General features: G+C 45.5%; 2 protein-coding genes across 3 annotated transcripts; both read right to left on the minus strand.

Moving 5' to 3' along the window:
* Positions 1-5081: 5081 nt before the first annotated feature.
* Positions 5082-16819, minus strand: C3H5orf15 (chromosome 3 C5orf15 homolog). The gene is made up of 3 exons (XM_060091940.1): positions 16645-16819; positions 8110-8636; positions 5082-6579 (listed from the first exon to the last, which is right to left on the minus strand). Exons 1-3 carry the CDS (start codon positions 16781-16783, stop codon positions 6448-6450), a joined length of 798 nt encoding a protein of 265 aa, XP_059947923.1. The 5' UTR covers positions 16784-16819; the 3' UTR covers positions 5082-6447.
* A 3371-nt stretch (positions 16820-20190) lies between these two features.
* Positions 20191-46269, minus strand: VDAC1 (voltage dependent anion channel 1). Of its 2 annotated transcripts, none has more exons than XM_060093355.1 (9): positions 46163-46269; positions 35782-35854; positions 35199-35248; positions 34378-34530; positions 34231-34283; positions 28322-28549; positions 24065-24215; positions 22306-22363; positions 20191-21128 (listed from the first exon to the last, which is right to left on the minus strand). In XM_060093355.1, exons 2-9 carry the CDS (start codon positions 35846-35848, stop codon positions 21037-21039), a joined length of 852 nt encoding a protein of 283 aa, XP_059949338.1. In that variant the 5' UTR covers positions 35849-35854; positions 46163-46269; the 3' UTR covers positions 20191-21036. The 2 variants fall into 2 exon arrangements, with proteins under 2 accessions (XP_059949338.1, XP_059949339.1); XM_060093356.1 differs by having other exon boundaries at positions 35782-35851; positions 46163-46246.
* Between the last annotated feature and the right edge of the window lie 25820 nt (positions 46270-72089).

Here is a 72089-nt window from a genome sequence, read left to right on the forward strand (position 1 = left end):
CAAAGGAAACCATAAACAAGACCAAAAGACAACCCTCAGAATGGGAGAAAATATTTGCAAATGAAGCAACTGACAAAGGATTAATCTCCAAAATTTATAAGCAGCTCAGGCAGCTCAATAACAAAAAAACAAACAACCCAATCCAAAAATGGGCAGAAGACCTAAATAGACATTTCTCCACAGAAGATATACAGACTGCCAACAAACACATGAAAGGATGCTCAACATCTTTACTCATTAGAGAAATGCAAATCAAAACTACAATGAGATATCATCTCACACCAGTCAGAATGGCCATCATCAAAAAATCTAGAAACAATAAATGCTGGAGAGGGTGCGGAAAAAAGGGAACACTCTTGCACTGCTGGTGGGAATGTGAATTGGTACAGCCGCTATGGAGAACGGTATGGAGGTTCCTTAAAAAACTACAAATAGAACTACCATATGACCCAGCAATCCCACTACTGGGCATATACCCTGAGAAAACCATAATTCAAAAAGAGACATGTACCAAAATGTTCATAGCAGCCCTATTTACAATAGCCCGGAGATGGAAACAACCTAAGTGTCCATCATCGGATGAATGGGTAAAGAAGATGTGGCACATATATACAATGGAATATTACTCAGCCATAAAAAGAAATGAAATTGAGCTATTTGTAATGAGGTGGATGGACCTAGAGTCTGTCATACAGAGTGAAGTAAGTCAGAAAGAGAAAGACAAATACTGTATGCTGACACATATATATGGAATTTAAGAAAAAAAATGTCATGAAGAACATAGGGGTAAGACAGGAATAAAGACACAGACCTACTAGAGAATGGACTTGAGGATATGGGGAGGGGGAAGGGTAAGCTGTGACAAAGTGAAAGAGTGGCATGGACATATATACACTACCAAAGGTAAGGTAGATAGCTAGTGGGAAGCAGCCGCATAGCACAGGGAGATCAGCTCGGTGCTTTGTGACTGCCTGGAGGGGTGGGATAGGGAGGGTGGGAGGGAGACGCAAAAGGGAGGGGATATGGGAACATATGTATATGTATAACTGATTTAATTTGTTATAAAGCAAAAAATAAAAAAAATAAAATAAATTAAAAATAATAATAATTTGTTAAGCTGTACATTTGTTTGATGCATTTTCTTATAGTGTGTTATGTTATATTCATAATAAAAACAATTTTTAAAGGAAGAAAAAGAGAATACACCTAAATGTTTAGGGCCTAAGGGGACAGGAGCTTTGGACAGTTTTTCTCCTTTTGTGTAGCTGTCTCATTTTCTATAATAACAGACAATTAGTGATTAAAAAAGAAAAAAAACAGGGAGTCTGGAGTCAGACCTTACCTTAATTCAAACCCCAGCTCTCTCTTATCAGCTCTATGACATCAGGCAAGTCACGTGCGCTTGTTTCCTTATCTGTGAAATGGCGATAATAATAGTAACTACCTTATTTGGCCAGCGTGCACACACGGAAGAGTACCTGATCCATGGGAAGCCCTCACTGTTAGTTGCTATTGTAATAAGTCTAAATTACCTTGACTATGAAGAAACAAAGGTGAGGGAATTCCCTGGCAGTCCAGTAGTTGGGACTCTGTGCTTTCACTGCCATGGGCCGGGGTTCAATCCCTGGTCAGGGAACTAAGATCCCACAAGCCAAGCAGTGTGGTCAAAAAAATTTTTTTAAAAAAAGGTGCAATCTGGTTTCTGGTGTATAACATTCATCACACTTCACTGTGACTGCTTAATTCCTTTTCTTCTCTGCCTGACAGAGGGCACCATGGGGACGGAGACAGTGTCTGCCTTGACCTACTGGCACCCCCAGCTCACAGCAGAAAGCCAGAGCGAAAGGAGCCCAGGTGTTTGGCTTTCAGTGCGATGCTGTGGTAATGGCAGAAGGTGGACACCTGAGGGTGAACCTCGGCTCCCAAGCCCTGCCTCCGTCCTTACACGCCTTCCAACCCTCACCCCCAGCAGAGCTGCAGGCTCTCTTAGCTCAGGCACACTGAGGAGCCTAAAAGCAACCCTCCCTGGGGTCCTGGGTCTCACTGCCTTTAGACAAAGTTCTTGGGAACAGCCCAGGGCATGATGGGAAGGACCCTTTGGCCTTGCTTCAGGGAAAGGATGAGGTTGGGAAGAGGGAATGGGGTTGGGAGGCTCCAAGGAAGCCCCATCTGTTCCCTAGCAGGCTGTACAAGCCTGGATGACAGGGTACAAACCCAGCTCTGACAAGCTGCATGGTTCCAGGGAGCCCCGGGGGAGCTGGGCAGGCAGTCACAGGACTGTGGGCAGCTTCTAGCAGCTCCTTCGGGCTCTCACTCCTTGGTGGGCCCAAGGTTCAAGCTGGCTCTTCTGTCGTCAGTGATGTGTTGGAAACTCCTCCCCATACACAAAGTCCTTTCACAAACATAAATCCATTTTTTCTTCCTGACAAACCCGGAAGCTAACCAGTTGCCCATTTTATACGGTAGAAGGCTAATACAAACACAGAGCTCAGACCAAAGACATCCAGCCTTGACCTCATCCCACACTCCTCCTTCCCCTCCATTTCTCCCCAGGTCTGTCTTCCTAGAAGAGCAGGTAGGTGCAACGTGGGCCAGGACGTCCTTAGACTCAGCAAAGCCCAGGGACGTTCAAATTAGCCCTGGAGATCCCGGACCCTTCCTCACTCCCAGGGAATCAGGAAATGTGTTTGGCCTCTCCCTGGAGGCTGCAAAATGGCATGTGAGGGACTCTGAGTCTAGAGGTCAGGCCTAGGGTGGGAATCCAACCCAGAACTGTCTGACACAGGGCCCACCAGAGCTCTAACCCACTGCAAGGCACTGCCTCCTTTGGAAGGGTCCCGGGATTGCTGTCCAATCCACACTCCGAAGGGTAGCCTGGGAGAGAAGCACAAAGGGCCTTATTAGAAGGGCATGCAGCAAGTAAAGGATTCCCAGAACACGGCATCTCTAGGTTTCCCAGCAGAGAAATGAGGGAGTTTGGGGGATTTGAGAGAAAGATCCATAGGGTTTCAGAGCAGAAATATTAGTGTGTTAGGTAGAGAAAGGCTTCCTAAGAAGCAGGGGCTTTTAAATCTGAAACCTCATCAATAGTAGCAGAGGGGTCTGGGACTCCTTAGGAGGGAGCTGGAAGAGAGGTGGGTAAAAGCTGGGGTAAAAGCTGCTGCTTACGGGTACAAAATCAGGCTCCCTGGAGTCACTTCAGCAGCCTAGACAGCTGGTCACCACCACACAGGGCTCTTGAGAGAGGAATCGGAAATGGCCCCAGCCCCATTTCCACAATCTATCCTAGCAACTTCACTGCAATTAAGTAAATGTCAAGCAAGTAAAATGACAGGTGAACAAAATCTAGCTACAGACTGACCTCAAACCTCAGGACAGCCCCCTTTTCAGCTCCCTTGGAAGACATCTGGCCCTCACAAGATAATTTTAACCTCTTGAATTTCTGCTGGAAAGTTCCCACACCGTTTTCAGCTTACTGCTGAAAAGGAGGCAAACTGTTGCACCACCAGATAGGACTGAGAGAGGGCAAAAGGCGAAAGACAAAAGGCAAAGTCAGCCAGAGAGGTAAAGAGGGAACCAGAACACTTTGGCAGCTGTGCCTGCAGTAACCTTCTCCATCCCCTTCACCTTCACAGGCAGCAGCTGCTTTGATCAGAACCTGGGATTTGAATGAAGAGGTGATATCTCACACAATTAATGTGGGCTTTAGCCTCATGTAGGAATGTGGATATTCAGATAAAGCTCACACCCTACATCTTGGTTCTCCCCCACTGCCTGCAGTGCTAGGTCCCAGATGTTAGTAGCATTAGGCTGTATGCCGACTACATGAGCCAGTGCAGGGCCTGTTTTCTCCTCATCTAATTTCGCAAGTATGTCATCGAATGATTTCAAGGGGCCTAGCAGGTGTCAGGCAGTGCTGAGTAAAGGGCTAGAGTTGAGTAAGGGCCAGTCTCAGTTCTCAAGCTCACACTCTGTGGAGCAAACCATAGCGAGGGCTGCCTCCTGCACACATTCTACTAAAGAGCTTGCACTCACCCTCTTGAGTTCACATCTAAGATCAAAACCCCAGTCAAGACATGCCTGCCTGCACAAATTCTAAATGTCTGTTTCTGTCTGCCTCACAACTTTCAACACATTCTTTTTCAGATAAGATACAGAAAGAGGAACTAAAATGTTTTCTATTTTGCTGTTAGTACCAACATTTGGTGCAGTGCTCCTGGTCTCTCCAGAAACTGACACTGAAAGAAGGCAGCAGACACTACCACATGTAAGTAGGATATATTAGTGCTGTAAGACTCAAACGTGGGTCTTATCTGTGCCATTCAATCCTATTTACACCTTTGCCTCATTTAACCCAACAAACCAATTCCAGTACAGAAATGTTCACCACAATATTATTTCTGAACCAAAAATTGGAAACTATCTAAACATTCAAGAGGAAAATAGCTAAATAAATTATGTAGCTATTAAATGTTTTTAAAGAATATTAATGATAGGATCTGTTAGGTAAAAGCAAGATACAAAACGCTATAGAGGTCAAATTCATTTAAAAATTGTTAACATACACATATGTGTGAATTATATACACATTTATAGACCAGTGGCTTGGGTGCCTCTGTAAGACACTGGCAGCATATTAAATCAATGTACAGTCTGATGCTCCAAAAGTCAGAGGCTACTTGATTGCAGCACTGGGACATTGGTAGCAAAGACTGTGCCATCAGGAAGCACCCAAAAACCCCAGATCCACTAAGGGGGATGATCCTCCAGGATCGGGGGGCCTTCAACAGGGAGACAACAGGGAAACTAGGATGCTAGAAGGGCACATTGATTTAGCTGCTTTACTTTTCTTTGCAATCCTACTTTGCTACAGTTTTCAATAAACTTCAGTACATAACAGTAAACTAGACCTAAAGTAAGATCTAGAAATGTATGTGGAATTCATAGAAGCACAGTCCTATTGCTAAAAGGAATAAAAGCAAGCTAATCAGCTTACCTTCCTCCCAGACACAGCACTACCCATCTATCACCAAATGAAGGACCCCATGCCATCATCAAAATGAAACACACTTATAAAATCATGGATTTATATCTTTGCCATTTATTTTTTAAAATCTTATTCAAAATATTAAATAATACAATTTCAGATATGAAAAAAATTACTGCAATAAAACAGTTCAGGTGTATTTCCACTCTGCTTCCCTTCCTTATTATAACAGTAAATTGTCCACCCGAGAGCAACGATGGACTGCTCTGCCTCTTCCATCTCTACACAAACTGCTTGCCCACTGGCTCATCTGGGCTTTGTGAGTGGTGTTTAACATATATTAGGGGTTATGTTTTCTAAAAAGTTGTCGTGACACTTGTAAGAAGTCAACCGGGTTTCAAATCACATATTTACATATTGATCAACTCCTTATGATAGAAAGACAAGCTAAAATTAAATACAGTAAATAATTTCCAGTTTCTATTAAAAAAGAACAAGAAAACAAAATAAATGCAGGGGGAGAAAGAGTCAGCGTACACATATATCCTTCATGTATACAAACAACTTCATTCAGGTATAATTTTAATTTGAAAGACTTAGATACAATATTATTTAAGTGACATGGCCCCTAAAATTTATTCAACTTACTATAAAAAAATAAACAAGTGAACAAATATGGTATAATTTTAAACTCTGCCCCTAGCTTGAAAGCTTGGAGAAACCCATGCTACAATCAGTTGCTAAGTAAAAGCAATTATTCACGTATTTAAAATCTTATGACAATTTCTACCTCTAAATTTAATTCAGTAATTCAAACCAAAAAAATGCTCTCTATAACATTTTATTTATGTCCACTGCAAACTGCAGAGTCTCTACTGCCAGAATTTCTAGACAAATTTATTAATGTGTTACTTAAAATTGTGGTCAGAATGAGCAATAATAAATTATGTATAAATTATCCAAAAATATCCAAAGCAATTTTCCTGGAAGAAAAAAATGTTACTTATATATAAAGCATTACTACATACATCCTTACATACATAGATAAAGTTTGACAGCACAAAGAAATGTGTGCTTAAGAAACAGTATTTGGATGGCAGAAAGAGAATCTGAGTCAGCAGTATCAGATGTGTTAGAATTTAACTGTAAGTTTGGGATCTTTTAAAAGTAGCATTACTAACACTTCCAGAAAAAGAACAATAAAGAAATCTAAAACAATAAAAACAGGTAATGCTTAGCTCCACATTTTGGACACCTGATTGAATTCAACTCTAAAAATGTAGATAAAAAAATTATATACTCCTTGTTCATGATACTTAACTTCCAAAGCACCAAGGCAAAATAAAGAGAGGCCCACCTCTCATTTAAGTACTAACTGCCAATGGCGAACATCTGCACAATATCATATAAAAAGTCAAGCAAATAAAATTATGTAATAAGCAAACGCAAATCACAGTGCTTTAAAATATATAATCATTGGTAATCTTCAGAGAAGGCATTGCCTCATTAACATTCTGGTCTAGACGATGATATTCCACTGTTTTAGAACAAAGACCATCACGCCATTTCCTGCTTTGAACCAGAAGGAAAATCTGGAATAAAACAAAATAAATCAGATATGCAAAAAAGAAAATAGAGGACATGCTAAAAGATTTTTATAACAAGTGAAGTATCTCTCTCCTAGGTTCCCAAATACAAAAGCAAAATGTCAACAACAAAAGGGCTATTTTGTTTTCCATCTTGTAAACAAGGTGAGACAGTGCTTTTTAAATTTTAATGTACATAGGAATGCCTATTAAAGACTGATTCCTGGCCTCTCTCTTCAGAGATGAGTTAGTAGATTGCAGTAGAGTCGAGGAACCTATCTGTTTAACAAGTCCCTTAGGTATTTATAATAGAGATGGTCCAACACTAAACACTGGAATAAAATATCACTGGCATTCAAAATTTTGTCCACCTACAAATATTTACAGAGCTAGTGATAGACCACTAAACCACAAATAACCAAAGGGTTTGTTTGCTTGTTTTCTAAGTCAAAACAGCAAGCAAAATATTAGAATCACTGATTCTCAAAGCTGGAAGGCATTGTGAAATTCTCTGGTCCAGTTCTATCATTTCACAAGTGAGAAAATCAAGGTCCCAAAGGGGAAGGTGGCTGCCAGGAATAACAAAGCAAGTTACAACAAAGTCAAGACTGAGATTTCCTGGCCAATAAGTATTAAAAAGGACATTGTGCTTGATCTCCCTTTAAATGTTTAAAAAGCTTAACTATTTAGCTCTGGGACTACACAGTACCCAGATGAACCCTCACACTAAATTATCCATCCAGTCCTATTTATGCCTCCTCTGCCTCATGTAGTCCAACACACCAATTCCAGTACAGCAGTGTTCATCACAATATTATTTCTGAACCAAAAACTGAAAACCATCTAAATACTCAGAAGGAAAACAGTCAAATAAATTATGTAGCTATTAAATCATGTTTTTAAAGAATATTAATGATATGAAAAATGCTCATGATTTGTTAGGTAAAAGGCAAGATACAAAACTCTATATGAAATAATCAAATTCATTTAAAAATTAACATACACATATATGTCTGAACTACACACACATTTACAGACCAGAAATATACCAAAATGTTAATAATGCTCAGCTTTGGGTAGTAGCTTATATTTTCTTTTCTACACTTTTCTGTGTCCCTAAAAAAGACATGTAATGCTTTAACAACCAGGGAAAAGAGTTATCAAAATATCATTAAGTTCAGTGCTTAATAAATTAGAGGTCCTAAATTAACAATCTCTCTCCACAAGCACTCCCAATGAAGTAGCAATGCTAAGTTAAGATACAAAACCTTTTTTTAAAAAAATCACTGGGCTTTGGTTTTGCTCAATAAAAATATTTTGGCTTCTTTTTTTAGAAGCACATGTAGTAAAGCATTCTGCCTTTCATTTGTTAAAATACACCACAGATTTATAAACTGATATGAGACATCTTGATATTTTACCATCAATTGAAACCTGACCAAAAAAGAAAAAACTCTGAATCAGCAAAAGTATTAATAAGAAATATGACTGAGATTATAGAGGGCAACTAGAGGGGGTGAAAAATCCCAAACTTACCTTCCTTTTGTTGTGATATGTAATATAAACAACAGCAATACAAAAAGCAAAAATAATAAGATGGAAAAAGAAATGGCTATCTTCCTCTTCTATATTTGAGGATGGGGTCTTAAAAGGTCTCACTGACTGTTCAATTTCCATATAGCTCCTGTTTTCTTCCAAGGCCTCATTGGACTCATCGTCCCGGGGGCTGGTGGTCCAGTCGTAGTCTGGTTCTCCATAATCTCCATTGTCCAGAGTGTCTTTGGCAGTGGACGGAGAACTATTCAGTGTGAGAAGATCTTCCTCCTCTATGCTAGGATCTTCATTGTTATCAGCTTCCTCTTGGGACAGAGAAGTAGTAGGCGAGGGATGAGGGGACAGAGATGCCACTCCACTTTTTTCTGTACTAGTTGTGGGAGGGAGAGTGGTGCTGATTTGGGAAATAGAAGGTTTGGTTTGGTTTTCATTTGTTAAAGCATTCATATCTGAAGTAGAAACATGTGAGTTGAGTACAGTACTGCTCAGCGAATCAGACGGTGATAGAGCTAAAATAAGTAAATAAAGAACATTAAACTGAAATCTTCAAATTTATCTCCACCAAGCTAGAAGCACACATACCTAAATTTTTCACTAAGCTAGGATCAGCCACCTGTCTTTCTGTTCTGGGGTTGGGGTAATGTCTGGGTACTGAAGTCAAACCTCTGTGAAATGAAAACAGAGGGTACAAGCTCTGTGTGAACTTTGCCACTGTGACCTAAAGCCAAACCCCTTTCTATTCTTTCTTTTCTTTTTCTTACAGTGGCAGGCTATGTAATGCAGTAGGTCTCTTATGCTGCTTAAGTTGTTACTATCTGGCAAGGCAATTGTTACCTGATGAATATTTCATTTTTTATTTCATTTTCATTTTTTCATTTTTTTATTTCATTTTAAATTCAATGCCCAAAATTGAGATATACATGTAATGCTGTCAGCAATTATACTGTATTTTCCTAGTCCGTTCACCCTTCCACTCCCTTAGTAGACCATTCACATTTTCCTCTGTCCTCAAACTTCTAACACCTTCTCTGTTGTCCTCATTTTTAAAGGCTAACATCACTTCCTAACTTCTCTGAGAAAAATGAAGCCATCAGAAGAGAACTTCCATGTACTACCAGAACTCTAGGCTCATAAGTCCAACCTGATATCTCCTCTTAGATGTCTGTCATTCAAATTAACATGTTCAAAATGAATTCTGACTTTGGCTTCCAGGAAGATGGAGTAGATGTATTTTTCCTTATTCTTCCCACTAAAAACAAATTAAAACCCTGCATATTACATATAAAAATAACATAAGATGACTCTGAAAGGTGGAAAGAATAAGGCAGAGTGGTTAGAGACCTCAGGACATGAGAAACAACTCAGTGGTGACTTTTCTGGATTTTCTTTTTACCTCACATATTCCAGACTTGAGCTGAAGAGCCCAGCAACCTGGAAACACCACGGGTATGGACAAAAAGGGCCACCCAAAAAGCCTGCTCTCTCTTGCCAGGAGATCAGCAGAGAGGCAGCCTAGCAAGAAAGAAAACCTTTAGACAGTGACTGCTCTACTCCAAGCAAACAACACAGAAAAAACTGTGGCTCCACTCACACCTACACCAACCAGCAAAGACCGAGTGGGCAGCCTAGATTTCCACCCTCACCAAGCTGTAATGAGGTGCCCCTTCCCCTCCACAATAGGATGATGTCAGAGGAGGCCTAGTGAACAGTCAAGACTTTAACCATGGTCTAGCAGTAATGAGGCCACCCCCAACAATATGTCAGTGCAGACCATGAGGGGAGCCAAAACTCCCACCCCTGCCCAGAACTAACAGGACCACCACCACCCTTCAGGTGCCAACACAGATCAAGTGGAGACCCTAGATTTCTAGCTCTACCTGCCAGTAATGTGCACCAATCCCCAGCTCCCCTGCCAGAGCAATGTCATAAAAAGCCAACTAAAAGAGAAAGTTTCAGACCAGAGTCTTAACAACACAAAGTACCACAATTTACCCCATACAAAATACATAATTTGAATAGCCCTTTAACTATTAAGGAAACTGATTTTTAATTTTAAAACTCCCCAAAATCAAATCTCCTGGCCCAGATGGTTTCACTGGAGAATTCTACCAAATGTTTAATGAAGAATTAACACCAATTCTACACAATCTCTTCCAGAGACTTGCAGAGGAGGGAACACTTCACAATTCATTTTATGAAGCTAATATTATTATCCTGATACCAAAACCAAAGCCACTACAGAAAAAGAAAATTACAGACTGATATCTTTTTCATGAACAGAAATGCAAAAATCCTTAACAAAATATTAGCAAATAGAAATCAACTTTAGGACTTCCCTGGTGGCACAGTGGTTAAGAATCCACCTACCAATGCAGGGGACATGGGTTGGAGCCCTGGCCCAGGAAGACCCCACATGCCGCGGAGCAACTAAGCCCGCGTGCCACAACTACTGAGCCTGAGCTCTAGATCCCACAAGCCACAATTACTGAGCCCACGTGCCACAACTACTGAAGCCTGTACACCTACAGCCTGTGCTCCGTAACAAGAGAAGTCACGACAGTGAGAAGCCCATGCACCTCAACGAAGAGTAGCCCCCGCTCACCCCAACTAGAGAAAGCCCGCACACAGCAACGAAGACCCAACACAGCCAAAAATTAATTAATTAAAAAAAAACCTCAATGAGATATCACTGCACACCTATCAGAATGGCTAAAATAGAAAATAATGACAATGCCAAATGTTGGCAAGGATGCAGAGAAACAAGATCACTCATATGTTGCTGCTGGTAATGTAAAATAGGGCGACCATTCCAGAAAACAGTTTGGCAGTTTCTTAAAAAACTAAATGTACAACTACCATATGACCCAGCAGTTACAGTCCTGGGCATTTATCCCAGAGAAATGAAAACTTATGTTCACATAAAAATCTGTACATAAATGTTTATAGCAGCCTTATTCATAATAACCAAAAACTGGAAACAACCCAGATGTCCATCAATGGATGAATGGTTAAACAAAGTGTAGTACATCCATACCATGGAATATTATTCAGCAATTAAAAGGAACAAACTATAGACAAATGAAACAACTTAGAAGAATCTCCCGAGAATTATGCTAGGTGAAAAAACCCAATCCCAAAGTTACATACCATATGATCCCATATATCACATTCACAAAATGATAAAATTATAGAAATAAAAAAGATTAGTGGTTGCCAGGATTTCAGGAGGGAGTAGGGATAGGAAGAAAGTGAGGGTGACTATAAAAGAGCAACAGGAAAGATCTTTATGGTGATGGAAATGCTCTGTATCTTGATTGTATTGATATCAGTATCCTGGTTGTGATATTGTACTACAGTTCTGCAGGATGTTATCACTGGGAAAAACTGGGTAAAGGGTACACAGAATTTCTGTATTTTATTTCTTACAACTGCAAGTGAATCTACAATTATTTCAGAATGAAAAGGTTAAAGAAATGCGTTTTTACTCCCCACTCCAAAAAGAAAAAAGAAACAAAAACAAAAACTTGTTCTATCTATAGTCTCCCTCTCAGTTAATGGCAACTCCATTTTTCTGTTACTCAAGCCAAAAGCCTTGGAGTCATTATTTTAACACCCCACATCCAATCTGTTTCTCTGCCTTCAAAATATATGCAGAATTTGAAGAGTTTTCACCCCTCCATTGCTACTGCCTAGTCCAAGCCACCACAATCTCACCTGGATTATTATGGTAGCCTTCTAAATGATCTGTATGCTTCTCCCTTAACCCCTAGTGTCCACACTCAACATAACAGCCAGAGTCATCCTGTAAAAACTTAAGTTAAATGACGTTACTCCTCTGCTCAAATCCATCTAGTAGCTCTCCATTTCTCTCAAGAGTGAAATTCAAAGTCTTTATAATAGCCTGTAAGATCCTATATGATCTGGTCCCCATTATCTCAATGCTGTTATCTCCTACTAATCTTCCTAACTATTCTATCCCCACTGCCTACTTAACAGATAGCAGGCATTCAATAAATATTTATTGAAAATGCTCAACTCTCACCACAAATCCTACACTGCTTCCCAAGTAGTGTTTTTGCACCTACTACACCCTCTGAAAAGTCTTTCTCAGAGTTCTCAGCCAGGTAAAACCCCACCACTCTTCTAAGGATATCTCCAATGTCACACTATTTGTTGTTGTAACTCCAATACCTAGCACCAAGTAGGAGCAGAATTAATAAATACTGTTCAAGGAGTAAAAATGTGGAAGTTGGGACTTCCCTAACAGTCAGTGGTTAAGACTTGGCACTTCCACTGCAGAGGTCAAGGGTTGGATCCCTAGTTGGGGAACTAAGATCCCACATGCCGCGAAACGCAGCAAAAAAAAAAAAAAAAAAAAAAAAAACACGTTGACGTTATATACAAGAAAACAAACTGGGACTTCATCTGAAACATTTGATGTAAATTAGATCAACCTCCTGGACTGCCACTCCTTCAAATGAGAGGTTGATCCAGTCAGCTATAAAGAGTATTCAGAACAAAGTGATAACTCTGACTTTATGGATTTAATTGTTTGAGTTTATATATATATATATATATATATATATAACTTCAGACTTTTACATATTGATATATGCTCCATTTCTACCCTTTCCTATTTGATATTACCTCTCTAGTTAAAACTTAACACTTTAAAAATTAAAATTTTTAATTTAATTCTCTCCTACTGGTACCTTTTTAAAAACTGCCTTAAAATAAACTATATCAATATTTCTCAAACAAGCATGCAGAAGACCCTGAGAATTCATTCACACACTGAATTCTGGGAAACAATGCCTTAAAAATTAAATACACATTGGGCTTCCCTGGTGGCGCAGTGGTTGAGAGTCTGCCTGCCAATGCAGGGGATACAGGTTCGTGCCCTGGTCCGGGAAGATCCCACATGCCGTGGAGCGGCTAGGCCCGTGAGCCATGGCCGCTGAGCCTGTGCATCCGGAGCCTGTGCTCCGCAACAGGAGAGGCCCCAACAGTGAGAGGACCACGTACCGCAAAAAAAAAAAAAACACATTAAATAAATTTAGGCAACATCTAGGAGCAATATGATGGTCAATGTAGAAAGTAGGCACTTTTCAGATGTATATGTATGACTGATTCACTTTGTTATAAAGCAGAAACTAATTAAAAAAAAAAAAGAAAGTAGGCACTTTTGAAATGGCATGGCAAGACTAGGTCATACGGTGAGCATCCAGTGATCCAAAATAACACTTACAATAACTTTTTTAAACTTTATCAAAACAAAAACATCTGTAAAAAGTCTTACAGATTGCCAAGAATATACCCAAAAAAAAAAAGCACTGAAATTTTAAGAAACCTAATATGGAACAAGTTTAAATAAATCTGATATGGAAACTTTCTAACTTCCTATGCTTACTTGAAGTTTGGAATGCAATATATTCTAGTTAGACTTTAATTTTCTTATTACAAGAGTAATTACTTTGAAATCACTTTATAAGGCACGCTTACAAAGAACATTTATATTACCCAAAGCTTTACACATGCTACACTGTACTACAATGGAGCTGCTTCCCTATTAAAAGCATACATGTTAGTTTTCATTTAAGTTATTTTCAATAGGGAATAATCTGAATTTAAAATTGATATATACAAAAACTTAATAAAAGAAAGCCATTCCCTGAAATGTCCTAGTATAGTTGGAGCAATGTTTATGGGACCCTAACAAATAAAAAAAGACAAGAGGACACCTTAATACTCCACACTCACCCTCGCTTACTCACACATCAGAAAATTTTCAACCATCTCTTAAGAGAAAAAGTTGTTTTTGAAACTAGTTACCAGCTACATATTCCCCAAACTGTATATCTTAAGCACTCCAGCAAGAAATATAAATGCTTAAATGTCAATTTTTTCTTAGATGATTAAATGACCAAAACAACCATGCTACTTAGGAACTTGAGGAACAGGAGTATCTGCATCAACCAGAGAAATCCTCATTATATTTTTTTTTTTTTTTTTTTTTTTTGCGGTACGCGGGCCTCTCACTGTTGTGGCCTCTCCCGTTGCGGAGCACAGGCTCCGGACGCGCAGGCCCAGCGGCCATGGCCCACGGGCCCAGCCGCTCCGCGGCACATGGGATCCTCCCAGACCGGGGCACGAACCCGTATCCCCTGCATCGGCAGGCGGACTCTCAACCACTGCGCCACCAGGGAGGCCCCTCATTATATTTTACTAACGATGAAAGGGCCTTGGGAAAATGGGCCACAGCCCTTTCCCACAGACTTACAAACACTTCTGGGAGGGTGGTCCAGGTTCCCTGCCCTCACGGCTGCTGGGGAAACCCAAGTAAATAACCGCAGCACTGTAGTACAGGAATGTATGGCTAGACAGCCCCTGTTGGCAAATAAATGAACACTATCCCATTCATACTGTTTTTCATCTGAACTCAAACAAGATTTAGGCAGAAAAAGAAGGATCGTGTCTTGGCCTGAAATAAAAAAAGGGACTACTAAACAAGATACTGCTTAATCATTATAAATTCTTATTAGTGGATTTGTTCCCCCTAAGTCTCAGGCCCTGGTCTACAGGTTTCCTCTTTTCTCAATAAAGCCTTCAATATCTTGATTCACAATGTAACATTTCTAAGAAAAGGAATACTTAATCGTGCAGCACTATTTACAATAGCCAAGATATGGAAACAACCTCAGTGCCCACGGATCAATGAATGGATAAAGAAGTTGTGGTACACATACACAGTGGATTATCATTCAGCCACAAAAGAGAATGGAATCTTGCCATTTGCAACAACATGGATGGATCTTGAGGGCATTATGCTACGTGAAATACGTCAGTCATAGAAAGATATATGGTTTCATTTACACGTGGAATCTAAAAAACAAAACAAAATAAAAAAGCTAAACTCATAAATACAGAAAACAGAATGGTGGTTGGCGGGGACGGGGGCAGGGTGGAGGTGAAGGGAATCAAAGGTACAAACTTCCACTTCTAAAATAAATAAGTCATGGGGATGCAATGTACAGCATGGTGACTATAGTTAATAATACTGTACTGCATATCTGAAAGTTGCTAAGAGAGTAAATCTGACAAGTTCTCATTATAAGAAAAACATGTTAACTATGTGTGGTGATGGATGGTAACTAGACAGTGTGCGATCACAGTGTATACAAACATCAAATCATTACGCTGTACACCTGAAACTAATATGTCAATTATACCTCAATAAAAAATACTTAAATCCTACAAATCCATTAAAACGAAACAGGGTTGTCTGGTTAACCCAGGACACAGAGAAGGGGGACAATCTCCCTTGTCCCAGAACTCCTCTTCTCCTCCCAAGCCCCTCAGGAGTCCAACGCCCCAGCATTCTGGCTCTTTACCAAGCCCCAGAACCTCCCAGTCCTCACAGATGCACCAATACTCAAAGATAGCTCTTTTCCTTTCACTTTCGCTCTCCAAATTATTCCATCGGCTCGGTCCGGTCAGTGCCCCTACCCACCTTCGTCTTTACCGCTGATCTTACCCGTTCTGGAAAGCCCCCGCCTTCCCTTGGCCCAGCTAAACCCCTGGGCACCCACACCTAACCTTGGGACTCTCTCTAGACACCACACCTCTTACTCTCGGCTGTCTCCTCAGCACCTGTCCCCTCTGTGCTCTCTTCTAGACCCTCCTAACTCCCATCTCTGTAAAGAAAAAAAAAGAAAAAAAAACGTTGCATGCCATTCCAGTTCTACAAGAATCAAGCTATTAGCCACTGCAGTTGTCCACCTACAGTGGATCTGAGGGGAACTCAGGATGGAGAAAAACAGGATGAAGTATTCTGTTTTGGATACACGGGTCCTAGACAGGTAAGATGCATACCTAAGGAAGAATTTCAATAACCCCAGATTCTTGCGTCTTCCCATACAAAGTACTAAAATTATGAACTTCAGATGTCTGTTCTTTATGATGAGCAGTAATCTTTTGATGTTTGACTGCATGTTTTTTTTTCCCAGCAAAAAAATTCATGCATTAACCTGGCTCCTGACTCACCTCTTCGAACAATTTCTCAGAACTGAGAAACTGGCTCCCCCCGCTACAGCCTTCAGTAAGACACTGAATAACCTCACAGTTCTTACAGTTGTGCGTTTTTGTTTTTGTTTGTAATCGACACCTCCAAGGAATCTTGGAGACCGCATCACCGCCATTCTCTGTGGCAACCCATTCTTCAAGACTCTCTAGACACCACCACCACTCCTTCCTCCCCGCCCATCTACACGCTCGCTGCCTGGGTCCCTGCAGCTCTCAACCCCACTTCTCAGGCCTCCTGGGGAGTCCCCACCTCCACAGACCCCTTCAGACAGCCTACTCTCCCTCGTCGGGGCTGTAGAGACCCTGTCCCTCTAGACATCGCCACCTGCTCCGGACACTCGGAAGCGCCCGTTCCCTGCCCGGGCCCGTCTTGGCGTTCCGCGCCCGGGCCCTCCCCGTCTTCCCGCAACCTCCCTACCGCCGCGCCCCATTTACCACTGGACATGGTGGCGGACGCAAGCAGAAGCGCCAGGACCAGCGGCAGCGCCAGCCCTCCGGGGACCTGGATGGCCGGCCTGGGCCACAGTTTCGCTTGCTGGGCGCCCCTCATCCTCCTCAGGGCGGCGGCGGCCATAACGGTCTCGGCTGCGAGCCTGCGCGGTTGCTAGGCTCTACGTCATGACGTCAGACACTGCGTATGGCATCGCGGCCGTAGGCGTTTACGTCCCAACGTGATGACGTGTCGGCCTGGAGTTGGGTTCTGGGAGCAGGAATGAGGGAGAGGGGTAGCGGGAGTTGGGGCAAAGGGAAGCACCAGAAACTCGGCTGCAAGCTAAGGATGTATTGTGTAAGGTGTGAAGAGAGTCAGAACGAGCCCCTTCTTCCCACTTAATGGGTTACTATACAGCTAATAACTTTTAGAACATTTTTAGAAGGAATATCCAGCTGCGTAATAGACTGATCCCAAAAGAGAAGTAACTGCCCTCCCCCACCAAAGGCAAAGGGGGACTTCATTGGTGGCGCAGTGGTTAAGAATCCGCCTGCCAATATATAGGGTACACGGGTTCGAGCCCTGGTCCGGGAAGATCCCGCACACTGCGGAGCAACTAAACCCCTGTGCCACAGCTACTGAGCCTGCGGTCTAGAGCCCATGAGCCACAAATACTGAAGCCTACGCGCAGGGAGCCTGTGCTCCACAAGAGAAGCCACCACAATGAGAAGCCTGAGCACCACAACAGAGAGTAGACCCTGCTCGCCGCAACTAGAGAAAGCCCGCGCGCAGCAACAAAGACCCAATGCAACCAAAAATAAATAAACAAAAAAAAGGCAAAGGAAATAAATGTTGAGTGGGTGTGGAATTTTAGGTTGTGTTCTATTTTTAACATTTCCCCATAATCATTTATTACTTCAACAAATACTTAGTACCTCTCCATATTTCAATATACAGCACTGAACAAAACAAACTCCCCACCTTTGTGGAATTTATTTTTCTGTGAGGGAGACTATAGTGTAAAATACATACTATATACAATGGTAAAGGTATTATGGAGGAAAAGCAGGGAAGTGGGCTAGGAAAGAGGTGTGCAAACAGCTTCCACATTTCCTACAATAAGCTTCTTTTAAATTTTGTTAACTTAAACCCCCCAGAATATGAAAATGCAAATTTAGAAACTTCCAGGAAGTTCCCTTAGGGCCTTAGCCACAATGCTTTGGTCTGTGTGTCCCATGAATGTTTTCTTAATGTCTATAGGCTTCAGCTCGTAAAATCACATTTGATTGATTTGCAGGAAAATCAGCATGGCATGAAGCAAGACATTTATTTTACCCCACAGCTTCACCACTCTGGTCTCCATGATTTCCTCAGAGGATCGCTGCTATCCCCCAGAGACAGTTGAGCTGCCTCTTTGATGAGAGAAAAGCCTGTGTTCTCCTGAATCTGGTTTCCCTTAACACTTTATCTGGCACTAGTGACTGCTCAAAAACACAAACTCTGTGTTGTTAAGAAAACTAAGAGGTCATTCATCTATTCATTTCCTTAAGCCCACCACAAGCCCAGATAGACTGAATGGTGCACTTATTGCAAAACTTCCAGGGTAGCCAGGGTACGAAGTCCTCCCAAGTTCCTCTGGAGCTTTCCCTGTGAGTACAGAAACTATCACTCAGTTTAACCAATAAGCGTCTCAGTTCTAGCTTCTGCAGGTTGGGAGATTCAGACTTAATCAGGCCTTTTTCCTGTAATAAACACACCCTCAATCCTCTCTTCTTTGTCCACTTTGTTCCTTTGGCCCCATACCAGCTTATTTCAATTCTCTTACTGGTGAGATATCATGAACTCAAGGCATTTTGCACAATACTCTGACATGCTACATGCAACAACCAGAAAATATGTAAATGGGAGGAAAATATTCCCTCAGAGGGCCCTTTGTACATTTCAAAATACCAATACTGCACCTGGCTTCTGACTGGATGTACCCAACAACCATTATGCACCAAAATCTCTGGACACATTTAATAAAGTGAACTTTGAAATAGCTGCGGGTCCTTATGAACCTGATGAAGACAATATAACAAATACTGTGGCCAACAGGTTTGGGGTGACCAGTTACACAAAATGCTGGAAGTAAATCTGATACCTGTTGGGAATTGTCACTTCCAAACATCCATAAAAAGGAATTCTGCCTAAAAATATTTATCATTGAATAGAAAAAAATGTCTAGGGCTTCCCTGGTGGAGCAGTGGTTGAGAGTCCGCCTGCCGATGCGGGGGACACGGGTTCGTGCCCTGGTCCGGGAAGATCCCACATGCCGTGGAGCGGCTGGGCCCGTGAGCCATGGCCGCTGAGCCTGTGCGTCCGGAGCCTGTGCTCCGCAACGGGAGAGGCCACAACAGTGAGAGGCCCGTGTACCGCAAAAAAAAAAAAAAAAAAAAAAAAAAGTCTACATTTGATGAAGCTGGATAATGTATATGCAGAGTTGTTACTATTCTATTGATACTTCGTAAACGTTTGAAATCCGTAAGTTATTTTTTTAAACATATATGGCAGAATTCTGAAACCATATCCAATGACCCATGCCTTTATATGATCCCCTGCCCTTGAGTGTGGGAGCAATCTGTGAATATGATGGGATATGACTCCTGTGATTAGGTTATGATGTGTGGACAGTTGACTTTAATGGGAGATTATCCTCAGTGGACCTGACCTAACCAGGTGAGTCCTTAAAAGGACAGGAATGCTTATAAAATAAATAAGTTATAGGGATGTAATGTACAGCATGGTGACCATAATTAATTGTACTGTGTTATATATTTGAAAGTTGCAAAGAGAGTAGATCTTAAAAGTTCTTATCCCAAGAAAAAAACAATTCTGTACAGTGATGGATGTTAACTGGGCTTATTATGGTGATCATTTCACAATATATACAAACATCAAATCATTATGTTGTACACCTGAAACTAATATAATGTTATAGGCCAATTACATCTTAATTTTAAAAACAAATTTTATAAAAATTATAAAGGTGTTTGGGCTCTTGTGGAGGATATTTGAAGTAGGGAAGGATTTGACAGTGAAATTTTTCTGTTCCAGCTCTGAAGATGGAGGACACCACATGGCAAGGAATGCAGGTGGCCTCTATTTGCTGAAAGTGGCCCCTAGCTGATGGCCAGCAAGGAAATATCTTATCTTACAACTAAAGGTAACTGAATTCTGCCACAACCATATGAGCCTGGAAGAGGACCCCAAACTTCAGATGAGAACACAGTCCGGCTGACATCCTAATTTCAGCATTGTGGGAAACTTAAGAAAGCCCAGGCACCCGGTGCTTGGACTTCAGACCGACAGACCTGTGAAATAATTGTTGTTTTAAGCCACTAAATTTGTGGTAATTTGTTATGCAGCAATAGAAAACTAAAAATATCACACACACACACACACACACACACACACACACACAGCCACACCAAGGGGCCAAAGAACAAGACCAAACATATGCCCTGTTTATTTACACTTCTATTAATAAAGACAACAAAAGAAGGATAAGGTTTCAATATTTTATTCAAGTTTTATTTTAAGTGATGTTAATTACAGCATTTGAAGGGGAGGAACTAATTCCACACAAAATGGAAGACTCTAAAATGTACCCATTAAACTAAAAAATAAACTGAGTGGCGAGAATACAACAGAAGTTCAATTTAGATTCTGAGTGTTGTCACCATGTGATTACAGTCACAGAGACTCTTCCCAGCTTGCAGCTGGAGCTCTTAGAAGCTATTTCATACTCTGGTGCAAGGGCAAAAAAACACAACATGAGAAAAAACACAGTTAAGTCCTGAATTATTGGCTTCATCATATCCACCTTCTCCACCCCAAAATGGCACAGAAGAAACAGCTACCACGCCCTGCAGACTACTTTTGGTGTAAAAGAGGTGATGGATTGGGGTGGAAAAAGTCCCTGCCTAAAAAAGTCCCTTTCAGATGAGTTTGTATACACCATCAAACAGCCTCTCCTCAATCAGGGTAGGAAACCAAAGTTCAATTCTCAGGAAGTCACAATTTCATTCATTTACTCAATACAAATTTACAAAGTGCCTGCAAATTATCAACTTCCACTTGCAGCCATTTCTAGGTAAAAAAGAAACCTGACATCTCTAGAGGGGCCAGCAAGCTCCCCCTCAAGTCTACAGCTGAAAGGACCTTTTTTGAAATTGGGTTTCTTCTGTACCTCTGAAAGGGTAACACCCTAAAGCTGAATCATCTTTAACCTGGAAGTCTAACATGATATTTAGCAATACTTGCATCCCAGACATACAACATTAAAAGGTACACTAAATTCTGAAGGTAGCTATGCTGCAAAATAGTTTAAAATTAAACGATTGTACAGTATCCATTTATGCTTGAAACTCCAGTCCTAGACCAAGCTTGTGGCCACCAGCGTTGACATTCTTGCCATCCAGCAGAGCTGACAGTGTCAGTTTGATACCTGCAGCGGGAGAAGTCAGGGAGAGGAAGGGAGAGAGGGAGGAAAGAAAAGAGAAGAAAGGTTAGCAAATGGAGGATGGCTGAAGCACACTGGTGACACCACACCAGATTCAGAACCTGTTCCAGGTGAGTGTGATCAGCAGGGGCAAAACCACAGGCCCTTCGATCCCTGTTACTCAGCGCCATCCGACTAATAACTGGGTAGCCGAGGATGAGCTTGTGCAACAATAATGATTACTCCATAGCTCACCCAAATCCACTTTCCTTCATCCTCTCATCATCCCCGCTACAAAATCTGTGCAGAAAACTTCTTTAGCAAAAGCCCCTTGAAATGAAACCCCAACTATGAATCAGACTCCACGGTCTTACACTCCCAATCACAGCATGCACACAAATGCAAACACACACACACACACACACACACACACACACACACGACTAAATGTTATTTTCTCTAGAATAGCTTGATTCTGCCATCATGTAACCTTAGATTTCCAGGGTTCAAAGCCCCAGTCTGACCAAACTAACCCCAAGGTGGTATTATTTCCTGTAGCTGTAACATACTATGGACTGGCCTAGCTAACTGTGCAGAGGAAACCTACAAACCAGTTTTACAATGGGGACGACTTATAGGCTGGTTTTAAGAACCTGCTGGAAGTAAGTATCAAGCATTAGGCACACATTGGGAAAAAGAATGGAAGAAAATAACCAAAAATGTAATACATGTTAGCCTTGGCCTTTTTTCTCCTACTTACTACTTCTCCTATTCGCCAACCGTTTTTTTTTTGTTTGTTTGTTTGTTTTCTTTTTGCGGTATGCGGGCCTCTCACTGTTGTGGCCCCTCCCGTTGCGGAGCACAGGCTCCGGACGCGCAGGCCCAGCGGCCATGGCTCACGGGCCCAGCCGCTCCGCGGCATATGGGATCCTCCCAGACCGGGGCACGAACCCGCATCCCCTGCATCGGCAGGCGGACTCTCAACCACTGCGCCACCAGGGAGGCCCTCGCCAACCGTTTTATAATGACTCTGCACTCCTTTACAAACAATCAACTATAAAACTTGGTATACACTCATTTACAATGTACTACACAGTCATTTTATAAGCAATAACATAAAGCAGCAAACCAGCACCACATCTTTTTTAAGACAAAGAACTAATTTCACACAACCAACACATACCTGGCTTTAGGGTCTGAGTATATCCTAACCCTATCAGGCTGGAGTTGTTCACTTTAGCCTAGTCAAGGAAAAGGTAAGAGAGTGAAAATGTTAAGTACTTCACATTTCTGTCTCCAAACTGAATAAGAGCTTTTTAGTCAACCAACTCTGGACTTCAGTATCAAATTCTCTTTTTTCATGACCACTTTGTTTATAGGATTCATTAAATTCAATATGAAATATATCAAATTTAGGAACTAGGTCTCAGAAGGGTAATGCAAAGAGACAACACAATTTTCAAGTAAAAGAAAGTTATTATTTACACTTGATTCCTTACAGTATGTGTGCCCAATTCCATTTATACATAGTAGGTCTGTATTTTTAAGTTATTAACAGGTGAGGACACCTTCATTTATGGCCAGAGACATAAAAGACTTTCTTGTATTTGCTGGGATAAAGAAAAACAGACCAAATGTCAGATGGGGTTTTAAAGCATTTTTTAAATGGCAGAACATTGTTCGAATTTTTTCTTCATGAAAAAGAGAAGCAAAAATCAAAAAAATTTGGCACTGACAAAGCCTGAATTTTTGGAGCAAAACAATAACCTAGACAATCACTTAAATCTCAGCACTTACTGAATGCTGATTAATAATTAATGAATAAAGCAGTTGAGTCGATAATCATTTTGCCCTTATTCTTCTGCCTGAGTTGTAGGGAAATCTGGGCCTCTCCCTGGCCCCTTTCTGGGGAAATAAGGAGAGGTCAAGAGCAGAGCAAGCTCAAGCTGTGAGAACACCTGGCGAAAGCTAGAGCCACCAGGGTGTGTGTTTTCCTGCTCACATGCTGCTTTTAGACCCAGCATCTCCCACAGGAGAAAACAGGAAGGTAGGCCTCTAGGCAGTCAGTGCCCCATCTAGATGTTCCATTTTGCCCATGCCCTCCAAATAATAAGGCCCCTTTTCCTTTGTTTTAAAGTGCCTAACATTAGGAAGCCAAATTCAGTTCCTATTTCAGAAGACTTAAAATAGGCTGTCTGTACATTACACAAGTCAGCCCAGAAACCATCCTGCAACATGAGGTTTCCTCATTCCACCCCAAAAAGGATACAGCCGGCAGTGCCCTGTGGCAACAGAGATGAGCTCAACAAGATTTAATGCAAAAACTGTGCAGCAACGTAAGGGTCCATTAGCTATGCTACAGGGTCTGCAAGATAAGATACCAACCACCCAATGCCAGGGCCTGATTTCTTAATATGCAGTACAGGAGCTGGGCAAGAGAATGAAAACTGAGGGGGAAAGGAACATTTAAAACCTTCAGGTTCAAAGTAACACCCTTTACAGTCTGCAGCATGGACCAGGGACTGGTTAGAGAAGGAGGCTCCATAGCAAGGCAGTCTGGGTCAAACACAAACCCCAGCACTTACCACCTGCCTGCCCTTGGGCAAGTTACTCAACCACTCTAAGCTTTCAGTTCCTCATTTGTGAAAACATGGATGGGATAAGTTAAAAAAAAAAAAAAAAGGCACCTATCTCAAATGGGTTGTATAAGAATTAAATACAGTAATCCGCATATAATGGTCTCCATACAGTGCCTGGCAGCCATAGTAAATACTATGACTATGATCGTTTTACTCATTTTTACTCGTTTTACTCATTGTAAACCCTTTCACAGAGTTCACAGAAAATCTCTAGCCAAAGCATGGAACTCCATCAATCCAAAAGGATTCCACCCTAAGGGTCAGGGTAAGGTCTCAGAGATACATGATTCCACAGGTACCCACCGAGAAGCAGGCGTCAGGGTCGATCTGGTACTTGGCTGCTATTCCGAAGCGAGTGTTACTGTTTCCTGCTGTCCAGGCCAGATTAACAGCAGTCTCCAACTTCTTATTCACCTTCTGATAAATGGAGCCACCAAACTCTGTCCCATCATTTCTGCAAATAAGCACAGCACAGATGTCAAGCAGCCCAGGAAGGCGACCTGAGCTGGGCAGAGCTGACCAAGTCTAACAGAGGACAAGCATGTTGTAAATGGACTCAACTGATCACAAAACAGGCACCAAATTACGGCAAGCCTGATAGGAATGGCACAGACACCAGGGTCAGGAAGGTTCAGAGGAAGGGAAAGACTATCTCAGCCATCATTGGGAACACCCAGAGGCAGCTCAGCCAACTACTCAGGCTGCATGGAACTTGAAGTTTGCTTCTACATTAATCTTTAAAATAAAAGCAGTAACTAGGGCACTGGGATTCTGGATTCTGAGTGATTTCTTTCTTCTGCTGCTAAGGTTATTACTTTTATAAACGCTCTATTATAAAAATAGAAAGAGAGAACAAAGCCAGAAATGGCAAGAAAGTCTGGGCCACTCATGTTCCTCAGAAGGCAGCTTACAACCCTTAGCACTAGCAGCTGCATCCACTGCTGAGGGTGCACAGCCAGAACTGACCCAGGCCCTAGGAGGAACAGCAATTACAAGAGAGCTTAACCTATTATTCAGACTTGTTGGCCTATGCATTACTATTGGCCCATGCTGCAACATCTATGGTCCTGGTGAGATTTGAAAAGGAGCAACTTGCTACATTACAAAATGTTTCTGTCTTTCAAAAATGGAATGAAACCCAGCAAGCCAAACTCCTTCCTCTCTTCCAAACACACCGTATTGACCGCAGCCTCTGGGAATATCCCCTTCCCCACCCTAACATTTTTAACATAAAAATACAACATCAGGGGACTTCCCTAGTGGCGCAGTGGTTAAGAATCCACCTGCCAATGCAGGGGACACGGGTTCGAGCCCTGGTCCAGGAAGATCCCACATGCCGCGGAGCAACTAAGCCCATGCGCCACAACTACTGAGCCTGCACTCTAGAGTCCACGAGCCACAACTACTGAGCCCATGTGCTACAACTACTGAAGCCCACGCACCTAGAGCCTGTGCTCCACAACAAGAGAAGCCACCACAATAAGAAGCATGCACACCGCAACAAAGAGAAGCCACCGCAATAAGAAGCATGCGCACAGCAACAAAGGGTAGCCCCCGCTCACCACAACTAGAGGAAGACAGCGTGCAGCAATGAAGATCCAACGCAGCCAAAAATAAACAAAAAAAAAATAAAGAAATTAAAAAAAAATACAATGTCAAAGTTCTGCCTCATCATTTTGGGTGTCTCCAGTGGAAATAGCACTGGAAACTATTAAGGCAGGTCCCATAAGCTTTGGAATCCAGCAAAGAGCTTAAAACTCACTAACCCATGAATAAATTGTTGCTGTTTCATTGCAAACTCTGCTCTTCACTAATACACTCTCCCTAAAGTAGATGCTCATTAAATACATTCTAAATTCTTAAGTTTTCCCCTGAAATTCAGCCAGAGACACTGTGCTTCCAGAAAGTACAGGAAGAGCACAGACACCACCTGATTCACAGAGAATCCTGACTTCTTCAGAAAGTCTGAGCATGCTACAAAAAAAAAATTACTCAGCCATAAAAAGAAATGAAATTGAGCTATTTGTAATGAGGTGGATAGACCTAGAGTCTGTCATACAGAGTGAACTAAGTCAGAAAGAGAAAGACAAATACTGTATGCTAACACATATATATGGAATTTAAGAAAAAAAAATGTCATGAAGAACATAGGGGTAAGACAGGAATAAAGACACAGACCTACTAGAGAATGCACTTGAGGATATGGGGAGGGGGAAGGGTAAGCTGTGACAAAGTGAAAGAGCGGCATGGACATATATACACTACCAAACGTAAGGTAGATAGCTAGTGGGAAGCAGCCGCATAGCACAGGGAGATCAGCTCGGTGCTTTGTGACCGCCTGGAGGGGTGGGATAGGGAGGGTGGGAGGGAGACGCAAAAGGGAGGGGATATGGAAACATATGTATATGTATAACTGATTAAATTTGTTATAAAGCAAAAAAAAAAAAAAAAAAAACAGCAGCTTGTCAAAAATAATAAACTTTAACCCAAATGGGGAAATTTCCTTGGGCTTAAATGTGTTTAAACATTAGATTTTTCAATACATTCTAAAACCAGCAACACTGCCTTCCTGTACTGAACTCTTAAAACCATAAAGGAACTCATTGTAAAAAAAATCATCTAGGGGGCTTCCCTGGTGGTGCAGTGGTTGAGAGTCTGCCTGCCGATGCAGGGGATACGGGTTCGTGCCCCGGCCCGGGAAGATCCCACGTGCCGCGGAGTGGCTGGGCCCATGAGCCATGGCCACTGAGCCTGCGCGTCCGAAACCTGTGCTCCGCAACGGGAGAGGCCACAACAGTGAGAGGCTGGAGTACCGCAAAAAAAAAAACAAACAAACAAAAATCATCTAGGGCTTCCTGGTGGCGCAGTGGTTAAGAATCCACCTGCCAATGCAGCGGACACAGGTTTGAGCCCTGGTCCAGGAAGATCCCACATGCCGCGGAGCAACTAAGCCCATGTGCCACTACTGAGCCTGCGCTCTAGAGCCCGTGAGCCACAACTACCGGAGCCCACGTGCCACAACTACTGAAGCTCACGCACCACAACTACTGAAGCCCACGCGCCTAGAGCCCATGCTCCGCCACAAGAGAAGCCACTGCAATGAGAAGCCCACGCACCGCAACGAAGAGTAGCCCCCGCTTGCTGCAACTAGAGAAAGCCCGCGCACAGCAACAAAGACCCAACGCAGCCAAAAATTAATTAATTAATTAATTAATTAATTTTTAAATAAAAGCCATCTACATGAAGCACACAGAACACCTGTTACACACCTGGGCCTCTGAAAGACCAGGGCAACCCATATTAGCTGTGTCAGCTGTTTCCATACCAGTTCCAAAAATAAACCATGTCCACTTATTAAAAATCTTGAAACTCAGGTAAGTAAAACAGCTAAAAGTCATTGCTCTTCCTGGAACTGGTGCAAGTTCCCAATTCCAAACCAAGGAAGCACTTTCCATGTCAGCCAAAATTCTCAATTAAAAAACACTTCTATGCATGTGATATTTTTCCTATGGCTTTTTTGCATGTTACCTTTTTTAAATTTACATATCTTCTTTGACCTTTTTCAGTATACATTTCTATGAATTTTAATACAAAGACTCGTGTAGCCAGGATACAGAACAGTCCCACTACCAAACTCCCCTGTGCCACCCCTTCAAAGTGACACCCTCCCTGTTCCCCTCCCCCAACCACTGGGCTGTCCATCTCCATAGTTTTCTTGTGATTTTTTTTATTTTAAAAGACTCAAATTTTATTAATTATTATATTAATGTATTATATTTATTAATTATAAAAATTCCTCAAAATTTTTTATTATGGAAATGTTACTAGTTTAGACCCAAATACCATTTACTTGTCTCTAAATTTTAAGTCACTTCTTTAGTGACCTCTAGTGGAAAGAGAGAAATCTGGTAAATTTGTACCCAACTTGCACCATGCATTAGTTCTTCATGTCTACAGAGATTTCATGGATGAAATCTGTTTCCCTTAAATCTAAATCAGCACTCTGCTTCAACCCTCAAGTTTGATTACAAAGGGCTCTCTCTAACCTACCCTGTAATTTCCTCTTCCCTTCATGATACTGTCCAGTTAATAAACTTTTAAATGTTCTGCCATGCAGAGAAGACACTCACTATTTAACTGAGATAATCAACTCCTAATTTGGCTCCCATGCCTACATTTCATTAAAGCACAGCAAGCTGGTCCTCAGGCAGTATACAGAGAAAGAGAGCTACACCTCCCCACCCCCATTTTGTTAACTAAAATGAAAGGCCGTCCAATGTCCATAAAGCTGCAGGGAAAGGACACTCCTGTGGACTGACGTCATGCTCTTGCCATAAATGATCAGTCATTCTGTGTGTACCAGGGACAACATTTACCGTTCACAAAATACGAAGAACCTACATCACTTCAGGAAACGGGTAGGTGGGAAACAAGAACAATACTAGCAGGCCATTTGGCTCATCTGATTCCAACAAACTCACTTCCCAGTGATTAAAAATTGAGCTTAGAAAAAAATCATGGTAAACAGTCCCCCGACTGCACACACTCACATACACTTACACATTAGTGTGAAGCTGGAACTCATCAGTCTTGTAGCCAACTGCAAAGTTGCTCTGGGTCACTCGAGACTTCGCAGTCTCAAAATTCATCTGGTAGCCAGCCAGCCAGCCCTCGTAACCCAGCACCAGAGCACCCCGGATGGAAGGCCCGGCAATGTCGAAATCCACGTCACAGCCCAGGTTGATATGTTCCCGCTTGTACCCTGTCTTGATTTTAGCATTCTTTTTCCTGGAGGAAAAGAAATTGTATTAAAATCAGAAGCTAACTCATCTTGCGACAAGTATGCCAAGAGACACAAATTTAAAAATATAATAATCCCCGTTTGAATAGAAGGGTAGGAAGGCAAAGTCAGGGCCCCAGATCTCCCTTAAGCAACTTCTGTGCCACAATGGGCAGAACACAACCTCTCTTCTACTGGAATCCAGAATAATGAAGAAACACCACCATAATGAAGCGAGAACACAGGCAAGAAAAGCTGGAAAAAGAAGTGCTAAGTAATTTTTACTATCCTCTCCCTGTGCTTAATATAGTGACCTACACAGGCATTCATTACACAGAGCACCACCATGTAATTATGAAACAGATACATCTTTGCTATTTTCCAAGTCTGTGGAAAAGATACATCTGTCATGAAGGCAGCTATCTAAACAGCAGCTTTTAATTAGATGGTCATCTTCTTACTTTGTGGCTCACTTAGTAAAGAAACATATACTAATTCCCTTCTAAGTAAATACAACAGTTAGACAGCTTTTAATTCAGTATCCATGAGATCCCAATGAGTATATATTTCAGAGAAATGGATAGTGAGGTAGAACCTGGGGCCCTGCAGTCATAGGGGGCCAGGAAGCCCTGGTGGACTGGACAAGATCCCAGGTCTGGTCTGCTGATCCCAGATTTGTGTATACGGCCAGATAGTGCCTCCCTTGACTATTACTCAAGACCTAGCATTTCTCAGGAAAGGCAGGTGAGTCATGTCACCTGCAAATATATTATCACAATGACTTTTACCAAAAGTCAGCATTAGAGACAAGATCACATCTATCAAATAAAATTTAGACTATTTTCACCTGATTGTTTCTGTCATTAAACTGCAAAATGGACATCTTCCACAGCAAGAAACATTCTCAGCAGAGACCACAGGAGAAACCAGATATGCTTCAAGGTTCAAGGACCACATAGCCCTGTCCAGCCCACCTTCATTCACACTGAGATTAAAGCTTCATCCCCAGCACCCAAACTGGGGGCCCTAAATACCATTCCCTCCTAAAAGGAACCAGCACTCCTCAGAAAATTGCAGATAACAGGTTGGGGCAGGAAAGGTGCAAGATGAGCTTGAAGCATCTATCAAAGCTATCAAAGACTTTGAGGTTGGGGCAAAAGGACTTGAGAGCTAAGATGAAGAGGCTCCCACAGGGATTTCCCTGGTGGTCCAGCAGTTAAGACTCCATGCTCCCAATGCAGGGGGCCCAGGTTCGATCCCTGTTCAGGGAACTAGATCCCACATGCCACAACTAAGAGCCTGCATGCCGCAACTAAAAGATCCCACATGCCGCAACTAAAAGATCCCGCGTGCTGCAACTAAGACCCAGCACAGCCAAATAAATAAATATGTAAATATATTTTTAAAAAAAAAACAGGCTCCCAAAGGCTTCAAATATGAGACAATATAAACATCAAGAATAATATCAGCAGCGACTGAAGCATATCAAATGTTTAAATCTATGAACTCATAATGACACTCAAGACACACACACATTGGTCATCTTTAGAGACTAGAGAATCAATTTGTTATTTTGAAAAGAGTAAATAAAAAAGGAATCAAACATGTATCCCACCTTTCCTATACTAACTATATCTCAAAATAACCAAAGATTTGATAAGTTTCTCTTTATAGAAATATTCCAGCTAAAAAATGAAGAAAGAAAGATAAAGGTGGAATTATCACCAATTTGTAACCCCTTATGAGTAGACCATGAATGGCACTAACATACAAAGAGAAAACCAGGCCTTCTGTGTGCATCCCTATGGAAGCAGATTTCAGCACCCCCCAAAACGGAATCTAAATGTGATGAAGCCTCTAGACTTACCAATTCACAGGAAATGTGGGGGACAGGGGAACAAGTTAAACAACACCACAGAATGCAAACAGCAAAATTTACTCTATATATAATTCTAGAAGACAAATGATCTAGTTTGAATAAATAAATTGCAAGGGGAAAAAAAACAGAAGAACCTAAAAACTAAGATTTAGGAGCCATATGAACCAATTTTTACAATATTGCATGGCCAATTTTTTTTTTTTTTTTTGGGCAATACGTCGGCCTCTCACTGTTGTGGCCTCTCCCGTTGCGGAGCACAGGCGCTGGACGCGCAGGCTCAGCAGCCATGGCTCACAGGCCCAGCCGCTCCACGGCACGTGGGATCCTCCCAGACCGGGGCACGAACCCATGTCCCCTGCATCGGCAGGCGGACTCTCAACCACTGCGCCACCAGGGAAGCCCTTGCATGGACAATTTTTGATTCTCTAAAAAATTTTCATGAAATCATGTAAATTTGAAGAGACTAGGCTTGACAATATTAAGAAATTATGATTAATTTTCACAATGTGATATACTGTGGTTATACTTTTTTTTAAAAGGAAACTTATTTAAAGATACATATGAAAATATATACAGATGAAAGTATGTGATATCTGTTATTTACTTCAAAATAACCTGAGGTGGGAGGGGTTGATTATGGATGTATAAATAAAACATGATTGGCCATGGGTTGATAATTATTAAAGCTGGGTGATGAGAACATGATGAAGGTATAATATACTTTTCTGTATTTGTTTGCATGTTTGAAATTTTCCATAATAAAAAATTTAAAGATTAAACACTCCAAGTTCCAATGAGTCAGAATTTCAGAGGTCATAGGTGAAAATAAAGTTAACACCCTTCCCTAGTGACAATGAAACTTACAACTTCTGTTCAAGTTGCTTCTGTGCATTTTTGCAAGCTTTGAAGGAAAGGAGTGACAATCAAACTAACTCTCAATAAGAAAAACTTAAAATAAACCTATTTTGGTCTGCCGGCTCTTTAGAGGAAGAAACCTGGGTTATGACCAAGTATCCAGTTGGCACCAAGCAGGGTAGGATGATTGATGAAAAAAAACAGTTGCTCAGAGGCTGACATTTAGAAAGAAGAGGAAATCAAGACATGTAAAAATCAGGCATCTTTTAACCACTGGGTAAAATGCTGCTGCTGACACAAAATGTGACACCTGTACCAGGGCCTCTGACCAGTGGTGTGCAAGCCACACTGGACAGTTACACAGTGCCTCCACATGCCACCCCACTGGATTCTGGCCAGAGGCACCAGGTCCCCAGGGAATGGGCACTGGTGGGGCAGTGACCAGGTTTCTCTCCAGGCTTGGCTCTAAGGCAGCATTCTATGCCTTTGGAGCTTTTCCTCTTTCAAATATTATTGGGATTTTTTAAAGCTATTTAAATAATGGTGCTAATTTGACAGCACCTGAGAGAGGTATCCTCTTAATCTGTGGTTAACAAGCTGGCTTTATCTATGGTAAGTACTCAGTGCGGGTGCCAGTCCCCTGATGAGGTCTGTCTGCAGCTTCATCCAAATGTGGTATATGCTTAGCTCCTTAAAGGAAGCCAGGATACTTTCCCAGGCTGTACCCCTCAGACACTTTGGAAAGTCAGCTTTCATTTCCAATCTCCATCGAGCCATCAAAACTTTCCTCAAATACCCAGTAGCAATGAGTACATCTTGTGTCTAAATAGTTTCTAAATACCATTCTTCAATAAAAGGAACAAAGGCTCCTCAGAGAAATAGCTGATAGCAGGACTAGGGAAGAACAAGTACACTTTCTGAAGAAGTGCTCCAAAAAAATGACACGGGCTTGTCAAAAGCACACAGGATGTCAACTTGAAGGCTCCCAATGGCCATATCTGGGACAATATGAGTAACAAAATATAGTAATGGATTACAATCCATAGAATAAAATAAATGTCCAAGAATCCGTACTGATACAGATAACTGATCAAATAAATAAAAGGTGGAGAAGAAAGAGCTCTTCCTTTCAGTAAAATCCCAATTAATAAATGTAGAAGGAATGGTGGGAATAGAAATTCACCATTTGGAGGACTTCCCTGGTGGCGCGGAGGTTAACAATCCACCTGCCAAGGCAGCGGACATGGGTTTGAGCCCTGGTCCAGGAAGATCCCACATGCCACAGAGCAACTAAGCCTGTGCACCACAACTACTGAGCCTGCACTCTAGAGCCCGTGATCCACAACTACGGAGCCTGCATGCCACAACTACTGAAGGCCACATGCTGCAACTACTGAAGCCCATGCACCTAGAGCCCATGCTCTGCAACAAGAGAAGCCACCTCAATAAGCCCCCCGACTCGTTGCAACTAGAGAAAGCCTGTGTGCAGCAACAAAGACCCAACACGGCCAAAAATAAATAAATAACATATAAAAAAATAAATTAAAAAGAAAAAAAGAAAGAAATTCACCATTTGCCAAACACAGTTGTTGCAGGCAAGAATCACCAATGGATGCTAATATTTGTGAGTCAAAGTATAAAAATTAGAATATTTGCATGGTCTCAAAGCATCTCCCCACAAGATACTTGTTAATTATAAAGAGAAAAAAAGTAACTTTAAAGAGAAATCTGGCAAACGTCACTTTAATCAAGTGACCAAAGTAACGTCACCAGTAATGAGGCACATTGATACATATCCCCTGATGTCATGCACCAAGATGGACAGAACACAACATCCTATCTATAGCTATCAAAAATAAATAACCTGGGCTTCCCTGGTGGTGCAGTGGTTGAGAGTCCGCCTGCCAATGCAGGGGACACAGGTTCGTGCCCCGGTCTGGGAAGATCCCACATGCCGTGGAGCGGCTGGGCCCGTGAGCCATGGCCGCTGAGCCTGCGCGTCCAGAGCCTGTGCTCCGCAAGGGGAGAGGCCATAACAGTGAGAGGCCCGCGTACCGCAAATAAATAAATAAATAAATAACCTGAGTTTAACCATGAGAAAACATCAGACAAATCCAAATCAAAGGATTCTACAAAATAATTGGCCAATCATCTTTGAAAGTGTCAGAGTCATGAAAAATAAAGACTTAAAGATGGTTGAGATGGTAAGTTTTATGTGTATTTTACCACAAATTTTATTTTTGGCCGCACCACACAGCATGCAGGATCTTCCCCAACCAGGGATTGAACCAGTGCCCCCTGCAGTGGGAGCGTGGAGTTTTAACCACTGGACTGACTGCCAGGGAAGGCCCCACAATTTTTAAAAACTAAAAAAACTATGAAATGAAATTCAATACATGCCCTTGGCCTTGTCATCTGTGTGCAGAACAACCTTCCCAGGCCTAGGAGACCCACTGCTCTGAATGGAAAAAAACAAGAGTGTGTTCTAGAAGAGACTGATTCCCTCTAGCCACTTTGAAAAGCACCAGGAGCTGAGGCCGATCAACATGCCCTCTTGCCTCCTGAGGTGCCCAATAACCAGCAAGCCTAATCTGTCTGTGGCTGGAGGGCCTAAAGCAGGAAGTGCAGTCTCAGGAGCCACCTTGCAATTAAGCCCACACACTCTCAGTGTCCCTAAGTAGGAAGCTAGGGAAGAGGCCCTCCAGCATGAAAAATGGGGCTGGCAACAGTGACCAAAAGCCCTTGCTTCCAAACACTGCCTCCTGCCCTAGAGCCTTGGCCACTTTCATTGTGAGCAGCCTCACTCACATGGAATGGAGCATTACTGGACCAGAAATCCTGCAGCCTCCACAGCTGAGGCCAGGAGAACAATAACAAACAGCACAGAATGAATCTTAAATCTTACTATAAGACACCACTAAAGGTCCTTATGGAGAAAACAGATGATATTCTTACCCAGTGTTTGGTGAGAAGGATGAATCGAAGGTCAGCTTCAGGCCATGTGCAAGCTGAACAGAAGAGAAATTCACCAACAGGTTTAGTCACAAGACAGGCGGCCGATGTCACTTAATAAAACTGTGTCTTTTCACAAGTGACCATTACCTGATCTTCCACAGTAATCTCCGTGCCTAGTGTGTTGTCAGTGTTCCATTTCTCCGTAAACGTCAGACCATATTCGGTCCATCTGTACTTGGTTTCCAGACTGCCCGTCACTTTGGTGGTCTCGGTGTTGGCTGAACCTGAGCTTGTAAATTCCTTTAAAGAAGAGGAATGCATGCCAGCACTTCATTCTGCATTGCTCCACCCCTAAATGCACTGTACTTTCCTTTATGTAAGAGGTGAGACCCTGAATGCGTGGGTGCAAAAGCTCCTTCTATAATTCAGTTAGGTATTTGCAGTACAGATGGAGTCTGCTAATTAAAGTAATCTTTCAGGGAATTCTTTATCAGGAGAAAGCTTCCTTCCTCCCCTGGAACTCTTTAGTCTGGACAGGAAGGCAATTCTCCTTCTGTCCTACCTCCAGGCTCGTACAGAGAAAAAGCTTTGAGCTAAAGCTGACATTGCAGTAACTCTACCCAAAACTTCCTCCTTCCAACAATTCACAATCTAAAAGGGATTACTAAGATTTGGGGTTTTTTTTCAATAATTATGTGGTATGGAACACAGGTCAATTTTGAAATAAGAAACATGAGGAAAAATAAAATTGAGACCTGCCCCATATTCCTATAAGTATTAACAGCTGCTGAAGTGGGGACCTAGTCACATGGTTCCCCTGGACCACCCATGCCACAGAGGATGCAATGAATGTGGCAACCACAAGCTGCCACAATCAGAAGTCCCTTTGTTTGCCACCCAGATGGAAGTTATTTATTATTTATTGATCTACAATAAATACCCATGCTCCATATAGGCAGACAACTTACCAGTCCATTCTCAGATTTTGTTTTCAAATCAAGTTTTATTAAGCCAAACCCTAAAGAAAGAACATGGTAACTGTTAATAGGTTAAATAACTAACTCAAGAGCAGCATCTCTGCCTCCCTTAGGTTGTTTAAAAATGAGATGAGTGCAGAGGGTACCGGTCTCCACTGCTGCCTGCCTCTCTGTGTGTGGAGCCCGGCTGCCATGGAACAGTGGCAGGCAGAACAGACACAGGCCCCACCTGCACTCCCAGTGGAGTCTGAGAAAAGGGTGCATGACAGCGTGAGCACATGCCTAAAGAAGAGCTCTAAATTTAGAAGCCACACTCCACTGCAGCAGCATCCACAGACCTGCTCCCGCCTAGGAGAGGAAACAAGAATGTCCACTTGTCTGCAGCAATTCACAAGCCTACCCGTACTGGGTGCACAACCAAAACTGCTTCACTAGCCACAGACGGCTTATCTTTTTTCCCTGACATGAAGTTTCTGAGAGCTGACTGACCCAAGTCTCTCAAACTGTAATGGGTAAAATACCAAACACGCCAACCCAGTTTCTGAGCTGAAAGGCCACTCCACGCAACACTCACCATAGCCCTTGGTAAAGACATCCCTGGCAGATTTGCCAAGATCAGCATACGTGGGAGGCACAGCCATCTTCTGCTATAATAAAAGAACCACCAGAATAAATACATTGGTAATTATGGATATTAGTTTTCCACCAATAAAAATCATCAGCACTGAGTTCCAGGTACCTTATTCCCCCAGGTGTGGACAAAGAAGCCTGTGCTATCTCCTGCTTCTTTCTGTGGCCAGAGCTAGAAACACCCAGTAAGTTTTTATTGACAGCAGACCAGCCTGACTTTGGACCTCTTCTCCTAGGCATCCCCAGGACTGAGCACAGGCCCAGAATATGGTAGGAGTCAGTCAATATTTGCTAAATGAATTCACTGGCAAAGACACAGTCCCATAAGCCAGCTACTTTACTGAACTGCAGGACTCTTGCCAATAAAACATATCTTCTTACAAAATATCGACTGCTAGGACATTAAATACACTGAAGAGAAATCAGAGCTTTTCATGGCAACGTATTTTCTATACAGTTCTGATTTCATTCATTCAACAAATATTTACGGAGTACCTACTGTGTGTCAGAATGGACCCAATTTTTCACAAAACTTTTGCATTCTACGGGAGCCCACTTTTAGAGTATCATATTCCTCCTAGAGAAAACAGTAAAACCTACCTACCTAACTAGGCAATTCTTCACATGGAAGGAAATGCAACCACATCCCCCCCAAATTTAATTCAAATAAACATCTATTGAGCTTCAATGTGACTTTACTTTTAAAACCAACTATCAAAGTACTACTTGGGATTGACGCACATCACTAAGTCAGTCAACAAGCATTTATTAAACACCTCGCTGTTCAAGGAAGGCAAGAACTTCAAATAGTCCTTGCCCTAAGGACCACACTGCGCTTCTGGGAGGCTCTGCACGGACACATTATGTACACAGAATTAAAACCCTAATCCGGATGGCACACACTCTGTGCTCCACCCAGGAGGAGAGGGGAATGCGAGAAAGCACCATCTTCTGCATCTTCTCCATCTCCAAAATTGTTAGCCTCAATTAGCCAGAAATTCAATTAACCCGAGGATGGTTCCATCCATTTTAAATACAGTATACCTAAATTACCAAACTGCATACACCTCACCTAAAATCACATATAAATGTACTCACACAAATTGACACCCACATGGCATATTCCTGGTTAAATGGGAACTCAATGAAAAGTGGTGCAAGTGATCTCAGGGGAACAATATCACAACTGGAAGTTGTATCCTGACCAAAGCCTCAACTTCAAAGACATTGCAGGGAGTCCAAAAAACCAATGAGTATAATGTTAAAAAACTATAAACTTGCATAATTTAAAATTATAAAACTGTGGTCCTGGTCCTATTTTACTTTTTTCAGAGGTTTTGCTAATTCTGTCCCAGCTCCCTTTTGTGTCAGAGCAGAGAGGAGCAGCCCAGTAAGCTGTTTACGCGATCCTATTTTTGTTGCTGTTGTTATTGTATTTCTCACACATGATCAGGCTGGAACCATGGGCAACTCAGTCCCCATTAGGAATGAGGGCATAAAGAACACGGTGGAAGACCCATTTCAGGCTGCTCCCACTGGCTCTTTCAAGGCTCTCTCCCCTCTCCCCTTCCACCCCAAATGAACCCCATAGGCACACCCACCCCAGGGACAAACCAGGAAACCATCCACCAGGTCCTCCAGCAATACCCTCTGCCTTAGGCACACGCCCCAGCCACAGATGGGCCTGGGCCCCTCCCAGGAGAAGCAATGAAACAACCCTGGACTGAAGGCTGAGGTAACAGAGCTCCAAGGAAATGTGCAAAACAACTCAGCAAAGGGCCCAGAACATTCTCCACACACACACACCAATTGCTAACCGTTATCAGTGGACAGAACACCCCTCTTCAGTGCTGTCCCCTTCCCAGTTGGGCCCCAAACTCAGCCCCAGCCAGGTGACAGGGAGAGCATTCCAGTGGCAATATCTCCAGGTCAGCTAAGACCTCCTGTACCTCAGAGGTCAGGGCCTTCCCGAGTACCCTCCCCTGGCTCCAGGACCCGCCTCACCACATGTAGCACACGTGGCTTTCACGTCTGGACTGGTCCATCCCTCAGGAAAAAGTCAGAACACTGATCATTTAATGCTCCCCAAATGCCCCTGCTTATCCCTAATCCCCAAAACTCAAAAGCAAAGCCCCCTGTCAAAACACACTCCACCCACAGCAAAAATCACCCTAAAGTGGCCACTGAGGAAATTACCATGCAAGGACAAGAGAGGTGGGATGGCAGAGGGAGCTCACATAAGGCCAGGCTCTCCTTGCATCCCCAGCGCAGCAGCTGGCAGGGAAGATGCACAGGAGCCACAATCTGAGTGGAGCCAAACCCACTCCTGGCCCTGAGGTAACACCCACCAAGGGGCGCAAGACGCTGACTCCCCTTCACCAAAGGCGGCGTGGCTGTAGCTTCCCCTTTTGCTTTTCATGGAGTCTTCCTCTTTCCCCACCTCTCACCTCCTGCTACACTTATCTGACAGGACTGAAGCAGCTCTGCCTCTCTGAGCAGCTCAGCTTTCCTACAACTGCAAACAGCACCCGGCACAGTTCTCAGCACCTGCTTCAAAAACAATTTTAATGTAAGAACAATGACTGCCACCCACGCTTTCTCAGGCCAGGACTCGATGGGGAGAGAATGCAGCATTCTGCTTTCTCACTTAACACCCTGACTGCACTGACCTGGAGACTGAACCCTGGTCCTGGCCCCTCCCGCCACCTCAATCAGCTCCAAATCACTCCCCATCTGTCTCTGCAGCATCCACCCCACGTGTCTTCAGAAAAGGGAACCCTCATACGCTGTTGGTGAGAATATAAACTAGTATAGCCACTACGGAAAACAGTATGGAGATTCCTCAAAAAATTAAGACTAGAACTATCATATGAGCCAGCAGTTCCACTTCTGGGTATTTATCTAAAGAATATGAAAACACTAATTCGCAAAGACGTGAACTCCTATGCTCGTCACAGCATTATTTACAATAGCCAAAAAATGGAAACAACCTAAGAGACCACCAACAAATGAGTGGATAATGAATGGATAATACTGGATAATGCATGTGAACGCGCGCGCGCGCGCGCGCGCGCGCGCACACACACACACACACACTGGAATACTACTCAGCCATTAAAAAAAAAAAAAAGATGAAATCTGGCCACTTGTGACAACACGGATGGACCTTGAGGGTATTATGCTAAATGAAATAAATCAGACGGAGAAGACAAATTCCCTGTGATTTCACTCCTATATGGACTATAAAAAAACAAAAAACAAAATAAATGAACAAACCAAAACAAACAAATAGATACGGAGAACAGAATAGTGGTTACCAGAAAGGAAAAGGAGGGGAGAGGGTGGGAATGGGTAAAGGGATTGATATAGTGATGGATGGAAACTAAATTTTTGGTGGTGAGCACACTGTAGTGCACACAAAAGTAGAAATATGAGGCTGCACACATGAAACACAGCGTTACCTCAATAAAAAAGGGAAAAAAAAAGAAGAAACTCAGCTTCTAGAGGCTGAGCATGAAGCAGGGTATTCTGACAGCACTGTCTGTTTAATAAGTAAATGCGCAGTGAGCGTCAAATTATTTTTACAGTAGGAAAAAAAAGGAAACTTAGTATCCGACAATAGGGACTAAGTAAATGACAATGTAACCAGTAGGCAGGAGCTCCCTCTACAGGGAAACTGCGGCACCACCAGGGATGGGGGGGAGAGGCACAACTAGCATGCCCCCCCACCACAGTGGCCTAAGGAGAGCTGAACTCAAGCTGAGGAGACCAACCAAGCGCCTTCAGAAGAGAGTACTGCCACTTGTGACATCAGAACCAAGCATGAACGTCATTAAAAGGGTCTCAGAGAGCCACATTAGAAAGTCTGACACATCTGTGTTTGGGCAGCTCACTCAACCAATGGATCCGCAAAAATGTAAATGACAACATCTACTGTTGGCATGGAAAATGATCACTCCCATTCTCCCCAAGTAGGAATACGAAGTACAATACAGCCCCTGAGGAGCCCATCGGTGGGCAGTGCCTAAGTGAACACGCAGTAACTCTAGCGGCAATTCTACTGCTAGGAACACACTCACAGTGGCAGCCAAGGCACCCAAAGATGTATACAGGAGGATGCTCACTGCAGGGTTATTTTTAACACAAAACCCAGAAGCAACCTAAATGTCCACCAATAGGGAAACAAATGAATAAAAATTAAGGTGCCTGCAAACTAAGGAATACCATGTGGTAATCAAAAAGAATGAGGTGGATTTCTACGTGGTGGCATAGAAAGCTACCTATGATAATAATTCAATGAAAAGAGCAAGCCACAGAAAATGTATAATTCCATGTGATTGGAGGAAAACCATTTTACATATGCATCTTTATATGTTCCACATTTGTGAATGGATGGAAAAGCATGTGAAAGGGAAGGACATGAGCTAACCTGTAAACTGTGGCTGCCTTGGAGCTGCTTTTAGAAAGGAAAGGGGGTTTAGGAAAGGAGTGAAGTTAAAATAGGATTTTCATTTTTGATTCTACTTAATCACTTAAGTTGTTTGTGTACTTGACAATTTTTTTTTAAACTAAGGACAGAAAATTTAAAAACCTATCGAATGTGTTCAAAATTAAGCCACGCTGCATTCATGATGCCACAAGTCACATTCCAAAAGGCTACTGCAGCAGAGGTGTCAGAAGGGAAAACCATCAAAGTGTCTATACTGGTTCCAAGAACAGATTCAAATCACACCGAGGTGGCAGGGTTAACAGGTAAGGCCTGTCGGGGGCACACTCTACCCTCAGGTGACCATTGATGGCTTTGGCCACCCTGCCCAGAAGGTAGGAGTAGGGCAGAGCTCCCTAACTTCAGTGTGCATGAGAGTCGCCTGAGGCACTTTTTCAAAAGCCTCCTTCCTCCCTCTCAGTCTTTCACTGCCTATCGCACAGGCAGGGCAGCCCTCAGATGCCACTGAGAAGAGTGGGCTGGCTCCCCGCACCAAGCACCCCCCAGAACCCCCACTTTGAAGCATGTTCTTTTCTCTGCAGAAACTCCCCCAGAAGGATACAGGCAGGGGAGCCCTGGTGCTCTCAGAAAGCCAACAACCATTGCAATGGCTGATACAGAGAGCAGGGTGGCCATGGGTCCAAACGGCTCAGTCAGGAACAGTTGAGAGGAAAAGTTTTCTGAACACAGGGAACACCCAGTGAGTCAACAGACAACATTTTTAATGGCAAGGGTATAACTGGGCTAGGACCTAAACACCAAGAGCCACCCTGCCATGGCATTTCTCCACCCATCTGAGTACCCAGGTAGCAGGGCACAGTGATGAATGGAAGGGGCTATGAGCCTGGCAGAGGTTCTAGCTGTGTGACTTTGGATAAGCCACTTATACTCCTAGGGTCTCATTTTGCTCATCTATAAAATGGGGCTAACAATAGTGCCTTGCTACCACTGTTGCTGCAAGGATTAAGTAAGGAAAATAGATAGAGCATGCAGAAATGTCTGACACACAGTGAGTACTCAATAAATGGTAGTGTAAACACAATCCATTAATCTGGGTATTCTTTGTTTGCCCCTCCAGATCCACCTTCCTCCTTCGTCCTGCTCTATGCCCCAAGAGCTGATCATTATGGACTGTTTTCAGTGGGCTATGGGTTGGATCAGCAAATAGGGGGCACCAGCAGAAGATAGGAGAGTGCAATTGGGGTATTCATCCCCCAGGCTGCCTCCCTGTTGGTCCTCAGGTGGGCAGTGACTTTCTTCTACTCAACGCCACAGCTCCTGCCAAAGGACCCCCTCCTGTTCTAAAGGACCCAGGGGCCCACACCCCTTGTCAGGTTCCCCACACTCTGCCCACACCTTTGCAAATGATCCCTTCATCACGCTTTCTTTAATTAACCCATGGGAGTGTACATCTGACTCCTGCAAGGACCCCAACCAACACAGCAATCATCGCCTTCACCATCACCATCCCGGCTTCCCCTCAGGAAGGGAGAACTGTAGGAAAGCCTTTGGCTCTACTATTTCTAACACCATTCTAGGCAGTCTGTCAGGGCAGAACTGGGCCAGCCTATAAGAGGGGCATCAGACCAGCCAGGGATTAGAGCAAAAGCAACTACTCCTAACTCTGGGGACCAGGAAAAGCAACTTCGCCAGCAGGAGGCCAGAGCTGCTCTGAAAGCCAGTATGTGAGGCCAACGCCATCAGGAGCCTCTCTACACCCCTACCCCACACTTTCTCACCAGAAGTGGCAGCCCAGGAGAATGGCCCTGGTTGAATCTCCAGGATGCTGGCAAAGCCAATACCTGGGCTCAATAAGTGGTAGTGTAACCACAATCCATTATTCTGGATATTCTTTGTTTGCCCCTCCAGATCCACTCCAGACTCTGGTAGGTCTGTCCTCTCAGTGCATCTGTCCTCCCACCCGCCTCCATGAATGTCTCACACAGGGCAGCTAGGCTTTCCAGGTATTGCTTCTATTTTAAAACACCCTGGGAGGTGGGCCACCACCGTCACAGCCTTCCACAAGCCTCAAGCGAATGTAGCTGACTTGGGGACACCCTGCCTGCCCACCCACCCATCAAGAGAAGACCAGGGCTGGCAGGCATCATGCCAAGGTCTGGATCCCAGGTGCACCTAGGGCTCCTGCTCGCTGCCTGGCTTGACCCAGTGGAGATAAAATAGACAGTGCTTGAAGGCAGGTAGACTCGGGAGTCCAGCAGACCTGAGTTCCAATCCTATTCCACCACTCTCTTGTTATGAGATCTTGGGCAAGTCACAACCTATCTGCCCCTCATTTTTCTTCAGTTACAGTACAGGAAAAGAGTCCCTGACTCAGCATCATTCTGAGGACTGAATGAGATTGCCAATACAAAGCACTTAGTACAGTGGCTGGTACCCAGTAAGTATGTAACAAACACAGAGAGAACTTATTACAGATTTTCATTTTATATATTTCTTATCGTAATTGTACCTACTGTGCAGGTTGCCGAAAGGTCACCCTGAACCACAGGGTCCAGAGTTCTCCCCAACCATAATGAGGTATTGTTCAGCTGAATATTGTCCAGCCAGGTCCTGGAAGAATGCCTCCTACCTCATCCCACGGAAAACTGATCCTTCTCCTGATAAACACCCTGTGCCACTGTCCTCGCAACAAACAGGGTAACTCCACTGACTGCTGTCCACTGACAGCTAGACTACACCCAGCCATGCACATGCTCCCTCTGGTCAGTGTAAAAGGGTAACAGTGCCGCTCTGAATAGCAAGTTCTACCTTTCAAAAGGCACTCAAATCTATTAGCTCCTCACAGTGGCCCCTTGGAGTGGCAACTGCAGTGTGAAAGCATCAGCACTGGAGCAAGCCAGTCCAGGCCCTGAATCCCAACCCCGTTCCTGCTGAGCTGTGTGACCTTGGGATGGTTACCTCACCACTCTGTGTTCACGTCAAACAACAGTACCTCTCTCCCAGGGCTTGGAGGACAGTAGATTCAACGTCATAATACATATGTCAACCAGCCAGGAGAGTGCTGGGCAGGCCCTCAATAAAGAATGACTGTAATGATGACGATCACACTTATAGTGGAGAAACTGAGGAACAAGAAAGTAACTTGGCCTGTAACTAGACCCTATGGCTCATGTCAGAGCTGTGTTATATGAGCTCAATCTGCTCTCCAGGACTCTTTCCAGCAGAGTTCTGGGTAAAGGGCTAAGATTCTCACTTACCCTCACCCCCCTGAGAGCAGGCAGTGAAATGGAGGATTGTGCCCAGGCCCAGCTGATCACCTGATCACCTTTCCTCAGTGGCAACCAGAGGGGAGCCCCTGAGCACCCTGAGGGGCTGCCTGAAGGCTTGGGCTGGCTCTCAGCCATACATGCCTCTCTCTTACCAAAGATGTCACACCTTGAGAAATCCCATCAAGGGCAAAATGGATTTTGGGAGCACCTTACCGGTAAAGGTGGTGGTGAATGTTCCCCATGACCACCAGCTTGGAGGTGGTTGTCCACGTGTGTCTATTGTCCAGTGGGGCCAGAGGCCCAAAGGCAAATCCTCACTATATGGTCCCCCTGAGCCCCTCTGTTTGTCTACAAACAGCCCCTCCTATAGAATAGCAGAAATAAACTAATTGACTGAGAGTAGCCCCCCATACCCAGGCTCAAGCACTTTATTCATGACAACTCCAGTAGAAGCCATTGACCCCCCTCACCATCCGAGAGGGAAGAGGCACCAGGCCCAAGGGCTTTAGGAGAATCCCCTTCACCAGAGTCACCCCCAGCCCCGCAAGCCCAGAAACACCAGTTCAACAAGTTTCCCAAAGGACTTGGAAAGTCACAGAATGAGGATAACATGTTCAAAGCAATTATGTCAAATTAGGAAACAGTTCTGCCTCTCACTGTTCTAGGGCTGTACACAGCGTTGTAGCCCTTTATTTATTTGTGACTCTCTGCTAGGCAAGGCTACTTTCTGAAAGTGAATAAGACGTGTATCCCTCAAAAAGGATGTCCAAGGGGCCTCCCTGGTGGCGCAGTGGTTGAGAGTCCGCCTGCCGATGCAGGGGATACGGGTTCGTGCCCCGGTCTGGGAGGATCCCATATGCCGCGGAGCGGCTGGGCCCGTGAGCCATGGCCGCTGAGCCTGCGCGTCCGGAGCCTGTGCTCCGCAACGGGAGAGGCCACAACAGTGAGAGGCCCGCGTACAGCAAAAAAAAAAAAAAAAAAAAAAAGGATGTCCAAGATCAAGGGACTATGGTCTGGGCCTGCAGCCACTACATATACCCATTCAATAATCCCACAAATACTTAATGAGCACCTACTATAAGCCACATGCTGGAATGGTGAAAACTATCCTTCTGTCAGCAAGAGTACATTCACCCCCACAGACCCTCTCAAGTACCTAGTATTGCCAGGTGGCACCACCCCACGCACTGAAAACAAAGTTGTATAAGGCTTAAGCCTGACCCTGTAGGAACTCAGTCCAGAGCTGGGGTGGAAAGAAGGCAGACCATGGGCAGTCTGCCCTGCCCTTGCCTACAGCACATTAGGCAAAGGAGGTGTTCATTTCCCTATCTCCTCTGGAGAGGGGAGGCTGGTCCAGGGGCTGTTCCTCAGGTGGAACAGGCCCAGACTTAGCCCAGGTCTGAACCCACATTCAACTTTCTGCTCCAGCCTGACCTTGTCTGTCTGTAAACTTAAAGGTTTTTTAAATTACCCTGAAAGTTACTCAATGCCTGGCACACAAATGCTTAATAATAATGTTTAAAATAACAGAGGCCACCTTTATTGAACCCTTTTCAGAGCACCACGTGGAGCAAAATAGTCTGCAGGGGATGGGCTAGATCCTCCCCTAAAAGCCTCAAGGGTAAGTGTCAAGGTTTCTGCCCAGACCTTCTCCCTACCAGGCACTGTTCTGAATGTTTGAAGTTAATCAACTCATTTTATTCTTCCCAAAAACCCATTGAAGGAGAGGTATGATTGCTCCAGTTCTACAGATGAAAAAACAGAGGCTTAGTATCTTCCTGGCTGTGTGACCTTGGACAAATCACTAATGCTGCGTGCCTCAAATCCAAAGGGCTCAGAAGCAGTTTCGTGAAGGCACCGCTGCATTTGGTGAATGAATGAGCAACCAAATCAGGCAGGAATCCCTCCTAAGGCCAAGAAGGCCACATCACTACCCGCGGGACCTCTTTTTCCAAGGCCTAACCTTCTGCCCAGCCCCAAGCTCCGGCCCTGGTCCCTGCGGCCTAAGTCGACTGTCAGCCTCCCATTCCGCCCGGAAGGTGCTGGCAGGCGCAGACAGTGCCGGGAGCCAGCTTATCCCGGCGTGGACCCGACTGGGCGTGCAGGGCCGGGGCCGCGGGACCACGGTCGTCACATGAGCTCATCCCCGAGGCGACAGCGTGGCCCGCACAGGTCCGTGAGCCCAGCCCCGCGAGCTTAGGTGGAGGGCGGGTCCCTGCCCGACCCGCGCTGGCGGGATCGAGGGCCAGAGGTCGCCTCCAAGGAAGGTCACCTAGACCTGCGGCGGGCCGGGCCTCCACGCGGCGGCCCGTGCCCTTCCGCCCGAAGGTCCCCGCGGGCTTTGGTCCCCAGCCGCAGGCGCCTCCGGATGTCCGGCCACCCGCTCCCCAGCCCGGGCCTGCTCGCCGCCCGCCCGCCCCGCGCGGCCTGCTCTGCCAGCCGCTGACCCGCCAGGCCCTGGCGGGCCGCTCCCGTTCCCTGCCCCGGCCCGGCTCTGGGCCCCTACCGCCCTCACCCGCTCCGCATCCCATCTCCTCCCCCAACTCCCCACGGACCGGCCCGCGACTCGGGGCGCAGTCAGAGGCCTGGCCCCTCTCCGCTGCGCCTACCTCAGAAGCGGTGGCAGTGGGCTCCGCGGCGGCTACGGCGGGGGCTGCAGCGTGAGGAACAGAGCCAGCGGCGGGGCCGAGGGCGGGGCAGCACAGACGGCGGCGGCGCAGACCCGCCCAGACCCAGCGAGGCCGGCCCCGCGAGCTCCGCCCCCTGGGCGCTCCCGGGACACCGCCCGGGCCCCGACCGGGTTCGCTTCCAGCGCCTGAACCGCGCGCGGACCTTTCGGGGCCCTTCGGTACCTGCGGCGGACGCGTGTGCCCACGGGCGAGTGCGGACACGCGTGATTGCCTGCGTGCGCCCGGGCACTGGGCGGCGGGACGGCGTGGGGCTGACGTGTGCAGAGTTGTGTGCGTGCGCAGGGACAGGCGGGTCGCCGCCCGCGCGGGCCGACCTTGCTGGAGGTCCCTCCAGGTTGAAGCATTCGGGGAGGGAGGGGTCTTCCGGTTAGCTGAGCAGTGGCCGAGGTCGCCTGCGCTAACAGAAGACACGCGGGGACCTGGGCCTCCTGCTCGGCCTCGGAGCTGGGAGACAACACCCCTCCCCCGGGAGTTGATGTGGCGGGTGGCTAAACCAAGGCCTGGCCTGGGTGGACGAGGTGACCCCCGGGTCCTCCCCAGCAAAACCTGCTCAGGATGTTAAATCGGACTCCGAGCCCCTGAGGGCAGTCACAGACCCGGCGAGGGGAAGGGGCGCCCGAGGTGGCGCGGATATAGAATAGCGCCCACGAATGCTGCTCCTTGGCCCTCGGCCCTCGGCTCCCGGCTCCCGGCTCCAGACACAATGTTTCCGGCGCCTCCGACCCTCCGTCTTGCAGCTCCAGGCTCGCAAATCCCTGCAGGGGCCTGGAACGGAACGCGCTGAGAAAACCCCTCAAGATGAGTAAACAGTTTACTCCTATAGCGAAGCTGCTAGCAGCCATTTTCGGAGCATTTGAGAAGTGAGAAAAGTAAATTGCCTCTTGCAAGAACGTCCTCTGCTGGGTCCTATGGCGCGCGGACCAACCTAGGGCCCCTCGGGAACCCGCGTTCAGACAGGGCCTGCCTGCCCGCGGGGCTCGGTTAAAGCGTGCGCAGTCCCCCCTAGGCCTACGCGACCCACCTGTAGCGGACTTAGAGAATTAATGAATGCCTGGCTGGATGAAGATTCTGCACATCCTTCGCCTTTGGCCAAAAAACGTTCTCCAAGGCTTGAGGCGTCTAGGGCCCCTTGGAGGAGGCGCCAGTCTACAGAATCAGGACACCGCTCACAAGCAGTTGTGGCACAAATTAGAGGAGTAGGCAACTGGGGCGTTCAGAGGCAATCAGGCCAGGCTGCTGGAAAGAGGCAGTGAGGAAAGTGGCAAAAGTAGTATTCCAGTGCCCTAGGGGTGTTGAAAAAGAAAGGAGTTTATGGTGGGGGAGCCGGTGTGAACAGAGTGCCCTGCCCCTGTAGGGGCTCCAGTCTGACTGAAAATGTGAGGAGGAGCTCCTGGACCCCTTGAGGTCCTGAAGAGTAGAAGACTAACACCAGAACTCTCCCCAGGCCCATGACCTGTGCCATGACTGACTGGAGACTCGGAGCTCCCCAACCTGGCCATCCCCACCCCCATACAAAGGCCCCAGCCCACTCCTGGAAAGCCACTGAGTTACCCACCAATGCAGTGAGGAAGAACTTGGGAGGACAGGACCTCAGAGAGGTAGGTAGGACCAGGTGGCTCTTCTAGAAGATGCAGCTTCAGAAACCTCACGAGCTAGGAGCAGATGCCTGCCCAAGGTCAGTAAAGCCCAGGTGTGACACTTGGACCAGATGTCCAAGGTGCTCCCTCCCCTCCAGCACCTCCCTGTCAACCCCCCTTTCACTGACCTTCAGCCTGGGGAGAGTTCCCCATGCCCCACCTTCTCTGGGTCCCTTCTGGGGCTCCCCTAGGTGCTACTCTTGAAACAGGAGGGAAGGGGTCAGGGCACAACCTCTGAAAGAATGACAAAGCTCGAGGACATGACATAAACTGATTAGAACCAAATGGGTCCAAGATGGCGGACAAGTCGACTTCCACTAGACCTTGAGCCTCAGTATACACTCACTGTAACACATCAGCAAGCTAAATGACACACCCACAGGCGCTGTGACAGTTCCAAAACAGACCTTAAGGATCAAAAAGTGGTCGGTGGCCCAATTCCTGGAAATCCCCGCCCCTTCCTGAAATAGCTGGAATGCTCCTCCCACTCACTAGCCGATGAAATTACCCACCCCTATAAAAACTGACAACCCCATACCCTGGTGCCTTTTCTCACCTTTTGAGATGGCCCACACTCTGTCTGTGGAGTGTGTTTCTCTCTAAATAAATCCACTTCTTACCTATCACTGTCTCTCACTGAATTCTTTCTGCGATGAGATATCAAGAACCTGAGCTCCATTAAGTCCTGAAACCAGGTGTGTGATCTCAGTTGGAAGACTGTGGGTTTTGGCCAGGTTCAAGTCCCAGGTGCATGGGTTCGAGTCCCAATCTGAGTTTTGGCTGGGCTTGAGTCCCATCCGTGTGGGTTCAAGTCCCAATCTGAGGTGCATGGTGTAACTTTCAGATTAATCACCTGAGTGCCCTTTGAATCACTTACTGGCTGTGTGACCCTGAGCAAGAGGCACAACCTCTCAGCTTCAACTTCAGAGGGTTGTTGTGATTTGAAAAAGAGACACATACAAGTAAGCACTCAGAAGACAGTGAAGGAATCAGGTAGGACACGGAAGCCTCAGGACCTAGTGCTGACCCCTCCCGACCGCAGCCCTGAGGGAAGAGCTGAGCAAAGGCAGCCTGTCCTACCAGGCTTACCACACCACCAAGAGCCACACTGCGAGCCCTGCCTCCACTCCTTCTGCTACAGCTGATTGGGCTGGGGATAGAAACCTGACCCAAGAGTGGCCAATCAGGTGCTCTCTTGCAAACTAAGAAGTCCAGGTCAAGTCTAAAAGTATTCATTTGGGGGAATGACCCTTCTCTTTCTCCTCTCAGTACACAAGCTTTAATGGAGCTGACTCCATCCCTGACTCCATCCCTAACTCCAGGGCTGTCCTTGGGGTGACCCTGGCTCAGCCTGACCCATCAGAGTACTTCACTCTCCTGGCTATAGGGATGGACCAGTGAGACCCTCCCAGACTTCCTGGGTCTATTGAAATAAAGATTTTCCCTAAAAATGAAGCCAGCCCACAAAAGAGACAGAAACCAGGTCCTGGGGACATCTTGCTCCAGGATCTAGCCCTGCCTCTGACTAACCCCTGTGCTTTCCAGCTCTCTGAAATGAAAGATTCCCTTTTTTGCTTAGTCCAGTTTGGATTAGGTTTTCTTCCAGGTCCTAACTCTGTTCCTCTCCTCTGTGCAAGCAGAGCAATGTACAACATCCAAGAAAGAGGAGATTTTACTTTCATCTTTAATATTGGAATGGGTGATCAGTATAAGTATATGTTGTCTTCAGTTTCTTTAATCAGTGTCTTATTGTTTTCCAAGTATAGGTCTTTTACCTCTTAGATTTATTCCTAGGTATTGTATTCTTTTTGATGTTTCTCTGATAGTTCATTGTTAGTATATGGAAATGCAAGAGATTTCTGTATATTAATTTTGTATCCTGCAACTTTACTGAATTCATTGATGAGTTGTAGTAGTTTTTTGGTGGCATCCTGAGGATTTTCTTTGTACAGTATCATGTCATCTGCACACAGTGACAGTTTTACTTCTTCCTTTCCAATTTGGATTCCTTTTATTTCTTTTTCTTATCTGACTGCTGTGGCCAGGACTTCCTCAATATGATTTCTTAATACTGTCTTTGTCAAGTAACCAGAGCTTGAAGATGAGGTCCATGAAAATAGAAATGGAAGATGGAACATATATATATAAATTATTCTTTAAAAATATTCTACTTGGGGGGGGGGGGCTTCCCTGGTGGCGCAGTGGTTGAGAGTCTGCCTGCTAATGCAGGGGACACGGGTTCGAGCCTTGGTCTGGGAGGATCCCACATGCCGCGGAGCGACTGGGCCCGTGAGCCACAACTGCTGAGCCTGCGTGTCTGGAGCCTGTGCTCCGCAGTAAGAGAGGCTGCGATGGTGAGAGGCCCGCGCACCGCGATGAGGAGTGGCCCCCAGTTGCCGCAACTGGGGAAGGCCCTCGCACAGAAACGAAGACCCAACACAGCCATAAGTTAATTCATTAATTAATAAACTCCTACCCCCAACATCTTTAAAAAAAAAAAAAACTACTTGTAACCAGCATCAATGAATTGGATTATAAAGCTGAATTGTTATAAAAAAACTTTCCAACCATTTTTCAGGCTAGAGACTGGGTAGGAGGAGTCAAGACTGAGGATTTGTGGTCAAGAATCCCAGTCCATGGGCTTCCCTGTTGGTGCAGTGGTTGAGAGTCCGCCTGCCGGTGCAGGGGACACGGGTTCGTGCCCCGGTCCGGGAAGATCCCACATGCCGCGGAGCGGCTGGGCCCGTGAGCCATGGCCGCTGAGCCTGCGCGTCCGGAGCCTGTGCTCCGCAACGAGAGAGGCCACAACAGGGAGAGGCCCGCGTACCACAAAAAAAAAAAAAAAAAAAAAAAAGAATCCCAGTCCATACTCCCTACAATGTGCCCTGTCACTCATTATCCAGGAAAGGACTTGACCAGGCCTCCAGGTTCTGAGTGACACGGAGAGCAGAAATCAATTGGAAAAACAAGATGGTAACCATCCCAAGATAAGAACAATAGAAGTTTTTCTCCCCCATATCCAAAACCATGAGGTGTCCTACAACTAAAATAGTTCCAAGAAGTTCCAATATCATAACCATGGTGGTGGTGGTGGTGGTGTTTATATATACACTCAAAGAAATATTAGAAAGAATGGCATTAAATGCTAATGAAAGCTGTGTTTCAGTTTATGGGACTATGAGGTATTTTTATTCCTTTGGCTCTTTCTATATTTCCCAGATATTCTTTAATGAGGATGTAATACCTTTCCTATAAAAAGAACTTTCTTTCATTTTTAATGAAGCCAAATGAGGTTGATTAGGAGAGATCACGTAAAGTGATACAATCCGGGGTAGCAATTAGGCAATATGTAATACAAATCATAAACCTGCTCCCTTTGACCTGTTCCTGAGAACCTATGCTAAGGCAACAATCCCAAGTATGGGGAATGCTAGCTTCAGAAAGATGTATAGCAGCCCAGAATGCAATACAGACTGGTTTCCAGCATAAGCAAACAGAAGCACATCCCCTCAATGGAGCACTCATGGCCTTGAAGAAAGAAGGTTACAAAGACTTCCTCTGGGGAAATATTTCTGTTACAGTACTCACTGAACACAATTATATTTCAGTATTACTGCAACCACAACTTAAAAACCTTAAAAATAGTAGACAGAATAATGACCTCCACAAGAGGTGCTTGCCCTCATCACACAAGACTTCCATGTCAAAAGGAACTTAACAGGTGTGATTATACTAAGGATCTTGAGATGGAAAAATTAACCTGGATTGTCCAGTTGGGCCCAATGTAATCACAAGGATCTTTATAAGAGCCTCAGAGTGAGAGAAGGTGATGTAACAACAGAAGAAGAGATCAGAGAGAAAGAGAGAGAGAAGCCAAAAGATGCTACATGGCTGGCTTTGAAGATGTAAGAAGGGGCCGTGAGCTACATGATGCAGGCAGCCTATAGAAGCTGGAAAAGGCAAGGAATTGGATACTCCTTTAGAACCTTTAGAAAGGACCAGCCCTGCTGTTACCTTAACTTTAGGCCTCTGAGACTGATTTTGGACTTCTGACCTCTAGAAATGTAAAATAATAAATCTAAATTGTTTTAAGTCACTCAGTCTGTGGTAGTTTGTTATGACAGCAATAGGAAACTAATACATGAACCTTTGGAAGACAATATTAAAAATGATTTGTTAGAATGCTGTCAGCTCGGGCTGCTATGTGTAACAGAAGACTAGGTGGCTTAAAGCCATTTATTCCTCACAGTTCTGGAGGCTGGAAGTCTGAGATCAGGGTGCCAGCATGACTGGGTTCTTGGTGAGAGCCCTCTACCTGGTTACATCCCCACATGGTCTTCCTTGATGTGTGCAGGCAGAGAGATTCCTTGTCTCCTCTCCTTTTTATAAGGGCATTAATCCCATCGTGAGGGCCCTACCCTCATGACCTAATCTAGCTCTAATTCCCTCCCAAAGGCCCCACATCCTAAGACCTTCCCATTGGTGGTTCAACAACGGAATTGGGGTGGGGAAACACAAACATGTGGTCCCTAATAAATGGCAAGGTTCCAAGTGGCTTTTTTCTTTTATATTCTCTACTTTCCAACTTTTAAATAATGTGGTAAATATATTAAAATCAAACAATCATGGAAAGAGGCAGGGATTTCTGCTATATAAAACCAACTGCAGGGCCTCCCTGGTGGCGCAAGTGGTTGAGAGTCCGCCTGCCGATGCAGGGGATACGGGTTCGTGCCCCCGTCTGGGAGGATCCCATATGCCACGGAGCGGCTGGGCCCGTGAGCCATGGCCGCTGAGCCTGCGCGTCCGGAGCCTGTGCTCCGCAACGGGGGAGGCCACAACAGTGAGAGGCCCGCATACCGCAAAAAAAAAAAAAAAAAAAAGAAATAAAATGACTTAACAGCTGGTTTGCTCTTTGTTATCTGTCTCCCCAACTAGAATGAGTGCTGATCACATTGCAGGTATTCAGTAAATGGTGAGTAAATAAATGACTGAATAAATGATGAGGGACACACAGCATAAAGAAAGGGGACTGGGGCTTCCCTGGTGGTGCAGTGGTTAGGAATCTGGCTGCCAATGCAGGGGACACAGTTTCGAGTCCTGGTCCGGGAAGATTCCACATGCCATGGAGCAAGTAAGCCCGTGCGCCACGACGGCTGAGCCTGCGCTCTGGGGCCCGCGAGCCACAACTACTGAGCCCGTGCACCACAACTAATGAAGCCTGCGCACCTGGAGCCTGTGCTCTGCAACAAGAGAAGCCACCACAATGAGAAGCCCACTCACCGCAATGAAGAGTAGTCCCTGCTCGCCACAACTAGAGAAAGCCCGTGCGCAACAAAGAAGACCCAATGTAGCCTAAAATAAATATATATTTTTTAAAAGATATTGTTTAAAAAAAAAAAAGAAAGAGGACTGACTTGGAGTTACTTACCACCCCTCTGTGCAGGTTGCACACCTTGGCAAACGCTGTTTTCTGTCCTAATGACCAGACATCTAGGAATCATGCTCCATGCATTGTGAATCCTCCAGGAAGAATGGACTCACAGCCATGGTGTGGGCTGGTACTGTTTAATCTGCCCGTGTAAAGAATTTAACCTCACCCAAAGGAAGGTCTGACCTTTGCCCTAGGATTCTGGAAAGAAATCTCTAAGCCCTTGCAATGTCATGCCAGATAGGAGTATCTTTACTTAGGGCAAGGGCTGGCCACACACGATAACCTAACAGTGTGATTTAGGGTGGGGACTGGCCACACAGGATAAACTAACAGTGTGATTTAGGGTGGGTGCTTTGACTCACAGTATCAGTTGAACCTCCCGGACACTGGAGGCTGATGTCAGCTATGTGGACTACAGAGCCCCAGTAAATCTCTGAACACCAAGGCTTGGCTGAACTTCCCTGGTTGGCAATAGTTCATGTGTATTGTTACACATCATTGCTGGAGGAATTAACAGTGTCTGTGAGTCCACTGGGAGAGGGCAGCTGGGCAGCTGGAAGCTCCACATTTGGAGCCCTCCTGGACTCTGCCCCATGCTTCTCATCTTTTGGCTGATCTTTTTTTAAAAATTTTTTAATTTTTGGCTGCATTGGGTCTTTGTTGCTGTGCGCGGGCTTTCTCTGGTTGAGGCGAGCGGGGGCTACTCTTTGCTGCGGTGCGGTGGCTTCTCTTCTTGCGGAGCATGGGCTCTAGGCGTGCGGGCTTCAGTAGCTGTGGCACGTGGGCTCAGTAGTTGTGGCTCACGGCCTTAGTTGCTCTGAGGCATGTGGGATCTTCCCAGGCCAGGACTCGAACCCGTGTCCCCTGCATTGGCAGGCGGATTCTTAACCACTGTGCCACCAGGGAAGCCCTTTTGGCTGATTTTTTTTTTTTTTTTTTTTGCTGTACGCGGGCCTCTCACTGTTGTGGCCTCTCCCGTTGCGGAGCACAGGCTCTGGATGCGCAGGCTCAGCGGCCATGGCTCACGGGCCCAGCCGCTCCGCGGCATATGGGATCCTCCCAGACCGGGGCACGAACCCGTATCCCCTGCATCGGCAGGCGGACTCTCAACCACTGCGCCACCAGGGAGGCCCGCTGATCTTAATCTGTACTCTTTCCCTGTAACAAACCATCAGTGTGAGTATAACGGCCCTCAGTGAGTTCTGCAAGTCCTTCTACTGAATTATCAAATGTAAGGATGGTCTTGGAGACCCCAAACTTGCAACTGGTGTCAGCAGTGGGGGTCATCCTGCTGACTGTCCTCCTTCTAATGCTGCACTGCCCTGACACCCCCCCACACACACGTGTACACACACACACATGTACACACACACACGTGTATACACACACACACACACACTCTGCCCAAGGACTGGCTTTTCCTGGTTTCTCCTGGCTGACTGAGGTCTGCTGTCAGACCACCGGGCATCTGCCCTGGCTGGGAGCACACTGCCTACTGGTTTTTATTCCCCAAGGCCTCCTCCAGGAGTTGGAGAGTAGTTGCTTCCTCTGCTCCTCTTTACCGGCTGCTGGGAAGAATTTTCTTTCCAGTGTGGGCAGTGACAGATAGACAGACAACAAATCAGCAGCCAAGTTGGCTAAGAGCTCAAGTGTCCCTGCTATTGTCCCCACCCCAGTCTCTCATAGCCCCCTCCTCTGTGACCTACTCTAGTCTGTGCTGGAGAAGAGATTGTAGAGGGCGGGCTGACCAACAGGGTTTTCTCTGGAAATGCTGGAGCTTTCCTAAAACTTGTTAGGACCCTCCTTTCTCTACTGCCCACCAGCTCCCCCAGCTGCCCAGGAGGAGACTGCAGAGCCACAGACAAAGTCCTTCTGGAACCGTGCACCTCAGATTGGGACTTAAACCCACATGCCAGGGACTTCCCTGGTGGCGCACTGGTTAAGAATCCGCCCCCCAATGCAGGGGACATGGGTTCGAGCCCTGGTCCGGGAAGCTCCCACATGCCGCGGAGCAACTAAGCCCGTGTGCCTACAGCCCATGCTCTGCAACAAGAGAACCCACCGCAGTGAGAAGCCTGCGCATGGCAACGAAGAGTAGCCCCCACTCTCCGCAACTAGAGAAAGCCCATGCGTTGCAACAAAGACCCAACACAACAAAAAATAACTAAGTAAATAAATAAATATTTTTTTAAAAAAACCCCACATGCCAGGACTCGAACCTAGCCTAAACTCAGATTGGGACTTGAACCCACATGGCCACGCTTGAACCCGGCCAAAACTCTAATTGGGACTTGAACCCTCGCAGCCAGGACTCAAACCCGGCCAAAACTCAGATTGGGACTCGAACCCATGCACCTGGGACTCGAACCCGGCCAAAACCCACAGCCTTCCAACTGAGATCACACACCTGGTTTCAGGACTTAATGGAGCTCAGGTTCTTGATATCTCATCGCAGAAAGAATTCAGTGAGAGACAGTGATAGGACACACTCCACAGACAGAGTGTGGGCCATCTCAAAAGGTGAGAAAAGGCACCAGGGTATGGGGTTGTCAGTTTTTATAGGGGTGGGTAATTTCATAGACTAATGAGTGGGAGGAGCATTCCAGCTATTTCAGGAAGGGGCGGGGATTTCCAGGAATTGGGCCACCGACCACTTTTTGATCCTTAAGGTCTGTTTTGGAACTGTCACAGCGCCTGTGGGTGTGTCATTTAGCTTGCTGATGTGTTACAGTGAGTGTATACTGAGGCTCAAGGTCTAGTGGAAGTCGACTTGTCCGCCATCTTGGACGCATTTGGTTCTAATCAGTTTATGTCATGTCCTCGGGCTATGTCACTCTTCCAGAGGTTGTGCCCTGCCTCCTTCCCTCCTGTTTCACTTCCAGTCACAGTCAGCACAGCCCAAGACAACAGCAGCTTTGGATGCCTCTCGGAAGTTTCGAAGTTTCAGGTTCAAATCTAAACTTAGCAGCCCTGGGCTTCCCTGGTGGCACCGTGGTTAAGAATCCGCCTGCCAATGCAGGGGCACGGGTTCAAGCCCTGGTCTGGGAAGATCCCACATGCCATGGAGCAACTAAGCCCATGTGCCACAACTACTGAGCTTGTGTGCCACAACTACTGAAGCCTGCTTGTCACAGCTACTGAAGCCTGCGCGCCTAGAGCCCGTGCTCCCCAGCAAGAGTAGCCACCACAATGAAGCCCGTGCACTGTAACGAAGAGTAGCCCCCACTCGCCGCAACTAGAGAAAGCCCGCGTGCAGCAATGAAGACCCAACGCAGCCATAAATAAATAAATAAATTTTAAAAATAAAATAAAATAAACTTAGCAGCCCTGCTGCCCTGGTATTACAAAACAAGTTCATCCATGACTCTTACATAAGATTAGGCCCTTTATTCCCTCCCTCACTCCTCCCCAGCTCCTCCTAACGCCTGGGGAAATCCTTGCTTCCCCTTAAGTGTGCTAAAACACCCCTACCCCCAAGGACCTCACCCCTCCTCTCCCTAAGCCACAAACACAAACCTCATTATTCTATACACAGTAAATCTGAAGTAGGAGAGAACCAAGTTTAGTTTCCTCCCTGTCTGGTGTGGTTTAAGCATCATCCTGCCCAACCACAGAGGATTGAACCACATGACCTCTTCATGATCCTGAGCATCAGGCTCAGCAAAAGTAAGGAAACACTCTTTATTTTCCAGGGATATGGAACAGGCTGCTTATTTACAAAGCCTTCCTGGGGAAATAAGTAAACAAAGCTACCAAGGTCTTAAGAGACACAAGAGAGCCTAAAGGAAAAAGCAGTCCAAGAAAATCCAAACTTAGAACACAGAAATGGAAAGGTGATGCTTCTGAACATGTGGTGTACATGAGAGTCACCTGCAGGGCTGGTGGACCATGAAGGGGACGGGGCCTCACCTCTCAAGCTTCTCCATTAATATTTCCGGGGTGGGGCCAGCACCTGCATTTTTCACAAGCACCCCAATTGATCCTGGAGCAGCAGGCTTAGAGAATGGCTGTGACCGTACATAACCTCACAGGAAGAAATTCAGGGTGTGGCTGCTCTGAACATCAGTCCCCTGGGGTGTTAAAGGAAATCAGTTCAGAAGATTTTTTTTTAACACTGCTCTTCCTCAAGATCCAACATCTGTGTGCTGTAGAGAGGGATGACTATTTAGGAAGATGCTTCACTTTTTGCCATTGTCCTGTCCCTCCTACTCATTTACTCAGCCAATATTCATTGCAGGTTGCTATTTTCCAGACACTGCCCTAAGAACCGGGGATCTAATATAATGGTGGGTAGAAACAGACACTGTCCCTTCCCTGTGGAAAAGATAGACTTTGCTCAGATCATCATACAAATAAACATGTAAAGATAAACTTTGATAACTTCTATGGAAGAAAGATTCTTAGAAACATTCATTCATTCATTCAACAAATACATATTGAGCTCCTACAATGGGCCAGGCACTGTTCTATGTGTTGGGGACTCAGCATTAAAATAAACAGATATAGTCCTTCCTCTCTTGGTACTTACTGTCTAGTGGGCAAGACTGACAGCAAATAAATATGAATTACAATGTCAAGTGCTGGTAAGTGTTCTTTAGAAAATTAAGTCAAGGTTGGGGTAGAGAGCAATGGCGGGGGGGTGATCTACTCAGGACAGTCAGAGAAACCCTCTCTGGGAAGGTGACTTCTGAATAGAAATGAAGGATGTGAATGAAGTGAGCAAGTGGATATTGAATAGAGGGCCTGACCTGACCAGAGGGAGGTGGGCGTGGTGGGTTGTCTGTAAAGATGGAGGTCAGTTCATCCTAACCTCTCCTCTCATCAAGAGGTAGAGTCTGCTTCTCCTCCTACTAAAACTGGGTTGGCCTCGGGGCTTGCTCTGGCCAACAGAACGTGGTGGGTGAGACACTGTACCAGTTCTGAGTCTAGACCTTAGAGACCAGTCAACTGCCGCTCTCTGTCTTTTGCAGCCTGGTCCCCCCCCAAATAAGTTCAACTACCCTGCTGGAGAGAGAGGCCCAGCTGCCTCCACACCCCCACCCCCAGTAGCCACCTAGAACACTCCAGCTGCGACCACAGGTGTGACCCCAGGCAACACAACATGGAACAGAGGAACGGAGCATCTGAGCCACTGCACTAGCCCAGGCTTGGGATGAGTGTGGCTCAGACAATGGTGAGAACAGCAGTGAAGATGGGGAGAGTGGAAGAAGTAGACGAACCTGTAGGGCTCAGTGTTGGAGGTAATGCTTCTGGCTGTGTAATAAGGGGCTGGTACTCTCTCTACTGAGCTGGGAGCACTGAGGAGGGACAGGTGTGGGAAAGATGGTGAGTTTGGGTTTGACCATGGGAGGTGCCAACCTCCTGACTTTTCCCCCAAGCCCAGCCTGGTGGGAAAGAGAGTCTGAGGAGGAGGAATCATCACGTCTGTAGGAAAAGGGGAGAGAGCAACCAATGAAGTTGGCCTGATTTTTTCTTAACAAGTACATCGTTAAACATTTAACCAAAATGATGGTAAAACGTCCCATTCTTGCTGACTTCCCTGGTTGCTGCACACCCTGGCCTTATGTAGGGCTTCTCTGGCCCAGCCTTAAGGAGTGGCCCTTAACTAGCCCGACTGCAGCCCACCCGCCAAGGCAAGTTGCTCCACTTGGCTCTGGGCTGGCTGAGCCAAGGGTGCACTTCCACCCACCCACCAATAGGTGGCAGCACACTCTGGGCCCATCACCGAGAGGCTCTGAACAACAAATTCTCAAAGAAGCTTTTCCAAAAACAAACAAACAAACAAACAAAAAGGGGGGGGACTTCCCTGGCGGTCCAGTGGTTAAGACTCCGTGCATCCACTGCAGGGGGCAACGGGTTTGATCCCTGGTCAGGGAGCTAAGATCCCACATGCTGCATGGTGCGGCCAAAAAAAAAAAAAAAAAAAAAAAACACACACAACCAAAGAAGCTTTTCCGGTGAGACAGGCATCCGTCCCCCTCATTTATACCCCTAGCTCATCTTCATGCAAAGATTTCAGGCCACTAGGGTGCTGGGCTGGTTTTCTGATCCAGCTCCAAGGGCGATTCCCAGGGAGCATTTGGCAGCATCTGGAGATGCGTTTGTCACCACAGGGGAGCACGTGCTACTGGCAAAGACTGGAGAGAGGCCAGGGATGCTGCCAAGCATCGCACACAGAACAGCGCCCACAACGAGGAGGACCATCTAGCCCAGATGAGCAACAGCACCAAGTGTGAGAAAACCAATTTAATCAGAGTCTCAAGAGTGGGTGGCTCGTGGGGTCTTGGACATCCACGGACCAGGGGCCACTGGACTAGGCTGACTCCCAGCCCCCCTCCCCCAGGTAGCCATGAGAGGCCTCCCGTTGCATCCTTCACCTGCAGCATCTCCCTCCTCCTTCCCACAGACATCACCTCTTTCATGCCTCACTCGACAGTTCCTGATCCGCAAACATGTCCAAGGCACTGTTCTGGCCCTGGAGAGACCACAGCGGACAAAAGCAGATACAGTCCCTGCCTTTTTCAAGGAGCTCAGAGGCTGCAGGGAGAGACAACATATTTTCAAATGTTACAAGTGTTACATGGGCACAAACAAGGCACTGAGATACCAAAAACTAGAGGGGTCCAAATTTAACCAAGATTGGAAAGGCCTCTGAAAGGTGATAGTTGAGGTCTGAAGAAGGAACCACTCTCTTTTATTGAAAAGACAATATAAGTAACACTAACATGCATTTCTTTACATTACTCACAATTCTCTCCCCACCCACTTACCATAACTGCAACTATGTTGCTGTTTGTATAATAAATTCATCTCCAGACCTTGTCCCTGTATTGCTATAGCATTTCAACCATCCCACAAGTGTATATATTGTGTCATAAGTCTTTTTCTCCCTTGTTGCTATGTAGTTTGGTGATGGTCATTTGTAAAAGCATTCAATGTTTCAGTGTGGCGAGAATTTTCTAAATTTTCTCAATGGTTCCCCAGTTGTTGTTCCCTCATCCTGTGGGAAAGCACATCCAAGTAATCTAATAGAGCTTCAGGAATCATGCTCAGCTCACCAATCTCACTAGCCTGGAGTTGCCCTCCCCCTCTTCCCTCCTGTGAGTATCCACTGAGGTAAGTGGGGTGACCACTATCTTACGGTGGGACAGGACCTGGAGATGGGCACATGTGACTGCACATCAGGGGTCAACAGGGAACCTTGATATGGTTTCCTGGGCTGTGCCCCATTTGCCCAATCAGGATCTCAAGTATAGGCTGGTGTAGAGGGTTTAAAATATGCCCACTAATTCTTTCACAATCCTTCCTTCAAAAAGAGGATCCTAATTCTCCTCTCCTGATTGTGGATCAAAGGATTTAGTGACTTGCTTCTAATGAAAAAATGCAGTAGAAGTGACGCCATGTGCTTCCAAGACAGGTCAGAAAAGACATTGGGGCTTCTGCCTTGCTTTCCCTAGGATCACTCACTCTGGGAGAAGCCGATGGCCATGTCATAAGGACACTCAAGCAGCCCTGGAAGAGGCCCATGCTGGGAGGAACTGAGTCCTCCTGCCAACAACTGTTCTCCTTGTCCAGGACAGTCCCAGTGTTCACACTAAAGTCCCACATCCCATGAAACCTCTTAGTCCTGGGCAAGTGGAAACGAGTGGTCACCCCAACAGGCAGCACTTTTCCAGCCATGTGAGCAAGTCAGTCCTCCAGCCCCAGCCAAGCATCCAGACACCGCAGCCCTGACCAACATTTCACTGCAATTTCATGAAAGACTCTGGGCCTAGTTACACGGCTGAGTCACTCTTTAACTCTTGACCCACAGAAAGTATGCAAGATAATAAAGGTTGACTGTTGTCTCAAGTCATTACTTTGGGGATAATTTATTAATCAGCAACAGATGAGTAATATACTCAAGACTCTATTTCATGACATTCCCGGGTGCCGTGGGCTATGAATCAGCATTTGTGAACCATGGATCTGGTCTTATTCCCTAAAGCAGCACTTTCCAATAGACCTTTCTGCAACGATGAAACAGCGGTATATCTGTGTTGTCCAGTGTGATAGTCACTAGTCAGCTGTGGCTACTGAGCTTAGAAATGTGACTGGTAAGACCGAGGAACTGTTTTTTTATTTGATTTCACTTTAACAAATTCTACTTTAAATTTAAATAGCACACGTGTATGATTCCATTTATATAACATTCTCAAAAAGACAAAATTATGGAGATGGAAAAGAGATTAGTAGTTACCAGGGGTTACAGTTGGTGGGGGAAATAGTGATGGGTGTGGCTATAAAAGGGCAGCATGTGAGAGATTTTTGTGGTCATGGAGTAGTTCTGTATCTTGATTGTGCTGGTGGTTACATAAATCTAAACATGTAAGAAAATTATATAGAACTATACACACATTGTACCAACATCAATTTCCTGGTTGATATTTTACCACAGTGATATAAAATGCAACCATTGGGAGAAACTAGGTGAAGGGTACATGAGACCTCTCTGCACTATTTTTGCAACTTCCTGCAAATCTATAATTATTTTAAAATAAAAATTTAAAAAAATTTTAAAATATAAGCATAACGCATCAAATAGCACATGTAGCTAGTGCCTACCATGTTGGACAGTGAGGCCCTATATAATGCACAGATCCCCCTGGAATATCTTCTGGTCATTTAGCTTCTGTTCAGAACTCGCAGTGACAGGGAACTCACTGCCTCACAAGATTCTGTTCGGTGGCTCTAATAAGAAGAAAGTTCAGGCCAGCAGGTTTCAGGGTAGAAAAGTTTTCCCCTCACCTCTCCATTTGTGCTAGAATCATGAATTAGGCCCAGACGTTCTGGAACAAGTTCTCACCTCTAGGGAGCCCAAGGGACGCAACAGGAAAAGTGCTCCAGTCACCCAGCACTTTCATTACTATCACTTGTCGCTCATGAGACAGACTACAAGGACCTCACACTTTGCCCCAATGCAGCCCTGGATGACCACCTTGTCAGATTTTGAAGCAGCCATTACTGACCATTACAGCTGATCAAGAAAGAACTAAACACAGGTATAGGACTTTAGAGAGTGAGGAACCTTAAAGACTTTCTGGATTTATCCCTGCCTTTTATAGATGGGAAAATGAAGACTTGGAATAAATCTATAAGTATCAAGTTCACTTAGTTCAAACAAGTATGAATTACCTGTAGTAGACTGCATAAGCCTACGTGCTAGTTTTGAAGATGGAGGAAGAGGCCATGAGCCAAGGGATGCAGGTCTAGAGGCTGGAAAAGGCAAGGAAACAGATTCTCTCCTAGAACCTTGGAGGGAACATGGCTCTGCAATACGTTGGTTTGGGCTCAGTGAAACCATTTCCGATTTTTTGTCTCCAGAACTGTAAGACAGTAAATTCATGCTGTTTTAAGCCACAAAAATTATGGCAATTTGTTACAGCAGCATTATGAGACTAACATATTGCCTAACGAAACTACATGTGCACCTAAGTTTTGACCCAGCAACCCACTTCTAGGAATTTACTCTGAAGCTACACCTCCAATGTGAAATATGCATGCACAAGGTTATTCATTGTAGAATTGTTTGTAATTGCAAAACACTGGAATCCACTAAGTGTTCATGCACAGGAAAGTGGTTGAATAAACTCTGGTATGACCACATGATGGAGTAGTATGCAGCTATACTTAAAAATGAGGAAACTAGTACAAACTGATTCCCAAGAGATATTAAGTAAAGAAAGAAAAATGCAAAGGAGTATCTATGGTATCCTACTTTTTCATGGAAGAAAAAGCGTATATAAGAAAATATATGTATATCTGTTCATTCTGCAAAGAAGTAAAATTGAGGAAGGAGAAACTATTAGATTGCTTACCTACACAGGAGGATGGGAATGGACGGTAAGAAGGAGGGAAGGGAAATGGGTAGAAGTCATGATGAGGGAGTGCTCCCTCTCGGAGTTTATCTTTTTGTATAGTTCTGAGTCTTAAAACCAGGGGAATATTTCATATACAAAAAAAATTAATGAAAATCAACCAGGATACGGGGGAGCCTCAAATGGAATAAAAACAGTAACAAATGAATTTAATTATATTAGAAACAAATAGAACCAGTCACACCAGAAAGTGAAGAAGAAAAGTGCTACTCTAAGTAACTTTGGAAAACATGATTTTGACTGTACATGGCTAGACCAAAAAAGAACTATACTTATATATTTCAGTTAGTAAATTTGTTTCTCAGGAGTGTATGGGTTAGCAATTCTAAAACTACTTTGTGTGTGTAGTGGATTGAGTTGTGTCCCCCAAAAATATGTGTCCAAGAATCTATGAATGTGACCTTATTTGGAAATAGGGTCTTTGCAGGTGTAATCAAGTTAAAGATCTCGAGATGAGAGGGGGCCCTAAATCCAATGACTGGTGTCCTTGTAAGAAAAAGAAGAGGGAGATTGGACACACAGAAACACACAGGGAAGAAGGCCATGTGAAAACAGAGACAGAGACTGGAGTTGTGCAGGCACGCCAACGGTGGCCGGCAGTCCCCAGAAGCTAGGAGAGAGGCATAGAACAGTTGCTCCCTCAGAGCCTCTAGAAGGAATCAACCCTGCTGACACCTTGATCTTGGCCTGCTGGCCTCCACAACTGGAAGAAAATTAAGTCCTGTTGTTTTTTTTTTTTTTTTTTTTTTTTTTTTTTTTTTTTTTTTTTTTTGCTGTACGCGGGCCTCTCACTGCTGTGGCCCCTCCCGTTGCGGAGCACAGGCTCCGGACACACAGGCTCCGCGGCCATGGCTCGCGGGCCCAGCCGCTCCGCGGCATGTGGGATCCTCCGGGATCGGGGCACGAACCCGTGTCCCCTGCATCGGCAGGCGGACTCTCAACCACTGCGCCACCAGGGAGGCCCAGTCCTGTTGTTTTAAGCCACCCAGTTTGTGGTAATTTGTTACAGTGACTTTACAAAATTAATAAAATGTGTATACTGGGATTGAGCAAATAAGTAAACATATGTGGATAAAGAGGACCAGGGTTCTCATTTTTGAAGAAAGGAATTACAAATAAGTAAGGGGATAAGTTAAAATAAACCCTGGGGTACTGAATTGGGTCAGAGGTATCAGTATAAAGTCATGATTGTTTTAAGAGAGAGAAAAAAAAGAAAGAGATTGAGATGTATGTGTATGTGTCTACATGTCCATGTATTTCCTAGTTCTGTCCACTGACAGGGCCTAGAAGCAATGATGCTCCAGTAACAATGAGTCCACCTAGCCCCCAGATCTTGGTTTCTAAGCACCAGGTTCCAATAGAGAGGACCAGGGCTTTTTGGAGAAATGGCTGCCCCTGGGCTGAGGCAGGGACTGTACAAGGTGAGCCTGGTATATTTTGTGATTCCAGAAATTACAAATTTTCTATGAAAAAAAAAAAAGGATAGGTTACCCAGGAGACCACCTGAAAGAGCTCTCAATTGCCAAACCTGGGACAATTTGAGCAAAAAATTAGTGCTATTAATGAATTATAATCCACAGACTAAAATAAATCTCCATGAATCCATACTGATATAAATAAATATTAAATAAATAAATGGGGGAGAAAGGACAACTCTTCCTTACATTAGAATTCCAATTAATAAATGTAGAAGTACTGATGGAAGTAGAAAGTCACCATTTGCCAAATACCACAGTAATTGTTGCAGGTAAGAATCATCAACGGGTGCTAAAATTAGTGAGTGAAAATATGACAAGAAATAGAATATTTTCATAGTCTCCACGTGTTTCCTCTCAAGATATTTTTTAAGAATAGTAGCTTTACAGTGGAGAACCCCAGCAGACACCACCTTAACCACGTGATCAAAGTTCGCATCACCAGCAGTGAGACATGGAGACACATGTGCCCCCTGCTGTCACACTCTGAGAAGAGCACAGCATCACCTCTGTGGTCTTCCTGCCAAATGCATAACCTCAGCCTAATTGTGACAGTTTGGGGGACATTCACAAAATAACTGGCCAAAACTCTTGAAGTGTCAAGGTCATGAAAGACTAGGAACAGTCCCAGATTTGGAGAAACTGAGGAGACATGACACCTAAACACAGGATGCAATCTCTGGATTGGAACTTCAACCAGAAAAAAGAGGACACTAATGGGTCCATTTAAGTTCTATTAACATCTGTAGATTATACAAATAATAAATGCTGGAGAGGGTGTGGAGAAAAGGGAACCCTGTTACACTGCTGGTGGGAATGTAAATTGGTGCAGCCACTATGGAAAACAGTATAGAGCTTCCTCAAAAAACTAAAAATAGAGGTGCCATATGATCCAGCAATCCTACTCCTGGGCATATACCTAGACGTAACTCTAATTTGAAAAGATACATGCACCCCTATGTTCATAGCAGCACTATTTACAATAGCCAAGACATGGAAACAACCTAAATGTCCATCGACAGTTGGATGGATAGAGAAGATGTGATATATATATTGATATATATATATATACAACAGAATATTACTCAGCCACTAAAAAGAAATAATACCATTTGCAGCAACATGGATGGACCTAGAGATTATCATACTAAGTCAGAAAGAGAAAAGACAGATACCATATAATGTCACATATGTGAAATCTAAAATGCAACACAAACGAACATATCTACGAAACAAAAACACTCACAAGTATAGAGAACAGACTTGTAGTTGGCAAGGGGGGTGGGGGAGGGAAGGATTGAGAGTGTGGCATTAGCAGATGCAAACTATTGTATATAGGATGGATAAGCAACAAGGTCCTACCATATAGCACAGGACCTTGTGCTATATCCTGTGATAAACCATAACGGAAAGAATATGTATAACTGAGTCACTTTGTTGTACAGCAGAAATTAAACACAACTTTGTAAATCAACTGTATTTCAGTAAAATTTTTTAAAAAGATCTGTAGATTAGCGCATTGTATGGTATGTGTTAATTCCTTTTTTTAGATGACTGTATTATGGTTATAAATGATACATTAGGGTAAGCAGAATCAAAGTATATCTGAACTCTCAGTACAATTTTTTTTAATAATTTTTTTAAATTTATTTTTGGCTGCGCTGGGTCTTCATTGCTGCGCACGAGCTTTCTCTAGTTGTGGCGACCGGGAGCTACTCTTCGTTGTAGTGCGTGGGCTTCAGTAGTTGTGGCACACGGGCTCAGTAGTTGTGGCTCGCGGGCTCTAGAGCGCAGGCTCAGTAGCTATGGCACATGGGCTTAGTTGCTCCGCAGCATGTGGGATCTTCCCGGACCAGGGCTCAAACCCGTGTCCCCTGCATTGGCAGGCAGATTCTTAACCACTGCACCGCAAGGGAAGCCCTCAGTACTATTTTTATAATTAAAATTATTTCAAAATAAAGGAGTTTTTTTATAGAGTATTTATTAAATCACGTCTCTGTGTGAGGGACTGGGGTATTGTAGTAAATTCTAGATATGGCCTCTATCCTCAAGGAATTACAACGTATGGGGTTCACAAACAATAAACAAGGAAACAAACACATAAACGATACATTTCAAAGAGTTAAAAGTGCAACAGAGGGGCTACAAAACCCTGATGCCGGCCCCACCCCCAGAGATGACGCTTTAATTGGTCTGGGATGGCCCTCCGAGACGGCAGTACTTTGAAAAGCTCCCTCTGGTGAATCAAGGATGCAGCGGGGACTGAGAACCCTCTACCGCCAGGTGGAGACCTGGTTGCTATTAGAAAATCAGCCACTAGGTGGCACTAGAATCAGGCCCAAAAGGGCTGTTCTCAAACCCTCCTGGGAGGAGACAGAGTCCTCCAGATTAAGGGGGCAGGCGCTAGCCTCCAGCCCCCAGGGGGTTTTTTCACCCTAAGAGTGTGGGGTGTCTGCCCACAGACATTTCCCCCAAACTTTCAGACTGCTCCTGGCTGGAGCCTGCGTGGGCTTTAGTAGGCTGCACGGGATCCCAGAAAGAGCGCCCCTTCACACACATACAGAGGAAACTCCCCCATGCCTGTCAACTAAGAAAACAAGGGGTGCCAGCACAGCCCTTGTAGGTGGTGAGCCTACCAGGACCACCAAAAAAGGCCCCTCTCAGGACGGGGAGCGGGGCCTTAGTTCCCTCAGTCTGCAGGAAAATTACCGCCCCTTTTGGCAACCAAGAGAAACCCCTAAGCATGCAGCACTCATGCCTTAAAAGAAGCCACTGGCTCCCCATCTCCAAATGCCCTTTGAAGAAAAACCAAGGTACCCAACAGTGTGCCTACTTCCCAAATAAGAAAGAGGGGACTCTAGAAGGCATTTCTCCCTGAATTACCTTAACTTCCCCAGAGTGCCACATGGAGTATTGGTTTGATGAATGTGACATGCACATGAAACAAAAAGTTAACATGATGTAAAATGTTTTAATAGATTCTCAAATTTATACAGCAATATTGTATTTATTTTCCTTTTTAATTTTCATAAATTAAAAACAACAACAGAGGGCTTCCCTGGTGGCACAGTGGTTGAGAATCTGCCTGCCAATGCAGGGGGCACGGGTTCGAGCCCTGGCCTGGGAAGATCCCACATGCCGTGGAGCAACTAGGCCCGTGAGCCACAACTACTGAGCCTGCACGTCTGGAGCCTGTGCTCCGCAACAGGAGAGGCCGTGATAGTGAGAGGCCCGAGCACCGCGATGAAGAGTGGCCCCCACTTGCCACAGCTAGAGAAAGCCCTCGCACAGAAACTAAGACCCAACACAGCCATAAATTAATTAATTAATTAATTAATTAATTAAAAATTAAAAACAAAACAAAACAGAAAGTGAATTACTAAATGAAATAAAAATTTCCTCTCTCTGGAAAAAAACCAACCCCCAATACCTCATTTCACCAGGGAGGAAACAAAAGTTCACAGAGGGGCAGGCCTTGCCTAATGTCACACAGCAAGGGGCCTCAAAGCCATGCCTCTGCCCCAGGCCTCCTGACTTCAGTATGGGGCCCTGCCCTGGCCCCATGAGGAGTCCCCAGCTCCAAGCCTCCCTGTTGCTGATAGGGGACTCCGTGGAAGCAGGGCCCACACAGGGTGGGCTGGCCAGCCCACCCTCCAAGGGACTGAGGCACAAGCCCGGCCACCACCCACCCCTCCTCAGACACTCTCACACTCCCTGACTGGCCTGGCCACCCTTGAAGCTCCTGAGGTGACCCATTTCCCTCAGCTTCAAAACAAACCAAAATGCAGACCAACATCCTTTGTTTGTTTTGGGGCATCAGAGAAAGGGGAAAGCAGTTCTGTGGGTTTGCACTTAAAAACAAAACTGCTCTGAGCTGCCCGAGCAGAAACCAGACCAAAGGAGAATGCAGAGGCCAGAAACCCTCGCGGCAATGCTCTCTCCAGATGAGTCAAGGGAGGGCGTGGCAGGCTCGGAAACAAGGCTGCCCACTGACCCGGCACCCATGGCCCAGGTCCCACAGCAGCGGCTGCTCAAGGCCATGGCCACCCCTTGCTCACCCCATACTCACCCTGGGCAGACTGGACCTGGCAGGGGACCAGGCCCTGATAGGGCCAGGTCTCCTCCCTTAGCAAGGAAGGGTGAGGAGACAGGGCATGGCAATGGAAACCGAGCCAGTGACTGTGGACCTCACAGCCCACCCTCCATCTCAGCAGCCCACAGCCCACAGGCCCGTGCTGAGTGCCCAGGACCAGGTAAAGCATACCCGGGCTCTGCGTCGTGGGAGCTCCTGGCCAGCAGGTGAGAAAGTGTGGGCTCACTCAGCACTGGTGCCGCAGGGCAGGTCCGGACAGGCTCTGGTTCATCTGCTTGTAGGACTTTTGTTTCCTGATGAAACTGGGCTCCCCCATGTTTCCACCCTCCTGCAGGGAGCACACAGCAGGGCAGAAACCAGGAGGCTCCAAGTGGCTGGGGACTCCCCTGTCTTGAGACCCAGGGTGTGTGGGCCCTGGGAGGCATGCTGGCTGGGGACCCTGCCTGGGCCTTTTCCCGAGTTTGGATGAGGGAACGGGAGTATCTGAAACCAGGCCCACAGAGGCCCATCTGGCGCTACTGGATCCTGTCAACAGCCTCAGTGAACACCCATGAGCCTGGTGTGAGAGGTGGCAGGAGGACCGTGGTCAGAGACTCAAGGGTCAGCTGGCCTGGCAGAGTGGTATCATCAATAATGAATGGCCAAGGATGGCCAGAGATGCTCCCAACTGATTGAGAATTCCTCACTTCTCCTAAAACTTTCAGATGCACAGTCTCATTTGAACTTCACAACTCTTCCAGGCTGGAGAAAAATGACGCATCTGGGGTTCAGAGAGGCAAAGCAATTTACCAAAGGGACTACCCTGGAGGTCCAGTGGTTAAGACTCCACGCTTCCACTGCAGGGGGCACAGTTTCAATCCCTGGTCGGGGAACGAAGATCCCTCATGCCGCGTGGTGCGGCCAAAAAAAATTAAAATTTACTAAAGGCCACACAGCAAGCCAGCACCTGGTTAGCATGGGCCATATCCCTCCCAGGAATCAGCCCAACGAGAGCAGGATTCTAGGCTGTGGCGCTGACTGGTGGGAAGCGGCTGGAGAGGACTCCTCACCCTCCTTCCTTGGTTATTCTGGTCTAGGATGGGTTGAGTAGACTTTGTACTGAGTGCCTCCATTTTCTTCAGCTACGACAATTTTTCAGTTCTTTGGCAATGAGCTAAGCACCTGTTTCTCATTCTCTCATCTAATCCCCTCTCTAGCCTTGACGAGTCGGTGCCTTCATCAGCCTATTTCAGAGATCAGGAAGCTGATACTCATCAACCAGCCCAAGGTCACCCAGCTGGTCAGTGGCAGCCTGGACTCAAAGCCAGCCTTTCCCACTCCAGATCAGGCTCTTTTCTGCTCAGTACCCTGTCTCCCTCCCCTGTCTCTTTACCAGTGGAATTTCGAGCTTGCCCTTCCTCGTTTCCATGATAACTGCCCCAAAGTTGGGTCTCCTCCAGGATCCCAGGTGGGTTGTGGTTTGGGGCCTAACCTTCAGGGGCTCATCTCCCCTTGGAGGAAGGTGGACTCAGACATCTGTGCAGGGGCCCCAGTCCCTCCCCATGCCCAGCTCCAGCTCGCATTGTGTGCAGGTGTGTGTGCCCACCAACGGCAGCCAACATCTGGCTACCCACCGACTATCAATGGGAAATCTGCCCCCTCCTTCCTGCCTGGTCCTCCTCAGCTGCTGGGCCCTCAGGGAAGCCCCCAAGTGCCTGTGGATTCATAAAAACTTCCAGGGCCCTGCTAAGCTAGCTGGCATTTCAACTCTCTCCACAGAAGAGAGGTTCCTCTTCCTTCAGAAGAGGGGCTCAACAGCACGTGTGTGCGCACATTCCCCTCTGGGTGTCTGTGTGTGCACGTTCCTATCTGTGTGTGTGTGTAGACATTCCTATATGTGTGTGTCTGTGTGTGCATGTTCCTATCTGTGTGTGTGTTAGTGTGCTCACTTGTATGCAGGTACCTATCGAAGCATGTGTCCAGGTATAGCGAAGACTGTGATTTACTGAGCTGTGTGTCTGTGTCACTGTATCATTCATTCAACAAACAATTCTTGACCACCTGCTCCATGAGAGTCACTGTGCCAGTTTTGGGAACACAAGAGAGACCCGGGCCACATGGAGAGCAGAGCCCTGATAGAGGGAACCCTCAACCCAGGCCACTCTGGGGAAGGGAGGCTGGGGAAAGGGCTCTAATTCTACCTGGGAGCAAGAGGGCAGTTTTAGCCTTTGGGGGGTTGGTCTCAAGGCAAAGGCCCAGCAACCCCCAACAAGGCCCGCCCGGCAAAGCCCCACTCTTTTCCTCCCTGACCTCTTCACAGGCCAACCCCCTAATGCCAACGAGGGACAAAGCAACAGCTCCTTCCATGGAGGAAAAAGAATGGCCAAGGAGCAAGATTCCCAAAGAAAATCCGCAAGATCAATCAAAACAACTCCAGGCCCGACTGGCTTAGACTTGGCTGCCTGTGGAGAAAGCACAGTGTGTTGGCCCTTCTGACCAGCCCCCAACTTGTTTACAGAGGGCACAGCTGAAGCCCTGTATATCTGCTTCCCATTGCTGCTATAACAAATTACCACAAACTTAGTGACTCAAAACAACACAAATGTTATTAACTTACAGCTCTGGAGGTCAGAAGTCCTCAAATCAAGGTGTCAGCATGCCTGCATTCCTTCAGGAGGTTCTAGGGGAGAATCATTTCCTTGCCTTTTCCAGCTTCTAGAAGCTGCCTGCATTCCTTGGCTCTTGACCTCATCCACAGTCTGCAATGCCAGCCATGTAGCAGCTTGAAACCTCCTTCACCTCTGCTTTTGTTGTGTCGCCTCTTCTGACGGACTCTCCCGCCTCCCACTTGAAGGAGACTGGTGAATACTTTGACCTCACTGGGATAATCCAGGGTCATCTCCCCATCTCAAGATCTTTACCTAAACACATCTGTGAAGTACCTTTTGCCATGTAAGGAAACGTATTCACAGGTTCTGGGGATTAGGACCCAGGCATTTTAGGCAGGTGGGGAACATCATTCTGCTTCCCACACTCAGAAATGGAAGGACTTACCCAAGGTCTGAAGCAGTTGGGTAAAGGCCAGAACCCAGCCTGCAGATCCCCTGGTTCTGTGTCCTTTGGGGCAGCACCTCAGGGTAGAGGAAAAAGAAGCTGCCCCCCAAGCTTAAGCTAGTCTCCTAAAATATGCTGTGCAGACTAGTCAATAGCACCTGGTTTGTTTTTCATACCAGTTCCACCACCTACTAGTGGGGTGACCTTGGGCATGTGGCTTAATGTCTCAGCACCTCAATCTTTGCATCTGTGAAGTGGGG

This window comes from Mesoplodon densirostris, chromosome 3 (genome assembly GCF_025265405.1).
Source record: "Mesoplodon densirostris isolate mMesDen1 chromosome 3, mMesDen1 primary haplotype, whole genome shotgun sequence".
In the NCBI taxonomy this organism is placed as follows: domain Eukaryota; kingdom Metazoa; phylum Chordata; class Mammalia; order Artiodactyla; family Ziphiidae; genus Mesoplodon; species Mesoplodon densirostris.

Excerpts from the sequence above, each read along its gene's own strand:
- VDAC1 (XM_060093355.1), bottom strand. The coding sequence starts at position 35,848 with ATGGCTGTGCCTCCCACGTATGCTGATCTTGGCAAATCTGCCAGGGAT. Across the intron at positions 34,284-34,377 it reads AGATTACTGTGGAAGATCAG|CTTGCACATGGCCTGAAGCT; the intron begins GTAATGGTCACT and ends TCTTCTGTTCAG. Across the intron at positions 24,216-28,321 it reads TTCCAGCTTCACACTAATGT|AAATGATGGGACAGAGTTTG; the intron begins GTAAGTGTATGT and ends GCTTATTTGCAG.
- C3H5orf15 (XM_060091940.1), bottom strand. The coding sequence starts at position 16,783 with ATGGCCGCCGCCGCCCTGAGGAGGATGAGGGGCGCCCAGCAAGCGAAA. Across the intron at positions 8,637-16,644 it reads GTCCGCCACCATGTCCAGTG|CTCTATCACCGTCTGATTCG; the intron begins GTAAATGGGGCG and ends TACTTATTTTAG. Across the intron at positions 6,580-8,109 it reads CATATCACAACAAAAGGAAG|ATTTTCCTTCTGGTTCAAAG; the intron begins GTAAGTTTGGGA and ends GTTTTATTCCAG.